We start from the raw sequence: 70,862 nt of genomic DNA, 5'->3' as shown, positions 1-70,862 counted from the left end.
TTCCTGTGGACCAAAAATTACTGTAAAATATAGTGTACATTTAAAAAAAACACCAGCAATTACAATCCCAAATGTATAAAGTAAAAATATTAAAAAGGGAAAATATATAGGTTATCTGACAATGCACAAATGTGCTGAAGAGAATTTTAAATTTTAACAATTCATGAGGTAAGAACTCTGCACTTTGGAGGTTGTGTGTGTGTGTTGCTGTAACATAAGTGTCATACTGAGTGTCATTATGCCCAGGGTCCCAGAAATACACAACTGCTGCTGTGTGCAGACTCCGTCCCTGGGAAGTACTGTGAAAGGCAAACTTATATGTAGCTGCATTTTATTAAAGGAATCTATTTATAAATTGTTCATATTATATAATTTTAAAATAGCAAACAACTCTAAAAAATAAGAGCAATCCTTTCTTTTTATCAGCTGGAAATGAAAAGTAAGATCATCACATAACATTACTATTAACAAAGTTGGATATCAGTCCTCATGAATGAGAATTAGGTGATTCTTGAAAACTATTTGAGTTACTTGAATTATTTCAGATCATGTGCATAAAGCATGGCTTTATTAATATTTACTATCATACCATTTAAAAGCAATGTAATTTAAAAATTACATAAAATATATCAAGTTTGCACTTACCACATGCAAACTAGGGGTTTTTAAAGGATTACATTTTACTTACAGATCAAGCACTTCACACATAGGAGCTAAAGGGTGTTAATAATTGGTGTTAGTGTTATGTTCTCAGAAAATAACGTGGCACAAATCTCATAGTAAATGACATCACAGGGACACAACCAACAAAATCCAAAATGGGGGAGTTCTACTAGGCAAACAACTGTCTCTCCAGCAAATAGCTTGCAAGGAAAAATAGAGAATAGAGAAACCATACATTTAAAAATGAGAAAACATCAGCCAAATATTACACTTTGTTCAAACTCATATTCAAACAAAACAGCTGTTACAAAAATTTTTGTGAGACACAAAAATTGAACACTGCGTTAGGGGATTATTTATGTAATATTAGGTGTGTTGATGACATGTTATATTTCTAAAAAGTCATTATGTTGTAGATTTCCACAACAAAATATCTCTGAGAAAAATGATATGATATCTGAAGTTATCTTCAAAATTATCCATTGAGCATGAAAAATTAATTAGTAGGTATACAAATATGCCCATAAATTGATCATTGTTAAACTGGACTGTTGACATGTGACACTATCCTCTCTACCATTTGATATAGTTGATTTTCTATAATACAGAATTTTGTAAGTATTCTAGAAAAGCCAAAATATAGGCAGAGAAGCATTCTGTTTGAAGATATATTGGTTTTGAAGGTTTTCTTAATTTTTACCACACTTAGGAAACCCTCAGTATCTAAAGTCTGCTGTAGACCAAAGAATCTCTCAGAAATGTAACCCTAAAGAATGTGAATAATACTAGGAATAATAACAAAAAAAAAGCAAAATAACAGTGCCTTTAAAGCAGCACTCTGAACCCAGGCCCAAATTTTGTCAATATATTCACTAGTCCAATCAATAATGCAGAAATAGTCATCAAGGGCCCATGTTGTGATACATGACATATTACATGTTCTGAGTGGGCTAACATAATGTGAAAACAAATATATTGGTTGTCTTCACAAAATGTACACTCTCAGGGGAAAATACACATACATGAAATAATTTGACAAACATCAGATTACAAACCCTGAAGAATTTATAAAGGAAAAGAGCAAGGTAAGTGAGAGAGCATTGCAAGAACCAAATGTAATATGGGAGGGTTTCGAGGAGGCTTGAATAAATGTATGTTGAGATGAAATAAGATGGTCTATAGTATGTAATGAACAAGGTTGTGGAGAGAAAGCAAATAATTGAGAAAATCTTGCAATAAGAGAAAGAAGACTAGAATAAAACAAAATGAAAATTATCATAGACTTAGTACAGAAAGTTCATGTGAGAGCAAAAAAGTTACTTAGAATCCTTAGTGAAAAGATATTGCCTCTGTAAAGATAATTAATAATGAAAATGAGGGGAAATGAAAAAATTTAATTTAAACTTTGCAAAATTAAATCAGAAAATCTCCCTGAAATAAAAAAACACAAGAAATATGATATATGGTAGAAAAGATAGGACACACAGAATAGACCAGGAGGGCCAACATCAAGTAACAATGCTAGAAAGAAAAAAATAGAGAAATAAAGGGGGAAGATAACCAAAACAAATAATAAGGGAAATTTTTTCAGATACAAAGGACTGAAACCTTTACATAGAATGAGACTTTCTTATATTTAGCAAAATTAAGAAAAGGGTTTATTTCTAAGTACTTCATTTTTCAAATTCAGAATCTCAAGGATTAAAGGAAAATCATAAAATATACAAAACAAAACAAACTGACAAAAGACAAAATGTCAGACTGCCAGACATTTCTATCATTAAAATAATGAAAAGGCCTGAAGGTCCAAAGTAAAATCATTTTCTATTAAGAAATGTATACCTTCTTAAAATCACAATCAGGCATGAAGAAAGAATAAAATACTCTTAGACATGAAAGGGTATAAAATTTACTTATCATACATAGTATGGCATCAAATTATTGAAATTTGATTAAGAATATGACTTGTCAAGTGAGGTTGTCAAATAGGAAATGAGAATGCACTTAGGGAGTGATGTCAGAAACGTGGCTGAATGAGAGGTCTCTTGGGTAGGAAGATGGTGGGGAGACAGGTGGGAGCAGAGTCCACTTCCTTCTCCACTCAGGTGGAACACCTGGCTGATCTTCTGAGGAACAGAATGAACAGCCAATGGTATCCCAACATATATAAAGGTTGGAGGACATTGAAAAACCACATGGTAAGGAGAATGCTTCAGGACAATAAGGTTCTGGGACCAATGCAGGGACAAGGGCAGCTGCAGCCCCAGGCCCAGTGCCCACTGGGTCTGCTGCAGGATTCTTGGGAGGAACCAGGTCAGTAGCTCCCTCCCCCTCCAAACAAGGTTTGAGCATCACCAGGAGGGATCTGCATGCTTGAAGTCACTGGGGGAATAAGGACAAAGTGGCAAATACACCAGGACAGTGTGCACCTGCTAAGACTGTGGACGCCAGCTGGGAAGAGTTGGGCCTTGAGAGACCCTGACTCAGATAGTCCCCAGTCTGGTTGGAGAGTTCTGCTATGTGAGAGGCCAGGTGCTTGTTTGAACTGGCAGGCTTGAATAGGAGGAATTTTTCAAAAAACAAACAAAAAAAAGAGGTACTCACTAGTTGTTTAGGGAATTCTCCCACAGCAGTCTCCTCTGCCTCCACCAGCTGCACCTGTGCAGCCTCTGCAGCCTCAGCCATGAGCTTGTCTCTGCTGCCAGGACCAGGACTACACCCTTACCCCTGGTCACAGCAGCAGAGGGCACCCAGTCGTGCCCTTGACCCCAATGGTGTGCCACCAACCCAGTCATCCTCACCCCGCTGCAGCTGCCACTGCAGCAGTGGAGGCCGGCATGTGCACTCACACCTGAAGCCCCTGGACAGTACACACCTGAACTGGCAGCCAGGCAGCTGCCCATCCAACCCCAGCAGTGGAGGCCAAGCGTTCATGCCCTCAGCCTCGGGTGGAGTGTGCCTGACCCCACCACCCAGAGGCACCTGGTGCTCAGCCCCACCACCCCACCCACAGCAGCAGAGGAGTCACACATCCTTATTCCCCAAGGCAGACCCAGTGGCACCCCCACTCTGTAGGGCTAACTGAGAAGAGGAAGGCAGAGACACCCTGCAAAGGAGAGCAGCAGGTCTCAGGGAGACATCAGTCCCCAGAAAGACTTAACTCATTGGGGGTGCTGAACTACCCAGAAGAGACTCTGAGAGTCCCTAGCATCTAGGACAGCAAAGAGCAAGAAGATAGTTGTGTAAGCTGCCCCAATTGGTGCACCTTAAGGACAGTGCAACTGGTGGACTGAAGGCATAGGTTGGGCGCAGAAAGACACTGGGGGCTGGCAGCAAACTGAGGAACTGGACTGGAGACTGGACAAGTGCTAAGAGGGTGGCTCAGACTTGGCCCCCATTCCCACAAAAACACAGTAAGAGAGAAAAGTGAAACCAATCCCCCCTCAGCCTACTGCAGCCAGGAAGACCAGCAGAACTGGCCTGGCTTGTTTAAAGCCACCAGGAGGCTCCTTCTTTTGCTTTTTAAAATTCCTTCCTTCCTTCCTTCCTTCCTTCCTTCCTTCCTTCCTTCCTTCCTTCCTTCCTTCCTTCCTTCCTTTTTTTTATTCCCACAAGTGTAACAATAAACTCTGGAGCTGTGAAAGGACCACAGTTAGACCCAAAGAGGGGACACCCTAACAACTGAGACAGTAAGACAAATTTTACTTTGCTACTCCATAGAACTTACAAGTTATTGTATATTTGTGTTATTATTATTTTCCATTATTTTTACATCTTTTATTTTATTAGTATTTTTTATTTCTCTTCTTTCTGTTTAGTCTTCTTTGCTTGGTTTGTTAAATTGCATTGTTTGACTGGTTTCCCTTGTTCCCTCTTTCATAGTGTATTTTTAATTTTCTGACTTTCACTTCCCTTGTGTTCCAATAGCACACTACTCTAGGTTGTGTACTTCCTATTCTTATTATTCAGATCACATAGATTCTGTCATATGATTGTTGTTCCTTTACTATTGTAAATAATTGTTGTTCCATGCAATTGTAAATACTACACAGCACCCCTCCAGGATCTTAGCTCACTTCACTGTTTCCAGAACTTTACTACTGTTGTGGTTAATTCTATTTCCTCTCATACTACACCTATTTTTTATTCTTTACTCTCACTTTACCTCATAATCTGATGTCCCATAAGCTAACTGCTTTCTAGATCCAACTCACAATTCTTCACCCCCCAAAAAGAGTCTTATATTTTTTACACCCTTTCTAAAAAATGCCTAGTTGCATGAAATAACACGGTTAACATTATATGTATCCAAAGGATCTCCTATCTTTTCTCTATGTGTTGGTACTTTAAATACTGTAGAATGTACTCCTGCTGTTTTAAACCATTTTCCCTTCCCCCTCCAACAGATCACAAAAAAAGAGTAGATGGGAACTGTGAACCCAGTATACAGGCTGGAAGAGGAAACCCACCAACAAAGAAACCACCAACAAATAACAATGGAAGATGGTGAAAGAGTGAGTGGAACCCACACTCCTCCCAGGACCAATCTGGAAATACAATGAAATGCTGGAGAAATTACCCAGAACAAACAACTGAACAATAGTGAGAGAGAGCCTCAAAACCTCATACAGACAGAAGAACCAGCTTCAACACTACCTGTCCACACCTGCACAAAGAATGCAAAATGTGGTGAATTGAGTAACCCTCAGTTAAACAGATGGAGGGAAGGACCCACCAAAGAGACCCAACAACAATCAAAACCCAAAGACATACAGAGAGCTAACATAAATGACAGCATAAAACCAGCAAGCTCAGAAGATCAAAGAGTCTGAACCACTGAATCTCACAGGCCTTCTACCATAGAAGTTGACACCCTAAACCCAGGAAGTCAGAACAGATCAATTTAAGAAGCAGAGGCAAACAAGAAGACTCTCACAAACAATGGGAAGACAAAGAAACAATCCCCAAATGAAAGGAAAGGAGGAAGCCTAGGAAAGGATGCTAAATGAAACAGAGGTAAGTCAACCATCAGATATTGAATCCAAAGCAATGGTTATCAGAAAGCAAAATGAGCTCATGGAAAATTACCAAAAACTACAAGGAAACTTCAACGAACTCACTGCAAACTATATCAATGTGAAAAAGGAAATAGAACCTATCAATAAGGGTCAAGAGGAAATGAAGAATACAATTTCTGAACCAAAGAACACAGTAGAAGGAATCAAAAGCAGGCTAGATGAAGCAGAGGATCGGATTAGTGAGCTGGAGGGCAATGTAGAAAAACACACCCAAGACTTCTGGCCAAGATGGCGGGGTAGGTAGGCACACTGTGCCTCCTTGCACAACTAAAAGAAGGACAATAACAATTTAAAAAAACAAAAAAACCAAAATTGACAGAAAATTGAGCTGTATGGAAGTCCAACAACCAAGGAGTTAAAGTAGAAACATTCATCCAGACCAGTAGAAGGGGCAGAGTCAAGCAGATGGGCAGAAAGGACTGGCAGCAAGGTGGCAGCTGGCAGACCCAGCAAGGGGGTGGAACATAGTGCGCCAGGCAACAGCTGGCCAGCAAGGTGGTGACTGGCAGACCCAGCATGGAGTGGCAGCTGGTGGAGTGAGCAGTCCCACATTAGTGTGCAGGTAACTCAGGAGAAACAACCAGGGAGGGGTATGAACTACACAACCCAGAATCCCAGCTCAAAGAAATAAAGCCTGAAACCACCGATTGAAAACACCTGTGAGGGTTGAGGTGAAGGGAGAAACTGCCAGCCTCATAGGAGAATTCATTGGATAGATCCACAGGTCCTAGAATGTACACAAACCCACCCACAGGGGAATCAGCAACAGAATGGCCCAATTTGCTTCTGGGAAGCGGGGGAAGTGACTGAAATCCAGCAGAGAGTGGAGCAAGAGCCATTGTTCCCTCTCAGACCTTTTCCCCACATACAGAGTCACAACCCAGCCATGTGGGTTACCCCACCCCAGTGAACACCTAAGGCTCTGCCCCTCACTACATAACAGGCACATCAAAACCAAAATGAGCCCCAGCTGGTATAGCTCAATCTACTGAGCGTGGGCCTGTGAACCAAAGGATAGAGGTTCAATTCCCAGTCAGGGCACATGCCTGGGTTGGAGGCCAGTCCCCAGCAGGGGACACACAAGAGGCAATCATACATTGATATTTCTCTCCCTCTCTCCTTCCCTTCCCCTCTAAAGATAAATAAATAAAATCTTTAAAAAAAAAAAAGAAAAATGGCTCAAATGAAAGAACAGATCAAAGCCCCAGAAAAAAAATACAACTAAGCGATGAAGACGTAGCCAACCTATCAGATGCACAGTTCAAAACACTGATAATCAGGATACTCACGAAATTAGTTGATTTCGGTTGCAAACTAGATGAAAAAATGAAGGCTACACTAAGTGAAATAAAGAAAAATGCACAGGAAACCAATAGTGATGGGAAGGAAACTAGGACTCAAATCAACTGTGTGGACCAGAAAGAAGAAAGAAACATTCACCAGAAAAGAATGAAGAAACAAAAATTCAAAAAAAAATGAAGAGAGGATTAGGAACCTCTGAGACATCTTTAAACACTCCAACATCCAAATTATACGGGTACCAGAAGGAGAAGAGGAAGAGCAACAAGTGGAAAACTTATTTGAACAAATAATAAAGGAGAACTTCCCCAATCTGGCAAAGGAAACAGACTTCCAAGAAATCCAGGAAGCTCAGAGTCCCGAAGAAGTTGGACCCAAGGAAGCACACACAAGGCACATCATAATTACCTTAGCCATGATTAAAGATAAGGAGAGAATCTTAAAAGCAGCAAAACAAAAGAAGAGAGTTACCTACAAAGGAGTGCCCATAAGACTGTCAGCTGATTTCCTAAAAGAGACCTTACAGGCTAGAAGGGGCTGGAAAGAAGTATTTCAAGTCATGAAAGGCAAGGGCCTACATCCAAGATTTCTCTATCCAGCATGCTTTCATTTAGAATGGAAGGGCAGATAAAGTGCTTTTCATATAAGATCGAGTTAAAGGAGCTCATCATCAGCAAGCCCTTGTGTTATGAAATGTTAAAGGGACTTATCTAAGAAAAAAAGAGAAAAAGCATGTACAGTAAAATGACAGCAAACTCCCAATTTTTAACAACCACACCTAAAACAGAAACAAAAACAAACTAAGCAAACTAGAACAGGAACAGAACCACAGAAATGGAGATCACCTGGAGGGTGAGCAACAGGAGAGTGGGAGGAGGAGAGAGGGGGAAAAGGTACAGAAAATAAGTAGCATAGATGGTAGGTAGAAAATAGACAGGGGGAGAGCAAGCATAGAATGGGAAATGTAGAAGCTAAAGAACTTATAAGTATGACACATGGGCATGAACTAAAGTGGGGGAAATGTAAATGGGAGAGGGTGTGCAGGGTGGAGAGGAATGAAGGGGAGAAAATGGGACAACTGTAATAGCATAATCAATAAAATATATTTTAAAAAAAGAAAGAAAAAGAATGCTTAATAGCGTTTTAACCAGGACATAACACCTTCAGAAGTGGCTATATTTGCCGCTGCAAGGTTTAATACTAAATTAACACTGGAAGGTTTCCAATTTACTACAAAAGATGTGAAAAATTATTTTATTTTATTTTTTATACATTAAAATTATTTTATTGTTGACTTCCGCCAAGATGGAGGTTTAGGTGAATGTGCCGTGCCTCCTCATACAACCAAGTTTAGGGACAACTAAATATTAGCATCAGAAAACACAACCAGAACACGGAAAACTGAACTTTTCGGAAGTCCGCTAACAACAAATTCTTCAGCCCGACCGGTAAGGGGCGAAACCGGAGTCGGGTGAGGAGTTACAAAGGAGGGCTCGGTCGGACCCGGGCGCAGAATTCAGACCCGCGAATCCAGTCGCACGGGTTCCAAACCCAGGATTGGACCTAGTGAGCGACCGAGCAACCCACCGGGTGAGCGACTGCAGAGGAGACAGTGGGGAGGCAGTGCAGCGTGTTGACTGTGGTTGCCTAATTGCGCGCGAGTGAGGGAGTGAGCGGTTGGACCAGCGGCGGCGATAGATGGCGGCCGCGGCGGCAATAGAGGGCGCCGCCATTTCCCCCGCTCTGACCACGCCCCCACATACAGCGTCACAACCCAGCGACCTGGGACTCCAAGGCGCCGCTTCTCCCACTTAAAGGGCCAGAACAGACCAAAAATGTCGCAGGGAGACCTCAAAGCCCCAGAGATAAATCTAAGTGATGAAGAAATAGCAAAACTCTCAGACACACAGTTTAAAACACTGGTCATCAGCTTCCTCACAGATCTGGTGGATTATAGCCACAAATTAGAGAAACATATGAAGGCTAAATTAAGGGAAATGAATGGAATTCCACAGGAAACCCATAGAGATGAAAAGGAAACTGGGACTCAAATCAACGGAGTGGACCAGAAGAAACCAAATAATGGCCAAACAGAAAAGAGTCAAGGAGCAAGAATTCAAAGAAATGAGGAGAGTCTTAGGAACCTCCAGGACATCTTTAAACGCTCCAATATCCGAATTATAGGGGTACCAGAAGGGGGGAAAGACACAACCACCAGTGGAAAAACTATTTGAACAAATAATAAAGAAAATTTCCCCAATCTGGCAAAGGAAATAGACTTCCAAGAAATCCAAGAAGCCCAGAGAGTACCAAAAAGTTGGACTCAAGAAGAAACACACCAAGGCATATCATAATTACATTAGCCAAAATTAAAATGAAGGAGAGAATCCTGGAAGCAGCAAGAGCTAAGGGGACAATCACCTACAAAGGAGTCCCCATCAGACTGTCAGCAGATTTCTCAAAAGAGACCTTACAGGCAAGAAGGGGCTGGAAAGAAATATTCCAAGTCATGAAATCTAAAGACCTACAACCAAGATTGCTCTACCCAGCAAAACTTTCATTTAGAACGGAAGGACAGATAAGGTGCTTCTCAGATAAGACCAAATTCAAGGAGTTCATCATCACCAAGCCCTTATTATATGAAATGTTAAAGGGACTTATCAAAGAAAAAGAAGTTAAAGAAACATGAACAGTGAAAGGACAACAAACTCACAGTTATTAACAACCACACCTAAAACAAAAGCAAACTAAAAGGACAGCTAGATCAGGAGTGGAAACATAGAAATGAAGATCTCAAGGAGGGTTAGCAACAGGGGAGTGGGAGGAGGAGATGGGGGGAGAAGGTACAGAAAACAAGTAGCATAGACAGTAGATAGAAAATAGATGGGGGGGCAAGAATAGTATGGAAATATAGAACCTAAAGGACTTGAGACACATGGACATAAACTAAAGGGGGGTAATGGTGGGGTTGGGGGGCAGGGTGGAGGGGAATGAAGGGGGGAATAGAACAACTGTAACAGCATAATCAATTCAAAAAAATAAATAAATTAAAAAAAATTATTTTATTGTTATTCAAGTACAGTTGTCTGTGTTTACCCCCCACCAATGCCCCCTACCCAGCCATCTCCACCTCCTTCTGCTGCTTCCACCACACCTTGCTTTGGTCCATGGTCCTTCATAGTTGTTCCTGACAACCCTTCCCTGCTTACCCCCATTATCCCCTCCCATCTCCTCTCTGGTTACTGTCAGATTGTTCTTCATTTCAATGTTTCTGGTTATATTTTGCTTACTTGTTTGTTTTGTTGATTAGGTTCCAGTTAAAGGTGAGATCATATGGGAAAGGAAAGAAAGAAAGAGAGAGAGAGAAAAGAAAGAAAGAAAGAAGGAAGGAAGGAAGGAAGGAAGGAAGGAAGGAAAGAAAGAAAGAAAAGAAAGAAAGAAAGAAAGAAAGAAAGAAAGAAAGAAAGAAAGAAAGAAAGAAAGAAAGAAAGAAAGAAAGAAAGAAAGAAAGAAAGAAAGAAAGAAAGAAAGAAAGAAAGAAAGAAAGAAAGAAAGAAAGAAAGAAAGAAAGATCAGAGTGGAAACAAATTAAATAGTGGTTTAGAAGACACTAGAAAAAGATCAACAAAACTAAGAGTAGGTTTTTGAGAAGATAAACCAAATTGACACACCTTTAAAAACATTAAGAAAAAAGAGAAGTGACTCGAATTAGTAAAATTATACACAGAGGAAACATTACAATTAATAGCACAGAAATACAAAGTATCCTAAGGATCTGCTATGAATAATTATACACCAACTAATTATTACCTTGAAAGAATTGTAAAAATTGCTGGAAACATACAACTACCAAGACTGATTATGAAGAAATAGAAAATCTGAACAGACCAATAAGAAGTAAAAAAATTAAATCAGTAATCAAAACCTCCTAACAAAGAAAAACCCAGACAATTTAACTAGTGAATTCTACCAAATCTTTGAAGGAGAATTAATGACAATCCTTCTCAAATTGTTCCAATAATCTGAAGAGGAGGAAACACTACAAACTCATTTTATAAGGCCTGCATCACACTCATCCCAAAGTCAGATAAAGACACTACAAGAAAACTGAAGGTCAATGTTGCTTATCAAACAAGCTGTAAAATTCTCAAACAAAATACCAGCAATTAAATGGCACATTAAAAAGATTGTACAATATGATCAAGCAGGATTTATCCCTGGGATGTAAGGATGGTTCAACATATGCAAATAAATAAATGTGATACAACATTAGTAGAATGAAGGTATAACATTAACATGGTCATCTCAATAGGTACAAAAGAAGAATTTATAAAAACACAATGTCCTTTCATAATAAAAAAAAATCTCTCAACAAACTGGGTAAAGAAGGAAAGTATCTCAACATAATAAAGACCCTATATGACAAGACTAACATCATACTCAGTGGTGAAAGCTTAATAGCTTTTCCTCTAAGATCAGAAACAAGGGTGCCCACTCTAACCACTTCTACTCAAATAGTATTGGAAGTCCCAACCATAGCAATTAGGCAAGAAACAAAAGGCATCCAAATCAGAAAGAAGGTTTTATATATATATTCTTACTCTGTGTGTGTGTGTGTGTGTGTGTGTGTGTGTATATATATATATATATATATATATATATATATATACAGTAAAAAGAAAATATATGATATTATCTGTAGAAAATCCTGGAGATTCTGATAAAAAAAGTGTTAGACCTAATCAAAGAATTCAGTAAAGTTGCGGAAATGAAAAATAAACATAAAGATCAGTTGCATTTCTATAGATTAACCATGACCTGTCTGAAAATGAAAACAGTTCCACTCACAATAGCATCTAAAACAATACAATCTTAGAAATAAATTTAACCAAGGAGGTAGAAAGACTGCACACTGAAAACTATAAGGCCTCAGTGAAAGAAATGGAAGAAGACACAAATAAATGGAAAGATATTTTGTATTCATGGATCAGAAAAATTAATACTGTTAAAATGTGCAACTGTATGAAAGCCATCCATAGGTTCAATGCAGTACCTACCAAATTACAATGGCATTTTTCACAGAAATAGAAAAAAACAATTCTAATTTTTGTATGGAAGCACAAAAGACTCTAAATAACTCTCCAAAAATCCTTTTAAAAGAACAAAGCTAAAGTCACTATACTCCCTGATTTCAAGCTATATTACAAAACTACACTAATAAAAACAGTATGGTACTGGCATAGAAACAGGCACATGGACCAATGGAACACAATTGAGAGCTCAGAAATAAATCCACACCCATATGGTCAACTAACATTTGACAGGAGAACCAAGAGCACTCAGTGTAGCAAAGACAGTATCTTTAATAAATGGTACTGGGAAAATGGAATATTCACAAGTAAAAAATGAGGTTTTATTCTTAAACTACTCATAAAAATTAGCTTAAAATGAATTAAAGATTTAAATGTAAGACCTAAAACCTTAAAACTCCTAGGAGAAAATGTAGGGAGGCTCCCTGACATGTTAGTTGGCTCTGATGTTGTGACAGGTTAATTTATAACTTTTCAGGAACCTGTAGACTGTTTCCCGTTAGTAGCTGCACTAATTTACAACCCTACCAACAGTGTATGACGATTCTCTTTTCTCCACATCCTCACAAGCACTTGTCCTAAAGTTTTAAAATTTGTTACTGTATTTTTTTGCTTATGTTATTACAGCTTTTCCTCTCCTCTGCCCACTTTTCACATGGCTCCCCAAGGTGCCTCCAGTCTCTCAAGGAACAAAATATATTCCTTTCATTCTTCAGTGGTTTCCCTCCTCCCTCCAGCTAAAAAGTCTCAGTATACAGACAACACATAACATGTTTAATTATGATAAAAGCTCTACAGTCAGGTAAAGGCTTTAACATGCTTCTCCTGAACAGTCTGTGGGAGGAAATAGAAATAAACAAAATGCCTCGGGCCCTTGAGTAGGTTCAGCTGGCAGCCCAGAGGCACAGACCCCAGGGTCACAGGAGCGACCCAGCAACTGCGTGGGAGTCACTGTAGGACACTGATCTCAGAGAGGGACGGGCTGACAGGCAGCGGGGAGTTCTGGGCAGGGGCAAGCAGGCATTGCAGAAGGAACAGCCAATCCCAGTCAAAGTATCCTCAGGAGTCAGCGCAGGAGCCCTGTGAAGGAGAGAGTGACAGGCACCCTGAGCACATTCCCTCTCCCCTCCCCTCAGGGTCCCTGCAGCATGAGAGGAAGCTGAGGTCTGGGGCATAGGGTCATCACCGCCCCCAGTGTCTGTGTGAAGGTGAAACCAATGGAAAGGACATGCCCTTCGGCTCCACACAGATGTGCAGAAAGCAGGGGAACAGCTGTCATTCCTTGGGGGTAGGGGATATTTGAGCACTTCAGTCTTTTTAAGCAAATTTAATAACTAACCTTCCTTCTACCATTAGTAGCCTCTTGCAGTCACTTATAAATGCCCACAGGCAGTAGCCACCAACATGCGGCACAAAGTGGGCATCGTCCAGGTGTCTAACACCCAAGATGTGATTCTGGCTCCAAGTTTCACAGAAAGACGCCACCCGAGTTAAGCCCTGGTTCTGCCTAACAAACCCCAGAGCCTTCTTCAGAGACTGAGTGAACCTCTCCCCTGACTCTCGATCTCGTGACAGGGAATAAACCATGAGCCTGTCCTCCCCCCCCACACCCTCCCCCCCCACCACTGAGTCAGAGCAGAAACAGTACCTGCTGGTGGAGGCCCGTGAGATCCTACAAAAGGAAGTTACACAAAGAAAGGTCTCATTACACAAGCAACCAGTGTCCCATCCCCCCCAAAGGGAAATGAGATGAACAACTAATTCAAAAATTTATTTTCTCCCTACCTATTGGCCACAAGGCCTTAACTGCCACAAGCTAAAATCCCCAAGTGAATGAATGTCACTGGAAGGAAGGGAGGGCAATGCTCTGAGGAAAGGGGCCAGTGAGGCAATGATGAACTCTACGTTCTAAGACACACACCACCAGTCCTGTCTATGGCAGGGCTGCCTTTCGACCAGTGGAATCAGAGTCCAAAGCCTCCCCTAGGCTGTTCTGTCTCCTCCCACCACCAGCTGAGCCACCTTCCTTCCACGTCAGGAGGTAAGACACCTAGAAGCAGGGACCTTCCTCAAGAGAGGGTCTCAGTCACAGCTCATCTGCCCCCCTTCCCCAGAGTTCCTTACCCTTCTGTTTCCTCTGGCGAATGAAAAGGCCCAGCCCGAGGAAGATCAGCCCCAGCACGAAGCCCCCGACGCCACTCAGCATCTTGCTCTGGGCAGACTCAGACTGCGCCCCTGGGTAGCAGAGTCTGAGGTCAGCATTTGTTCCCACACCCACTGTGGCCCTTTGGGAAACCTAAAGTCCAGCCTGAGGTACAGAAGGTGGAGGTACCAGGGGAAACCTGGTTCTCCATTCTGACCACCCCTAGGGGAGGGACCAGCCAATAAATCCTTGGACACCACAGGTGGGTGAGAGAGGGGGGGAAGCAGATCCCTGCTCTCTGAGACACATCCTTAACCTTGGACACTGAGACCCAGTCACAAGCTGCAAGAGTCAACCCTTCAGAGCTTTCAAGGCTGCGCTCTGGGACCGAGGTGTGCAGAGTGGCCTCCCTAGTGTCTGGAAAGACCAGGAATCTTCTGGTGCTAGGCCATGGCTCTCCCATCCTACCATGTCCAGCTCAGCAGTGACATCAGGGACAGGGGATGAGATAGGATGGGCAGGGGAAGCTCTGTTTGCTCTCTGTCCTGTGGGCCCACAGTGAAAGGAGGCAAAGTGTCCCTTACTCCACTCCACTCTGATGGGGCTCTGGCGGCTGGGGTGCTCCACGTGGCAGGTGTAGACATCTCCTCGCTGGGGGGTCATTTCCAGCATCACGAGGATCTGGAAGGTCCAGTCCCCATTCCTAATGAGGGGGGTGGACACAACGCCAGCTGTCTCTTCTTGGTTGTTCCGGAACCACCGAACTTTGACCTGGCCTGGATAGAAATCTGTCACCGAGCAGACCAGCATGTTGTGGTGGTTCAGAGCCTCCGTCTTGGACAGGGAAATGGTCACTGTAGGTTCCACTGAGGGGGGAACAGGCCGGAAGAGACAACAGGCAGGGTCTCAGGCAAAGAAACCTGAAACCATTTTTATTCAACAATTTAATGACGTCAATTTATTTACTTCAAAACTCCAGCTCTGTTGCACCATTTGCTGAGCTTTTCTAAGAAATTACATTCTGCCTTACACCATTGAAGGTGGTTTTGGTTTTTCCGAAACAATTTCTTCCTCAGACTTTGCATTTACAAATTCTAAATTAAGGTCCCAGTCAAGAAAAGTTTAGTTTAATGCACTAAGCAAAATAGCACAAAATCATTAATAAAATCAATTTTTAAGCGTCTACTTACCTTCTATTTTCTATTGAGTGGATGGCAGCTAAGAACATTTATTCATTAGTCTCACAAAGGTTTTCTGAGCTCGCACCGAGCTAGTCAGCGTGTCAGACACACAAGGACAAGTGACAGTCCCTACTGGGAGGAGGCCCAGGACGAGGGGCAGTCACTCAGGAAATCGGAATTCAGATGAATAATAATTTGAGACCAAAAAGTCAAAACATAGTACGACGACTGTGATCTTTTAGCCCGTGTGCACGGGCCGACGGCAGCTGCGAGGTCGGCTCATCCGGAGACGGGCCCCGCCAGGGCCGCGGGCGGCCGGACTTGGGGGGCACCGGGCACCGCTCCGGCGAAGGCGGGGGGCCGGGGGTGCAAACGAGTGGAAGGAGCAGCGGACGCCGCGGGCCGCCCTGGGCCAGGCTGCCGGGCCCGCAGGAAACCCGCGCCGCTGCCCGCGTCCCGCCCTCGGCCGCCGGGTCCCCGGGTCCCGCGGCCCGGCTCCGCCCCACAGGCCGCTCGGGCGCGACGCTCACCTCGCTGGTGCGAGGTCAGGGCCTCGTCCATCGGGTAGTTGTGTCTGCACACCGTGTCCACCGCGGCCCGCTCCTGCTCCAGGGTGTCCTTGTCCCGGTTCCAGTACTCGGCGTCCGGCCGCCCCAGCTCGTTCACCGCGCGGTACAGCCCCACGTCGCTGTCGTAGCGCAGGTACTCCTCCCCGTTGTAGATGTAGTGGTCCACAAGCCGCACCCGCTGCGTCCCGTTGGTGAAGTAACACAGGGCCTTAAACTGGTACACGAAGTCCCCTGCGGGAACCGCCCCGGTCAGCCCGCCCACCCGGGACCCTCCGGGGCTCCCCCCTCCCCCGGGCCCCGGAGGAACGGCCGCGCGTGGGGAGCGGACAGCGCTGCGACCTGCGGCCCCGCCTGAGCCGGACACCCGGGCGACCTCACCTCCACCCCCGTCCTCAGAGAAGCGGGGCGTTGTCACGGGAAACCCCACTTTCCTTAGAGCCCCAGGGGCCTCAGAGACCAGTGCCCGCACATGCAGGAGAGTTCAAGGGAAGCAGTGACGGAAAGGTCTGGAATTGAGCCTGTTCTCGTCCGGACAGGCATCTTCTCCGGGCCCCTGAAGGTGCCTCCCTCACCCTGCACCGCCGCTGCAAGGGGCGGACACCTCCGCACTCTCAGAAAGTAACATTGATTCGTGCAAAGAGCACGGGCTTCCAATTACGTAAATTAGACTCCAGTTAAACGGTGCCAATTCCCCGCTTGGCCAGGTTACCTAGAGCGGCTGTAGCATAACTGCAGTTGTGTACAAGGAAGATGGTGATACCTACACAGGGGGTGCTGGGAAGACTGACGGAGTTTGCGTGAAGATGGAGTCCTGGGTCTGAAACTAATGGTTTCTCTCTGTGTTCTATTCCCCTCTTTACATTCTCCTTTCTCTTAAATTCAGTCCACCATCAACACGAGACTCTGAATCCCTCCACTTACTATTTGACCCTAAATCAGTGGAACCGGGAGTTGAGACTCCCTCTCTGTCGTTGCCGAGTCAGCCAGCTGCACTCAGGTCCCCAGAGGTCACCTCCAGAGCCCTCCTCTGGGACTCGGGGCTGTGGGGGGCCTTTCCCTCAAATCTGAGACCAGAGACCCCTGCTGCCACATTTCCCCAACTCAGGATCCCTTAGTACTGGGATGGCCAAAAAGTCCGTATGGTTCTTTCCATGAAATAAAAGACATTTTTCATTTCACCAATAACTATTGATTTGGATATTTTGAGTGTGTCAGCTATCTCCTGCTATTGGCTTCTAGTGGGTAGAGGGCATTGGTGCTCCTAACGACCTTCCCATGCATAAGACAGCCCCACAGCAAAGAATTATTTGGCCAAAATGTCAATAGTACCCAGAAACTTCTCAAACCACTTTAGACATGTTTGATCAGTCACAGCATCTTCTCCATACACTTCATAAATCTTTTTTGTTTGCATTTCAGTTATGTTTTTACCTTTCTTCAAATAATAAAACATAATACACCAAAAATGTTCCATATGTTCTTCTATCTGCAATATTAAAATGGATGTACAAAAATTCACCAATTAAAAAATTTTTAAATGCATGCTGATATGACAATGTCACAATACCATCTAACAAAATTATTTTGAAAGAAGTAAAAGACAACCAAGCAGTACCAGAGTCATCATAAGGGAAAAAACTAAACAAACTTTTTGTCAACCCAATATTTAGTCCAGACAAGATCTTGGGGGACCCTGAACGGACAAATCCTGCTGTGTCTTCCTTGGAAAAATTCTTACCTTCAAAAATAACCCCTTTTCCTATCACTGGTAGCAGATGCACACCAACTCCTCCCTCCCATTATAACATCCCCAGGCTTGAGCCGGTGGATGGCCATTTTCCTCACTTTCACATTTGGAGGTGAAAGAGAGAATGCAACGTAGCTATCTTTCCTGAAGAGAAGAAATGAGTGATAAAAGATTGTATTCTCAGGTCATAGTCAGCCTACGCCCCAGACCAAGGGTCCCTCAGAGCCTGGTCCCCAGGCTGGTGGCTCTGGGGAGCAGCTGCCCTGCACTCACGTGGAGAGTCTCTGCCCTCAGTCACCGGGGCACTCAGCACCACCAGCGTCACCATCGCAGCTGCTGTCCAGAGGCCTCTGAGGATCCGCAGAGCCATTTTCCCAGACATAACTGAGAACAAAGGAAAAACTAATGGTAGTGAACACAGCTCCTCCTGATGACTCTGAGGTAGACTTCAGAGAATAAAAACCTGTGAAAGTGTCCATGCAAAGTGGGATTGGAGGGTCCCCAGGAAAGGAACCAATCAGCACTGCAGCTGAAGGCCCTCATCTGTCTCTGGGCAGATGTTTTTTTATGAAGGTTCTTTACCCAATACCTGGAACCAAGTCTTCATCAAACTGCACTGAAGATTTTCTCTGTTATAGAAGATCTAAGACTGAATGCCTTAGGGGTTTACAGAACCAAAAGAGAAAAATGACTCAAGTAGACATCTTTGTGATATTTAGTTAAAATCTATAGTTCTTATACTTGAGTTTTTTAGTGGGGCAAAGAAAGTGGGGATCATAGAAGAGAGAAAATTATTGCCACGGAGATGTTCCCTTCTATTAGCTTAAACACTCCAGGGGCCTTAAGTTGTGGTGGGAAGAGCAGAGCTCCGAGAGGAAATGGTGTGGGGCTGCAGCTCTACCTCAGATGCACTTCCTGAGAGTCAGCAAATTACTGCTCAACCTCTTTTTGCCTTGGGCTTCTCTTTGGAAAATGTGGGTCATGTTTCATGTATTTTACATGTACAGTTTCTTACATACAAACTTACCAGTAACATCACTGGTTAATGTCGCAGTGTTCCTCTCTCCTGTCATGTTAACTGTTCGTAATGTCACAAACAAACAAATGACACCCAGCCCTGCTGGCAAGTGATTCTTTTTTTTTTTTTTATTGATTATGCTGTTACAGTTGTTCTATTCCCCCTTTATTCCCCTCCACCCTACCCCACCATCACCCCCCCTTTAGTTTATGACCATGTGTCTCAAGTCCTTTAGATTCTATATTTCCCATACTATTCTTGCCCCCCCATCTATTTTCTATCTACTGTCTATGCTACTTATTTTCTGTACCTTCTCCCCCCCTTCTCCTCCTCCCACTCCCCTGTTGCTAACCCTCCTTGAGATCTTCATTTCTATGTTTCCACTCCTGATCTAGCTGTCCTTTTAGTTTGCTTTCGTTTTAGGTGTGGTTAATAACTGTGAGTTTGTTGTCCTTTCACTGTTCATGTTTCTTTAACTTCTTTTTCTTAGATAAGTCCCTTTAACATTTCATATAATAAGGGCTTGGTGATGATGAACTCCTTGAATTTGATCTTATCTGAGAAGCACCTTATCTGTCCTTCCATTTTAAATGAAAGTTTTGCTGGATAGAGCAATCTTGGTTGTAGGTCTTTAGATTTCATGACTTGGAATACCTCTTTCCAGCCCCTTCTTGCCTGTAAGGTCTCTTTTGAGAAATCAGCTGACAGCCTGATGGGGACTCCTTTGTAGGTGACTGTCCCCTTAGCTCTTGCTGCTTCTAGGATTCTCTCCTTCATTTTAATCTTGGCTAATGTAATGATGATGTGCCTTGGTGTGTTCCTTCTTGGGTCCAACTTCTTTGGTACTCTCTGAGCTTCCTGGATTTCCTGGAAGTCTATTTCCTTTGCCAGATTGGGGAAATTCTCCTTTATTATTTGTTCAAATAAGTTTTCCACTGGTGGCTGTGCCTTCCCCCTTCTGGTACCCCTATAATTCGGATGTTGAAGCGTTTAAAGATGTCCTGGAGGTTCCTAAGCCTCTCCTCATTTCTTTGAATTCTTGCTTCTTGACTCTTTTCTGTTTGGCCATTATTTGCTTTCTTCTGGTCCACTCCCTTGATTTGAGTCCCAGTTTCCTTTTCATTGCTATTGGTGTCCTGTGCAACTCCATTCATTTCAATTAGTTTCGCCTTCATATATTTGTCTAATTTGTGGGTATAATCAACCAGTTCTGTGAGGATCCTGATCACCAATGTTTTAAACTGTGCGTCTGTGAGTTTTGCTATTTCTTCATCGCTTAGATTTATTGGCTCTGGGGCTCTGAGATCCTCCTGCGCCATTCTTGGTCTGTTTGGGCCCTTTAAGTGTGAGAAGCGGCGCCTTGGATTCCCAGGTTGCTGGGTTGTGACGCTGTATGTGGGGGCGTGGCCAGAGCGGGAAATAGCGACCCCCTCTGCCGCTTATCACAGCTGGGTGCGGAGGAGCAGTGCCTTAGGTGGTTCACCTGGGCCGGGCCACTCAGAGTCGCTGGGTTATGATGCTGTATGTGGACGTGGGGTCAGAGCAGGGAAATGGCGGCGCCCTCCACTGCTGCTTGCCATGGGGACCTGCCGGCCCGGTCCAACCGCCCACTCCCTCGCCTGTCCACCCTCGCACAAATGCGCGATCTCAGTCAACACGCAGCCCCGGGCCCGGCTGTCTCCCCCGCGGTCGCTCGCCTGGTTGCTCGCTGGGTCACTCACTAGGTCTGACCCTGCGCCTGGATTCCGCTGGCCTGAGTGTGTCTGGCCGAGTCCTCCTGTGCAACCCTGCTCCGCCAGCTGCTGGTTTTGCCCCTTACCGGTCAGGCTGAAGAATTTGTTGTTAACGGACTTCCGAAAAGTTCAATTTTCTGTGTTCTGGCTGTGTTTTCTGTTGCTAATATTTAGTTTTCTCTAATCATGGTTGTGTGAGAAGGCACGGCACACCCACCTATGCCTCCATCTTGGCGGAAGTTCCCAAGTGATTCTTCATAATGAAATAATTTATTGCATTTATGCTCTTTGAATGAAAGTATTTGAAAGTTAAGTTAGTTTTTCTTTTTCTTTTTTTTCTTTTTTTTTTTGGAAGGAAAGGGGCATTGTTGGCATGTTTGTTTGCTTGTTCTTGATGCGGCCTATTGCAAGCTCTTAAAACTCTCCACATGGGGTTTTCTCAGCCTGCAGGTGGAGCAGGCCACAAGGGCTGGGGGGTTAATGGTCCTGGGAGTATATCTGTTGGCCAATGAAAGATGGGAATCAGGTGATAACACCCCTGCTCCGTCACTTATCAAAGGGGATAACTCTGAGGTGGGTTCTACATTGAAGTTGATTTTTCTCTTAGAAGCATTTCAGCTGCTTAAATCCATGAACCATGAAACAGGTTCATCAGATGTCAGCAAAGGCACAATCCACAACCATTCTCAACGTTCAGACAGTCACCTTCAGTTTCCAGAGCAGGGAGCAAAAGATGTGGAGAAGCATTCTCAACTCAAGAATGAGGGTAGAAGCATAAAGGCTGAACATCTATCCAACTCACACCTGGAATAGGGTTTGGGGACAAGAAAGAATGGTCAGAGAAAGTACTTGAAGGTACCTTAGTTTCCTCAACCTTCACCTCAGGGTCCCTCAGAATAACAGAAGCCTCTGGTCCATTCCCCCGCCACGCCCCTCCGGGGTCCTAAAGGGAAAATTCGTCACTTCTGTTCTGGGGCTCTGCGGTGGAGGCTGCGTCAGACCTGGGTATTCCCTGTCTCACTGGCCTCTTCACACAGACTTCTCTACTAGCAACAAAAGTGTCAGCTTAGACTCCTTTTTCTGATTGGCTGAAATCTCATCTGAAAGGCCCTGGTTTGGACATCTTCAAGCTGCTTGCCCTGACCCCGTCAGTGTTCTCTACATTTTCTAGAGTTCCCTAGACTGTCATTGTCCTGGCTATATTCTTTGGTGCAGCCACTGCTGGCCTGGTCTGAGAGGAAGGCCACTCAGACAGACATCCCTGCTCCCAGCACCTCACCTGAATCACCTCACTGGCCCAAAGGCAGGGCTCTTTGGAGGAGGGCAGTGTGTGCCCATGTGGGTAGACAACGGAATAAAGAAACAGTCATGAGCATGAGTGAAGGTACAGTGCTGAGACTCCCCCAGGGGACATCCTCTGTTCCCTCAGTGTGGAAGATTCAAGGTGTGGACTCCTTTTTTGTGGAAATCCAGGGGGAAATCATCTTCCCTGGTCAGCATCCCTTGGAATCTGTGTGTGGTCAGTGCATTAACCATGAACATAATAATTACTTTGTCACCTGAATTGCCAGGACCCCATTTTTCATTCACTTCAGTAATTAAGAAACATTGCTATTTTAAAGGATTCTGTGACCTCCTTAATGTAAATGGTAGTGTAATTAGAGATACTGCTCCCAGAATATTATTTTATTTCATTAAAAATTTAGCAAGCATTTATTCCTACGTTTTTCTAAATCTTTACAAAGCTACTCACATATGTTCCCATGTGATCCACTAGGTAACCAGTCAGATGAAGTCTCCGTGACTACTCATATAAAGTCAGTCCTTTCTCTTTACACAAAATTATCACTTTAAAATCACACTTTAGATAATCTGAAAAAGAGTCAAATTAGTAGCACAGTGACCGAGGATAAAATATGTTAGCTCTGAGAGACTTCATTTTGCCTCACCTGTAGAAAGCACGCACAGCTCACAGGACACTGTCAGGACCCGGCACAAGTGGAAAACTCCTCTGCGACCCTTGCTGAGCTGCATGCACGTGAGTTCTAATATAATAGTAGTGAGTTCATCGGGGTTTTTAATATCACTAACAAAGACAGCAAAGTCTTCTTGTTATTTCCATCTCTGTCCACATGATGGAATTACTGTGATTTTGAGTCCCTATCCCTTACTCCTCATTACAGAGGGAAAGTGGGGGAAGCACATCAGATCACAAACCCGAGCCTTTCCTTCTCTGTAGTGATAAGAGTTTCCCTGCACAGAACTGCCACTCAGTTGTAATTTCAGATCTCAGAACGTGGTCCTCCTTTCAGTGAGCTCACAAATGTGGACACTTGAGTGCAAAACAGAGTCATAGCACAGACTGATGAGAGGAGAACAAAGTGAGGGCAGCTCTGTGAGCATGTGGGCTATTGAGGCAGAGAGTCCAGGACCACAGGTCACCCATCATGATGAGATTTAGAGGGAGAGGGACTGGCCGCTCCTTGTTGTAGCTGCTGCCAAATCTCTAAAGCCACGTCCTGACCGTGGGCTGAGTGCCTCGTATTTCCCACCCCATGATCGGGGTCCCCTGCATCTCAGCACTGACACATCCGTGCAGCCTTGTTCCCAATAGCTTTTTCCCCTTTCGCAAAAACCCAGCAGGTACCAGACAGTGGGTACTGTCACTTAACAATACTTTTATACCTCCAAAGAGGCAAGGTCCTTGGTTTCAAAGAAGAAACTAAAAGAATCCTGCCTTCCAGGAGTTCACATGTGAGGAGAGAAATATATGTGGAGAAAAATAAACAAGATAAAAGTTTGCAGCAGCCACTAAAGGGAAGGGCACATGTGCTGACTAAAGACAATGTTGAAGGTTCAGAGACACAGAACTATAAATTAATAATGGTGCCCATTGGTTCAGTGATTTTTTGTCTTGCAAATGGTTGGTAACATAGGACTAGAATATGAGTATTATTTGTGGATTAACCAAAATAATAATTTTTCAAGATGAGGAGGATGGGGAATTGATGGTGTAAAGGTCAGAACAGGACTGAGACAAGGCTTTCCAGGTGCGCTTCTCAGAGCAAGTGATGGCTCGGCTGATAAAGGGCCATTCCAGGCAAAAACAAAACAAAAACACCACACACACTTATCTAACTGCAGACAGGGAAGTTTGGCAAGACTTTGGGGCTACAAGCGTTGGCAGGGTAGGGGGTGGAAAGAAGAACTCACATTGTGTCGTTTGGTATGCTCAGATTCAGGTACGGTGGGATTCAAGTATTCTGGTCTTCCTAAGGTTTGACAGCAGCACCATTGAAATTCACCTAATTTTTTCTTCCTAGTATGAAAGAGAAAATAGAGGTAATTTAAGCAGAGAAGTGTCAAGACATGGCTTTCTGTTCATAAAGCCACCTAGGAATCAGTGTGGAGGGAACTTTTGAAAGGGGCTGTAGATTACTCTGTGTGATTCGAAAAAGATCCAGGTTAATTGGAGGCACCCAATCCACCAAAAACTGGTTCACTAAGAAATTAACTTGCCAATGGCCAGTTTGCTAAATTTACTACAGTTACTAATGCACCCCAAATTCATTTCTGTTTTATATCTCTAAAGTTGTTTAAAATATGCTAAACCACAGTTGGAGGTTTGGAAGTGTATTAGAAGGTTGAGAATCACACACCCCCAAGTTTCTGGGGCCCTCTTCCCCCCCCCCGCCCCATTATCTTGTTCTCCAGGACTTCACTCCATCTTCCTGCCAGTGAGCAGCCCAGATTCCACTAGACTTTATAACAAGTGCATTTACAAACACAAAATGAAAACTGGATGATCACAATTCACTTAAAATTTCAGAAGCTGTTTAAAATGCTTTGAATGTAAATTGAAATAAAAATTTTACTTAAAAATATGTTTTGGATGAATTTGGTATCTATTTTAAATTGATCCTTCAGAGAAATTAGCAAAAGAGACTTTAAACTGTTAACCTTTATAAAAGTCAAATATAACTTTTTAAAAAAGGAATGGATACCAATTATAATAAAGAAAAATTTTATCTGAAATGCTGACATTTTTGTAATGTTCACTGGACAATGAATAAATAAATTCAACTATTCCTCAAGCAAAGTTTTGGTAAATTGCTAACCTTACTGAATCTGGTCTGTAATTTGTAAGACACGTCCTGTGAGTGCACAGGAGCCTCTAACCACAAGTTGTTTTTATCCAATTCTTGTTTCTGGACTGGACTTCTCAAACATATGACCATAGAAAGCCCCAGATGTGTGAGAAAGCTAAGAGGAAAAGGAAGGAAGCTGGGATTTGTACCCGGGCGCTTCCCAGCATTGGTTCCATTCCATCGGTGTGCACAGAGGTCGGACCCCTCCTGCCAGTCTCACCCACCCTCTCCTGTTCCCATGCTCTGCCACCTTTGATCAGTAACTGACCACATAGGCATGTGGTCACACCCTTTCTCCAGTTGGTCAATGATTTTGATTCAGATGAGCAGGTCTGCATGGGACCTGGAAAAATGGATCAAGTGGGAGCAACCTGAGAGTGGCAGGTTTGTAGAATTTGACCCTTTGGAGAATCGAGAAACACTGCTCACTCACAGGCTGGTCTGCACATCATGACTGAATGTTCCAACTCTGCCCACACCCTCACTCCTGATTCTCTGATCCACGGGCCCTTTCTGCTCCCCATGGGACCCTGTGCCTTTCTAAACCCATCATCTCTTTCCCCAGAATCCCTGGTTCCAACCCATTCTCAGAGAAGAGAGAGACACCAGTCTGCAGAGGCTGACCTGGGCATTGTGGAGCACTGCTTCCTTATCATTCCATAGCTGTGCTCGGGTGGTGCCGAGGGTGTTGTAGGGTGAAAGGACTAGGACTATGGAAGTGGGTTTAGCAGGAAGATAGACAATTAGATGACACAAGGAATTTTCAAAATCTGGGGATGAATGAGAAGTGCATGGCCCTGGCATAGGAGCCAGAAACAACAATTTCATGCAGAGAAATGGCCCTTTAAAACAGAAGAGGAAAGTGATGAGAACCCAGGTTGCATGCTATGGACTCGCTGTATGACTGGGCCTTATCTCCTGATCCATTTATTTAGGTTCTTTCTTCCTGTCAATCTCCTCATCCCCTTCCCACCTCAGTGAGGTCACTCAGCACTCACCTATGCATGTTACAGTTTCCTGCTCATCTCTGGTGTTTTTCCTCTCATCTCTGTTTCCTTTTCCCTGCTGATTCCTAGAATATTTCCAGAGACCATTCTTCCCCCTGCTTTTGGATCTGTGGTCACCATGTTGCTTCTTCTTCAGAAAAACCTTAAATATCTTTCCATGGAATTTTTATAATGTCACCTTCTTCCATGAGTTCTTACCAGTAAGAGAGGCTATAATATGCAACTGAAATATATTTAGCCCTGCTTAAGATTACACCTAGAGTCGTGGTTAATGCACAACCACATCATCAGCAATGATATGTGGGGGAGAATGATCTTATGTTCTCATGTATGAAAACTGAAGCTATTCTGAGGAACCAGAGACTGAGGTGGGTGTTGCACTACATCCACCATTACTCCCAGCCCCTTTGATAATCTTACTTGAAGAAGGATGTAAAGTCAGAATGAGATTACAATTTGGATATATGACCAAGTCCCACCATTGGGAATGATATTATCTGGCTTGGAGACAGTCAGCTAGTATCTGGCTTCTCTCAAGTCTCCTCATCAACTACTCAGCAACTACACTGAACCTAGAATGGTTTTCTGAACCATAGACCACTGGCAAAAATTAGCACAATCCTTGTTCATTGCATATTTTTTTCAGTAAATTAGGCTCTGTTCAGAAAAAAAAAAAAAGAACAGTTTTAAAGAAAAAGATACACTGGATTTCCAAGATGAAAAGTACATGGAAGCTATATTCACGTGCTCCCAGCCCCAAACCAAATTTACAGCTAAATTGCGAAGCAATCAACCCAAACAACCTGCTGAAAGATGTGCTTCCAGCACCTAAAGGATCAGAGAAGATGCTACGTAGACACTGGTGAGAAGGGTTGAGCTGCAGTAGGGGAAAGCCCCTGCATGAAGGTGCTTCAGCAGCTGAGGAGCTGGAGAAATATCACAGCTGCAGCGCTCCCTTCTCCCAGGAGCGTGGGGTCACGCAGGGATCCCTGGGAAGGGGAGTCTGTGTGGCATCTGGCAGTGAGACTCAGGGGGGTTCAGTGAGGCTGGGAGACTCAGAGTGTACCTTCCAGGGTAGAGCGCTCTTATTGTTACAGTAACAACCTGGGGGCTTCATGCTGTGGACTCCGACTGCTGGAGAGGCCACGCTGCCATACTCGAGTCGTGTGGAGGGGTCTGCTGGCTACACCCAGCGGTGACTTTAGGGGGGCCTCTATTTTTTGTTCAGGTAGAGACCCAGAGAATGACTTAACAGTGTGGTTGAGGAAAGAGGACTGATTACCCCCACCTTGAGTGCACATAAGCACAGCAAGCACTCTTCCCTGGACCTGGAGCCACTCCTGGTGCTGAATTCTGAGGCATAGAGGCACCACCCCAAGCTGGGTTAGGAGCCACTGCAGAGCAGCAACTTTTGGCTCCACCCAACTGAGATCAGCCATTTGAAGACATGAGTGTGGCACGGGGCTGGAATTTGTAGCCCTGCCCTGTTTGGTTTGGGAGTGAGCAAGGGAGCACACAGAGCTGAGATTTTCAGACTGTGTCTCCTGGGGACGCTTCTGTCTGGGAGCCAGATGGGTGAGTGTGAGTTGCTTGGCTACATCCTAGGAAGGCAAATCCAATCTCCCCTGGGCTTAGTTCCGCCCGTGCCATCTTGGCAAAAAGGAGGCATTGCCTGCCCCACTCCTATGGGTTTACTGGTACTGGGCACCACCCCAAAAACAGTTTAAATCAGCCCTGCCAAACCTGATTACTCCTATCAGACCCACCCTTCCACCCCCCACCCCTGCCCAGTGCAGTTTTGTGATGGGAACTAGGGCAAAAGAAACAGCAGTTCAGAACCAGGGCTTTCTTTTTTTTTCTTTCTTAATTATTTTATTGTTGTTCAATTACAGTTGTCTACATTTTCCCCCACCAATTCCCCGTCACACTCCAGCCAAACCCACCTCCCTTCCTTGCTTCCACCCCTCCCTTGGTTTTGTCCATGTGTCCTTTATACTAGTTCTTGAAAATCCTTTGTCCTATTATCCCCTCCCACCTCCCCTCTGATTACTGTCAGATTGTTCTTAATTTCAATGTCTCTGGTTATATTTTGCTTGTTTGTTTTGTTGGTTACGCTTCAGTTAAAGGTGAGATCATGTGGTATTTGTCCCTCACCAGCTGGCTTATTTCACTTAGCATTAATGCTCTCCAGTTCCACCCATGCTGTCACAAAGGGTAGGAGCTCCTTCTTTCTCCCTGCTGCGTAGTATTCCATTGTGTAAATGTACCACTGTTTTTGATCCACTCATTTACTGATGGGCACTTAGGTTGCTTCCAGCACTTGGCTATTGTAAATTGTGCTCCTATAAACATTGGGGTGTATAGGTTCTTTTGGATTGGTGTTTCAGGGTTCTTAGGATATAATCCTAGCAGTGGAATTACCAAGTCAAAATGTAATTCCATTTTTGTTTTCTGAAGAAATTCCATACTGTTTTCCACAGTGTCTGCACCAGTCTGCATTCCCACCAGCAGTGCACTAGGGTCCCTTTTCTCCACATTCTCTCCAACACTTGTTTGTTTTTTTGTTTATAATGGCCATTCTGACTGGTGTGAAGTGGTATCTTGTTGTGGTTTTAATTTGCATCTTTCTGATGGCTGGTGATGCTGAGCATCTTTTCATACGTCTCTGGACCCTCTGTATATCCTCCTTGGAGAAGTGTCTGTTCAAGTCTTTTGCCCATTTCTTAATTGCTTTTTTTTGTCTTATATTTAAGTCTTTTATCCACCTTGAATTTACTTTTGTGTATGATGTAAGTTGATGATCAATTTTATTTTTTGGCATGTAGCTGTCCAGCTCTCCCAACACCATTTGTTGAAGAGGCTATTTTTATTCCATTTCAGGCTTCTTCACCCTTTGTCAAATATTAACTGACCATAGAGACTAGGGTTTATTTCTGGACCCTCTGTTCTGTTCCATTGGTCTATATGTCTGTTCTTATGCCAGTACCAGGCTGTTTTAATAACAGCTGCCTTGTAATACAGTTTGGAATCAGGCATTATGATCCCTCCTGCTTTGTTCTTCTTTATCAAAATTGCTGCAGCGATTTGGGGTTGTTTATGGTTCCATATAAATTTCTAAAGTGCTTGTTCTCTCTCTGTGAGATATGTTTTTAGTACTTTAATATCTATTGCATTGGATGTACAAATTGCTTTGGATAGTATGGACATTTTGATGATGTTAATTCTTCCAATCCAAGAACATGGCATATGTTTCCATTTGTTTGTGTCTTTCTTAATTTATTTCTTCAGTGTTGTGTAGTTTTCTGCATACAGGTCTTTTGCCTCCTTGGTGAGGTTTACTCCTAGGTATTTTATTTTTCTTGTTGTTCTATCAAATGGGATTTTTCTCCTGATTTCTGTTTCTGATGTTTCATTGTTGGTATACAAAAATATCTTTGACTTCTGGATATTGACTTTGTATCTCACTGTTTTGCCAAATTCATTTATTAGGTAGAGCAGTTTTTTTATCTATAGGATTTTCTATGTATACTATCATGTCATCTGCAAACAGTAACAGTTTTGTTTCCTCTTTTCCAATTTGGATGACTTTTATTTCATTTTCTTGTCTGATTGCTGTGGCTGGGACTTCCTATACTATGTTGAATAGAAGTGGTGCAAGTGGACAATCTTGTCTTGTTTCTGATCTTAGTGGGAAAGTTCTAAGTTTTTGCCCATTGAGTATGATGTTGGCTGTAGGTCTCTCATATATGGCCTTTATTGTGTTGAGGAATGCTCCCTCTATTTCCATTTGCTGAGTGTTTTTATCATAAATGGGTGCTGTACCTTATCAAATGCTTTTTCTGCATCTATTGAGATGATCATGTGATTTTTGTTTTTGCTTTTGTTTATGTGATGTATTACGTTTATTGATTTGTGGATATTGTACCATCCTTGCATCCCTGGGATGAATCTCACTTGATCATGATGTGTGATCTTTTTAAGGCATTGCTGGATGTGGTTTGCCAATATTTTGTTGAGAACTTTACCATCTATGTTCATCAGCAATATTGGCCTGAAGTTTTTTTTGTTATGTCTTTATCTGGTTTTAGGATTAGGATGATGCTGGCTTCATAAAAAAAGTTTGGGAGTCTTCCATCTTCTTGGATGTTTTTGAATAGTCTGTGAAGGACAGGGCTTAGCTCATCCTTAAATGCTTTGTAGAATTCTTCTGTGAAACCATCTGGTCCAGGAATTTTGTGTGTCAGGAGTTTTTTGATTACTGCTTCAATTTTGTCAGCTGTTATTGCTTTGTTCAGGCTTTCTGCTTCTTCTTAATTAAGTTTTGGAATATGATATGTTTCTAAAAATTTGTCCATTGCACCTAGGTGTTCAAATTTTTTGGCATATAGTTCATAGTAATTTCTTACAATCCTTTGTATTTCTGTGGTGTGAGTTGTAATCTCTCCTCTTTAATTTCTGATTGTGTTTTGGGAGTCCTCTCTCTTTCTTTCCTGATGGGTCTGCTTAAAGGCCTGTTGATTTTCTTTATCTTTTCAAAGAACCGGATCCTGTATTTATTGATCCTTAGAACTCTGCTTTTAGTCTCTATGTCATTTATTCTACTCTGATCTTGGTTATTTTCTTTCTTTTACTTGCTCTGGCCTATCTTTGTTGTTGTTCCTCATGTTTTTGCAGGCGTAGGGTTAGGTTGTTTGTTTGAAATGTTTCTATCTTCTTTAGGTAAGCCTGTATTGCTATGAACTCCCCTCTCAGGACTGCCTTTGCTGTCTCCCATAAATTATGAATTGTTGTGAGTTCATTTTCATTAGTTTCCAGAAACTTTTTGATTTCCTCCTTGATCTCATTCTTGACCCATTCATTGTTTAATAGCATGCTATTCAATCTCCACAAGTTTGAATGTTTTACTGTTTTTTTCCTTGAGGTTGGTTTCTAGTTTCAGTCCCCTGTGGTCAGAGAAAATGTTTGATATCATTTCAATTTTCTTAAATTTGTTGAAGCTTGTTTTGTGTCCTATCATGTGGTCTATCTTTGAAAATATTCCATGTGCATTTGAAAAGAATGTGTATTTTGCTTCTTTGGGATGAAAAGCTCTATACACATCAGTTAAGTTTATTTGATCTAGGACATTGTTCAAGCTGCAATATCTTTTTTATTTTTTTTTAATTTTTTTAAACTTTTTTATTGATTATGCCATTACATTTGTTCTATTCCCCCCCCGCCATTCCCCTCCACCCTGTATACCCCTCCCCCACCATTTCCCCCTTTAGTTCATGAACACGTGTCTCAAATTCTTTAGATTCTGTATTTCCCCTACTATTCTTACCCTCCCCCTATCTATTTTCTATCTACTGTCTATGCTACTTATTTTCTGTACCTTCTCCCCCCTTCTCCTCCTCCCACTCCCCTGTTGCTAACCCTCCTTGAGATCTTCATTTCTATGGTTCCGCTCCTGATCTAGCTGTCCTCTTAGTTTGCTTTTGTTTTAGGTGTGGTTCTTAATAACTGTGAGTTTGCTGTCCTTTCACTGTTCATGTTTTTTATCTTCTTTTTCTTAGATAAGTCCCTTTAACATTTCATATAATAAGGGCTTGGTAATGATGAACTCCTTGAATTTGGTCTTATCTGAGAAGCACTTTATCTGTCCTTCCATTCTAAATGAAAACTTTGCTGGATAGAGCAATCTTGATTGTAGGTCTTTGGTTTTCATGACTTGGAATACCTCTTTCCAGCCCCTTCTTGCCTGTAAGGTCTCATTTGAGAAATCAGCTGACAGTCTGATGGGAACTCCTTTGTAGGTGACTGTCCCCTTATCTCTTGCTGCTTCTAGGACTCTCTCCTTCATTTTAATCTTGGCTAATATAATGATGATGTGCCTTGGTGTGTTTCTTCTTGGGTCCAACTTCTTTGGTACTCTCTGAGCTTCCTGGATTTCCTGGAAGTCTATTTCCTCTGCCAGAATGGGGAAGTTCTCTTTTATTATTTGCTCAAATAAGGTTTCCACTCGTGACTCTTCCCCTTCTGGTACCCCTATAATTCGGATGTTGGAACATGTAAAGATGTCCTGGAGGTTCCTAAGCTTCTCCTCATTTTTTTGAATTCTTGTTTCTTCATTCTTTTCTGTTTGATCATTTTTTTCTTCCTTCTGGTCCACTCCCTTGATTTGAGTCCCAATCTCCTTTCCATTACTATTGGTTTCCTTTGTATTACCATTCATTTCAGTTAGTTTAGCATCCATATGTTTCTCTAATTTGTGACTAAAATCAACCAGTTCTGTAAGGATCCTGATAATCAGTGTTTTGAACTGTGCATCTGAAAGATTGGCTATTTCCTCATCACTTAGATCGATCAGTTCTGGGGCTCTGAGTTGTTCTTGAGCCATTTTTGGTCTATTCACGCCATTAAGTAAGCGGAGCGAAGCCTTAATTGTTTACCAGGACGGGCGACCCAGGTCGCTGGTTTGTGATGCTGTGTGTGGGGGCGTGGTCAGAGAGGGAGCAATGGCGGTCCTCTCCAGTAGCCCAGTCCCTCCAGTCACACCACTCGCCCTGGGCCTGTTTATCCGATCGGAATTGTGCGAGCCTGCACGACCAACCGCAGACAGCCCGCCGCACCTCTTCCCTGTGTGCTCCCGTAGCTAGCCCATGATCTGCGCCTTCAGCTGCTCGCGCACCACCTGTTCGGGGATTTTTTCTTGCCAACCTGCTCCGCTGCTGGTTTCGCTCCTCTTACCGGTTTAGCTGAGCATTTAGTTGTCTTTGGACTCCGTATTGTTGATTTTCTGTGTGGCTTGGTTGTGTTTATTGTTATTAAAAATAGTTGTTCTTAGATTTGGTTGTGCACAGAGGCAAGGTGGTTCCACCTACACCTCCATCTTGGCCTCAAGCTGCAATATCTTTATTGATATTTTGTTTTGAAGATGTATCCATTTTTGACAGTGGAGTGTTGAAATCTCCTATATAATTGTGTTGCTGTTAATATCTTTCTTGAAGTCCTCCAAGATTTTCTTTATGTATTTGGGTGCTCCTGTGTTGAGTTCATATATATTTACAATGTTTATGTCTTCCTGATGAATTCTTCCTTTGAGTATTATGAAGTGACCTTCTGGGTCTCTTTTTATGGCCCCTTTTTTTAAGTGTATTTTGTCTGATATGAGTATTGCTACCCTGCCTTTTTTTCTGTCTGTTTGCCTATAAAATTTGTTTCCAGCCCTTCGTTTTCAGTCTGTGCAAGTCTTTTGTCCTGAGGTGGGTCTCTTGTAGGCAGCATATATGTGGGTCATGATTTCTTATCCCCTCAGGTATTCTATGTCTTTTGATTGGAGCATTTAATCCTTTTATGCTTAAGGTTATTATTGACAGGTATTTATCCATTGCCAATTTTTCCTTTTGTACTTGTGTTCCCCTCCTCCCCTCTTTTCCTTCATATTCTTAAAGCAGTGCCTTTACCATATCTTACAATGCTGATTTGTTAGAGATGTGCTAAAGTAAAGGTATACATTTTTTTGGGGGTCTGGTACACTCCTTATTTCACCCTCCATTTTAAGTGAAAACTTTACTGGGCAGAGTAATCTTGGTTTCAGTCTTTTGATTTTCATCACTTTGAATATTTCTTGTCATTCCCTTCTGGCTTATAGTGTTTCCGTTGAATAATCAGCTGGTAGCCTTATGGGGCTCCCTTGTATGTTACTAGCTGTTTGTCCCCTATTGCCTGTAAGATTCTCCCTTGTCTTTAAATTTTGTCATTTTAATGATGATGTGTCTTGGAGTGGACCTCTTTGGGTTCATCTTGATTTGGACCCTCTATGCTTTCTAGACTTGCATGACTTTTTCTCTCATCAGGTTAAGGAGGTTTTCTGTCATTACTTTTTCGAACAGGTTTTCTATCCCTTGCTCCTCTTCTCCTTCTGGTATTCCTATGATGTGGATGTGATTGTATTTTATGTTGTCCTACAGCTCCCTTAAACCATCTTTATTCTTTTTGAGCCTTTTTTCATTTTGTTGCTCTGTCTGGGATTTTTTTTTTCTACCATTTCCCCCAGCTCACTGATTCAATCTTCTATCTCATCTAAACTGCTTTTAATTCCTTCTACTGTGTTCTTCATTTCAGATATTGTGTTCTGCATTCCCTCCTGTCTTTTATTGATAGTTTCTTTGTCCTTATTAATGCTGGTGTAGTTCACAATAAGTTACTTGTAGCTTCCCTGGAGTTCTCTGTAGTTCTCACTGAGTCTCTCGAGCATCCATATAACTCTTATTTTTAATTCAATGGCTGATAGTTTCCTTGATTCTATATCACCTGTCACTCCTTCTGGGGATTCCTCCTTTCCTTTTTGATTGTGGGTTGTTTCTTTATTTCCCCATTTTATGTGATTCTTCTTGGGTTTTTTTTTTTTTTGCACATTAGATTGATCTGCTTTGATTCCCTTTCTTTCTGATGCAACCTTCTATGGCAGAAGACCTGTAAGACTCAGTTGCGCAGTCTCCTTGATCTCCTGAGCCTGATTTCATCCTCTTAGGATGCCCTTTATGCCATTTATGTTAGCTCTCTGGATGTATTGAGCTTTGGTTGTTCTTTGGTCATTCTTTGGTGGTTTCATCCCTCTGGCTTTCTGACTGAGGGTCACTCCACCCACCACATCTTGTGTGCTGTTGTACAGGGGCTGCCAGAACAAAACCAAACAGCCCAGGAAACAAACCCACACCTTCAAAAAATAACCCTTACCCACAACCACACTATCAACAGCAAATGAGCCAATATTAATAAAGGTGTAATAAGATTAAGACTATTATTAGAAAGAAAAAATGAATATGAGATGACGAACTGAAAGAAAAATGATTTTAGAGCATAGAGGGAAGACCAATAATAGTAGTAAGGAATAGAGACAAGGCAAAGAGGGAAAGGAAATAAAATTGACATCATAAGTAAAAAGGGAGGGTAAAAGGCAGAATGATGTAAGAAGAGAAGCATATAATATTATGTTTAAACAGAAATTTTTAAAATATATGGTGAGAAAGAAAAAACACAGGCATCAAATTGGAAAAAGATCCACCACAGCAATATCAACAAATGAGGAAAGTATTATAGGTGAGATGGGAATAACAGGAAAAAAGAAAGAAAGAAAAGCCTAAGGGATGTCTTGAGGAAAGAGAAGTAAATTTTGAGAAGATGGAGGGAAAAGGAATACTAACAGTGAAGAATGAGAACTAGGCTAAGACCAGGAAAAATTAAAATTTAAAACAAAAAAAGGGAGCAGGAGGTAAGGGAAATTAAGTAGGAGAAGAGAATGGTAAAATTTGAGATTTGAAATACAAAAATAGTGAAGCTCTAGAAATAAAATTGAAGAAATGCAACAACAATCATATCCACAACTGACGAGCAAAGATTGATAAGGATGGAGAGAGAATAAGGGTACTTTAAGAACAGGAAAAAGAATGTGAGGTAACTGATGACAAGAAAAAGAGGCTGGGTATGGTAGAAATGGTAAGAGCATGGCATAATGTTGTGGACCGCTCTGCCTGGTTTTAGGAATTGTAACTCTCTACCCCCTGTGGCTTAAGGATGAGTGAGCGACTACCTCTGGAATGCAAAGCACAGGAGACAAAGCTTGTCTCTGGTAGCAAATGCTGCCTCAGTTTCCTCCCTGCCTCCAAAGTATGGTCAAACTGGTAAGACCTCTTGGAGGAGGGGCAACCTAGGCCAGACACGACCACTTGGGAGGCCATCAAGGAAGGACTGGGAGGGATACTACAACAAAGAGCAATGGACTCTCACCCCCCACCCACCCCCGGCTTTGACATAGCCAGAGTCCCCATGTCTTCTGGGAGAAGCACTTCCCGGCTCTAATCCCCTTAAGCCTGAATACCTGTTGGGGAGGGGTGCAGCTCCTTGCCTTGCTAGAGCTCCTCAGTCCAGGGAAAAATCTGGCATCACCAAGACTTCCTGATAAACCTGTGAAATCTACTCTGCTAAGAGTGCTTTCATTCATATGTTAAGGGTTCGAGCAGGAAACTGTAAAACTCTCTGCCTGACAGACTCTGACTCAGACTATTTACTGTTTGATCCTTGCTGTCCTGTATTCCTGTGTATTACAACCCAATAAAAGTCCCTGGAGGAAGGGGCTCGAGGACTTTTTTTCCTCAGAGAAACTGGCTGCTGCTCAAGGCCTTTTTCTTCTGGGAAAATGGCCACCTCTCCTCCCCAAACGGATCACGTCATGTCTCTGTCATGTTTACTCTCATCTGTGGCACACGGGGAGGACTTGCAAGGAAAGTCACCCCCACAAAATAGAAACAAGTTGTAGTGAGACAGAAAATAAAACTTAAACTGAAAATAAGAAGAGGAAAGAAGAAGGTAAAGTGGAATAAGAGAAGGGAGGAGCAAAATATGATATTTGAAATAAACTGTAATATAAAAACTACTGACATAATAGGCACAAAATTGAAGGACAAGAAAGGAATGTTTAAAAGCTATACAGGAGAGAAAATAATACAAACCATGGAGAAGACTGGGGTGGAATTTGTCTCAGTAGAATCTAGTGCTTACCACTGTCTTCTCTTTCTGGATCTGCCCCTGGTGATGTCAGATGGTGCCCCAGTCTGGCCCTAGGCAGCCTGTTCAAGTGATCCACGGTCTGTGGCTGTGTCCTTCATCTGTTAATCTAATCAACCTGTAACCAGCAGTCAGGCTTAAGCACCACAAAAGTGGGACAGAATAATTTTCGTGGGTGGGCCTCTTGCTTCCTCTCAGGTTGACACCATTCAGGGAAGAGTGCTTAGCCTAAGAGAGATGTCTCCTCCAATATGGGGAATCCTCAGCACAGGGATCTTGGTAGCCGTTCCTTCAGTTCTCTCCCCAGAACCACCAACCCCAGACTCTCCTCAAGCATCTCTAGTCCACTCTGCCCTCCCTCTGCCAGAGCCCTGGGTGAGTGGTTGTAAACTAAATTTTGTAGGTTGGCCCTTTAACAGGTTCTCTGCATCTCCAACCATCACTCCCTGGCAGACAGAAACCCTGCTGCTTTTCACAGCTACATGTTATCTGGGTTCCTTTCCAGCTCAGGTGCTGTAGGCTGGGGAGCTCAGCTTGGGGTTTATACCCCAACTACTCAGAGGGAAACCCCCCAGCCCCTGAAATATCCCTCCAGCACTTCACCTGGTGCCCATGGGAGCCCAGCCAGCCCCCTCACATCTCCTCTGCACTCCGTACCACTCACTTTGTGGTGAATTGGTTTATTCTGTCTGTGCGGGGTTGTAAGGCTTCCAGCTACTGTTTGGTTGGTTTTTCTGGATGATTTCTCTATAGTTTATTTATAATTCCAGATTGGTCCTGAGAGGAGGTTAGAGTAGCTTCCACATACTTTTCCACCATCTTTGATCTTCCAAAATATAGTGAAATGATTCTAAATAACAGAACTGGAAGAAAGTATAGAGAAAAATATTGTTATACTATAATTTTTAAGGTTAGTATTTAAAAATCATTGTAAATGCCACCACAAGTTATATAAAAATCACAAATTGATATGTTAAGTGATTATCAATCATTAAGCATCCAGCTATATAAAAAGTGCTTAAGATGCAGTATAAAAACTTAAATGAGCAAAAAGCACTGTCCTAGTTCTCTACCACTGCCATAAAAAATTAGTACTAACTTAGCAGATAAAAACAACACCCCTTTATTATCTCTGGCTTCTAGGTCAGCAGTCTAGGCAGAGCTCAACTGTGCTCTCTGCTTAAGGTCTCACAAGACTGATGTTACAAGGTGAGGTTGTGGTTCTCTGGGGATTGGGGCCCTCCTCTGCCAAGCCTGCTGGCCCTTGGCAGAATTATTTTCCTTGTCTGTGTTAAGTTCCTGTTTCAGGCTGGCTGTCAGCAGGAAGTCACTCAGCTCCTGGAGGTACCTCTCAGATCCTTCCACTGGCCCTCCCCATATTCAAAATCAGCAACAGCAAATCTCCCTCACATTGAATCTCTCTTCGAAAGAGTTCAGTTCCATTTAAGTGCTTTTCATTTAAGGTCATGCTAGCCCAGAATAATGTTTGTTTCTTAAGGTCAGCTTCCATATGAACTTTCAAGTCATCTGAACCCCCAAAATTAATTTTCCCTTAAGCTGGTATTGGTAGGGTTTTCATCAAATGCAACTGAAAATAAAACCTCCACTGCCAATTACATTGGGGAGAGTGATATTCAATCAACAATCCTTGTTTTGCCCCAGTGCACACAGGCAGGGCCCTGGATAGGAGATACCTGTGCTGTCAGTTCTGTTCCTTACAGCACTAGGCATAAGGTACCATAACTGACACAAAATAAATGCACTTGCATGATATGTGAAACTCATCAGACCAGAGTGGGAGCCAGCAGAGGCTGCTGCCCACAATCCCAGCTCCAGGGCCCCATGGATGGTGGAAAATTGAATTTGTTTCATACCTCATGTCACATTCTTGTATGGCACCTGAGTTAGACCGAGTATGGAGACCCATGATTTTCTAGCCTCCTTGTCTAGATAGTGACTTCTTTGCAGTGTAAATGAACTTGAAAATCTGACTTTTGCTTTGCTCAGTGTTTCCCCACTAACCACCACCATTCTACACAAGCAGAATTAGAACACAAGTGATACACAAATCTATTTAATTTTGAAAAAATTATTGAAAGATAAGAACTTGAGATTTAATTCATAGTCAGTCTTCAGAAAGAGAACAAGATCTGAAGTGCCAACTGAGAATACTTGGGGTTCAAACAGACACAGCTGGCAGCACAGGGAAAGAGCCTCCAGCAACAGGGTACAGATCAGTCACAGGCAGAAATGCAGGGAAGACAAGAACCAAAAGAAGATATGGCAGCTGCTTCTTAGTCCTGTGGGAGCAGGATCTTGGTGGGTGACAGCGGGCATGGGTGCCTTGCTCAAGGGCCTGATGGAAGGCAGGCTGGGGAAAAGTAGGACAAGACCAAGGGAAAGTGACAGATCCCAGGAAAAAAAATGTTTGGGTCAGTGTTCAAGCCCTGGAGCAGAGAGTCATAAGCCACACCACCCCTGAATAAACTCAGCCCCTGCCCACCCTGGGGACATGTCTGCAGGATCAGGGCAGGAAGATTAATCTTATATCAACACCTCTCTCCTTTAATGAGTAAACAACACACTCTGCTAAAGCACAGACCTCAGCTTGAAGGAGCATAACAAAATGCTTTGGTGAAGCACAGTCCAGGGACTAAATGAATGGGTAAGAACTGTAACTTCCCGTCATCTAAAATTCAGCAAATTCAGCAGCATTTTCTGTAATTTGGACTCTAGAGTCTTATTCAAACCTCACAGAACAGCTGAGACCAAAGGTTGGGTCTTAGTCCATGAAGTGGTCTCTGAAGTTTCCTGCAGAGATCATGCAAAATGTTCCAGAATTTTCTGACCCCCAACTCATACTAGAATGAATGTGGCATGAAGCCAGGACAACCTAACAGAAGCATGTCAAGACAAATCCACTCAGCCCCTTTTTCTATCTTATGTGAGTCACAGTTCTGGGCAAGAAGAGTGGGAATATTACCTGTGGGTGGAGCCTCAGGGTGTTCTATCATCAGGAAGAATGAAAAGAGAATGGAAAAAAGCTCATAGACCTGAGTAAAGGGAAAATTCCATCTGCTTCTCCTTATCCCATCCTCCAAAAGGAAATTCACGAACTCCAGATGCTCTTCCCTGCACCCCCACCCAGGCTCAATAAGACTTCAACTGTCATACAGTGAGAGCACCCAAAGTCACTGAGTCAGTCATTGAAGGAAGATGAAGAGAGGCTGTAGTGCACTGTTGGTGGGACTGCAGACTGGTGCAGCTACTGTGGAAAACAGTATGGAATTCCCTCAGAAAACTAAAAGTGGAGCTACCTTTTGACCCAGCAACTCCACTGCTGAGATTATATCCTAAGAACCCTGAAACACCAATCCAAAAGAACCTGTGCACTCCAATGTTCATAGCAGCACAATTTATAATAGCCAAGTTCTGGAAGCAACCTAAGTGCCCCTTAGTAAATGAGTGGATCAAAAAACTATAGTACATTTATACAATGGCATACTACACAGCAAAAGTAAGAAGGAGCTCCTACTCTTCACAACAGCATGGATGGAACTGGAGAGCATTATGCTGAGTGAAATAAGGCAGGCAGTGAGGGACAAATACCATATGATCTCAAGTATAAGTGGAACTTAATCAACAAAACGAAGCCAGAGACATTGAAATAAGAACAAATGTACAGTAACTAGAGGGGAGGGGGGTCCAGGGGAAATGGCAGAAAGATGGGGGAGGGTCATCAAGAAACACATATGTAGAACCCACGGACAAAGCCAAAGAGCAGGCAGGATTGAGGGTGGGAGATGGGGGGGGAGAGGGCAAGTGGTAGGGGGAGAATGGGGACAACTATAGTTGAACAACAATAAAAAAATCTTATAATAAAATAAAATACTGAAGACCTGAAAAAAAAAATCTTCACCACTCACCTCTGAGATGAAGCAAACTTGACCTAGGACAAGAAGGTCTAGTCTTCCTAATTTCTGCAACCTTCCACATCCCCATCTCAGTTCCCCCTCCTCTTGGTGTCAGGTAGGAAAAGTCACAACAGAATGGTACTGTCCCAGCCCCAGTCTTCCCCCATTTTCTCCCAACATGCCTTACCTTTATTCTTCCAAATGTGGATGATAAGGCCCAAACCAAGAAAGACCAGCCCCAGCACAAAACCCAGAACTCCACTCAGTATCTTGCTCTGGGCAGATTCAGACTGTGCCCCTGGTCAGTGTTTGTCCCCACATTCCACAGTGTCCTCATCTGGAAGCCTGGAGTCTATTCTAGGACACAAGATAGAGAGGAGCTCTGAAAGCAAATAGAGGAGGGTCAAGGGCACACATAGACCCCCAGATGGCAGTGTAGATGGAAGGCAGGTCAGGGGGCAGTTGCAGCTCCTCAGGAAGTACGTCCATCTATATCCCCACAGACTTTCTCCAAGACACCACCTTAATGTCAAAGCCCAGAACTCCAACACTGAGGAGACACACTGCCAAGGCTGAGCTTCAGCCTGGGGACTCAGATCATGTAAAGGGATTGCCCTAACGTCTCGGGAGAAGATAAAATCAGTGTTCAACAAGTGCCTTTTGGCTTGAGATAACGGGATCTCAGTCCTCCATAATCCCAGAAATTAGATCAGAGAGTTATTAGGGGAGAAGGCATGAGACATGCCTGACACAGCAGAGATAAGGAAGGACCTCACCCCACCAGACCAGGGTCCTCCCTGCCCTGCGTGTTTTCTGAGTTCATGGTGTCCGTGAAGTGCCCCCTGCGCCACTCCACTGTGATGAGGGCTCTGCAGGCTGCAGTGCTCTATATGGCGGGTGTAGACATCTCCTCACTGTGGGATGATTTCTAGCATCACAAGAATCCAGTAGGTCCAGTCCCCATTCTGAATACAGCCCTAGCTGTCTCCTCCTGTTCATTCCAGAACCATGTGACTTTACGAGGACTTTACGAACTTGACGAGGATAGAAATTTGTCACCGAGCAGACCAGCAGGTTATGGTGGTTTAGGGCCTTTGTCCTGGTTGGAGAGATGGTCACTGTTGGCCCAAGTGGGAGGAATAACAGACAGAGAAGGTTAGAGGGTGAGGCAGCAAAGGAATCCTCACCAAGGGCTCGAGTCCCTCCTTTTATACTAAAGTAGAAGGATAACAGGTTTTAAATAGTCTTTTATTAGAAACCCAGCTCTGGTTTTAATCAGCTGATTTGTTAGCAAGCTTTTTAGGAAAATTATACCTTTACTCAGATTTTACTTAGTTATTAAACAAAATAATTTATGTGAAAACTCTTTGCAACGTGGACTGCTAATTTTTTAACGTGCATGTACACACCTATGTGCACACAGTTGGGGGGCCAGCTCTGACCCACCAGGCAGGGAACAGAATTAGATGTAGCAGGAGCAATAGGAGTCCAACAATATGAGGGTCTCCCAGCCAGTCAGACAGGGCTGGGTCTTGTGACCTTTGAAAAACTGACGCTCAGAGCAGTGACATGCCAGCTGCTGCCCCAGATGCAGAGTTCATCCTGCCTAGATTTCAGTCCGCCTTCCCAGCCGGGCCTCTCCCTCGAAAGGTGAAACCCCTCCCAGGACCACCAAGATGATCCCTCCCCAGTAGGTTCTGGGTGAGGAGGCTCTGGCCCATCCCCTCTCACCTCTCCGCTGAACAGTGAAGTGAACAGTCTCCTTGAAACTATGCACAGCGTGTCCGCAGGCGCCAGGTACTCTGCCAGGAGGTTCTTCTGGCTGTTCCAGCTCTGAGCACTTGACACCCCAGCTCTGTGACAGCCACGAACACCCCACGTCGCTGTCAAAGCGCACAATCTCCACCTTGCTGTAGATTTGTCTGGCCACAAGACGTACATGCGGGGGCCCGCTGGTGAAGGTAACACATGCCCTTAAACAGGTACACAAAGTCCTCTGTGGGGAACTGCCGCCTGGCTCGCAACCAACCGCTTGGTGTGGGGAAGGAAGACAACTGCACAGCCAAGTGACCCAATAAAACCTGTCTCAACCCCCAGAACTTTGTCCCCAGGAAGAATTTAGATGGCTTCTCTGCCTCAAATTCTGAACACTATTAAAGAAAATTGAATGTAAAGAAAAATAATGGGACAATTAATTACAGGTAATAAAGAAATAAAACTCAGTTATTTGCATATGAGAAACTTGTGAATAAAGAAATCCCAAATAGCCTACTGTTAAATGAATTTCAAGCAGTAGTTTACCAAGTAGCTGGATACAAGACCCATTTTAAAACATTTTATAGACCAAGAACAAATTTTCAACTATCACCACAGTGAAAAGAACATTATCTAAGAATAAAACCTACAAAAGATATATAAGATTTCTTGAAGGAAATAAAATTGTATGAGATATAATAAAAGATTCCTAAATAAATTAAAAAATACATCTTCTGCATGGATTGGAAGATTCAGTGTTCTAAACATGACAATTATCCCAAGTGAATTTATGGATTTTATACATTTCAATTAAAATTCCTAGAGTTTTTTATTATTTAAAACTTCATAAGCTGACTCTAAAATTTAATAAAAGGAGCAAAGATTAGCCAAACTACTATTGAAGAAGTAAATATCATTAAAAAATTCTGTTCTGCTAAATACCAAAATATCAGATAAAACTGTGATAATTACATACTGTGTTACTGATACAGAAATAGGAAAATAGACAGCATAATATGTCCCAAAATAAGTTTTGTGCACAGACTCACACTAAATGTATGACCAAGGTGGCATTGTCCATCAGTGGGGAGACAACGTTTTTGTTACTAAATGGTGTTCTCATGGTGGGGAAAAGAAATAGGGGTACATAAGCCTCACCCCCTTTACAAAGCGGACCTAGATGAGTTAAAGACCTGCACATGAAAAGCAATACTACAAAGTCATCTTCATGACTTTGGCGTTGTAAAGGGTTTCTTAAACAAATCATTAAAAAAACTAACCTTACAGAGAAAATCTCAGTAAGTTCATAAAATTAATAATTCCTGCACCTCAAAAAAATCAGTGAGAGTTAAAAAGATAAACCACGAAATACAAACAAGTGTCTGCAAAGCACCTACTGACAATGGGCTTGATTCACAAAATATTTTTACATCTTTTTTTTAAATAAGATAGATAATATAATAGAAAAGATAAGAAAATATCTAGATATTTCAAAAAGACAAAATACCAGTGGACAATAAACATGCAGAATGGCTTGTCCTTATTAGTAATCAGAGAAATGCGGGTTACAAACAAGGTGAAACAGTACTGTACACCCACTAGACAGGGAAACACAAGAGTGTGTAAACTACCGCCAGCTGCCAACACCTGGGCTCTCTTACGAACCGCTGTGCAAGTGGCAGAGACGGACAATGCGCATGGTAGTCAGACATTCCCTTGTGGAGCTGAAGATAAGCAGACTGTCATGACCCACCGATTCCAATCTTAAGTGTATACTCCAGTCTAAGAAAGTCAGGCTCGTATGCTCCCGGATGCATGGAACAATAGAAGCAACTCCAAAGTGCGTCCGCACTAGAGTGGTGAGTACAGTGTTCACCCTTATCAAGCGGAACCTAGTCCACGACAATGAAAATGGACGGACGGCTGGTACATGAGAGGTCTGGACAGGTCTCCTCAGATGTAAGACAGGATAAAAGAAGCAAGACAAAATACAACATTTATGGAACATTTGAGGGTAAATATGAATCTATATTGTTTAAGGATACATTCATGTATGTTGAACACATAAAGAGTAATGAAGTTAAGACTACAAGGGTCACAGTAGTGCTGACTTCTGGGAAGTAAAAGTGGGTGTGATTGGGAGATGGCACGTGGGACTTTTATGGGACACTAGTGATATTCAGTCATTTTTGACCTGATTATTAATTATTTGGGTACTTCTTTATAACTTTAGTTAAATTTTTATATACACTTGATATAATACCTGCATTATGTTATATTTCAGAGTAATTAATTTTAGAAAGTGGGATAATAATACCCTAGAGTCATCAGTGTGAGTGTGTGTGTGTTACGTTTAGTGAGGTGGTTTCTGTAATGATATCACCACGGGACTGAGGAATCAGTGGATGTCAAATAAATATTAATTTTTCTTGTTTTTCACCATTCTCATAGCCCTATTCACTATCGATATTGACTCGGGCTTCTATATCAACTCAAACTTAGTGACAGTCACTGCCATGTGACTCAGGCCATGAGGGTTCTCATCTCAGACCCCACAACATTTCCTCCGTGAACCCACTACTTGCACTCGGGAGGGCACTGTGCTCAGCAGACAGTGAGCTGCAGACTGGCTGCTTGAGTTTCTGCAGCCCTGAGTCCCACAGTACGTGATCACTGCTTGTCCAGAAAGTCCCTCGGTGGCAAATCCTTTTAACTTACTCTGAGGTTTCTTAATGCATCTCAAGTGGTCTCATGCACTTTTCCCCTTTACTTTTTTATTTACTAAAGTATGGTTTGAATACAATACCCTGTTAGTTTCAGGTGTACAACATAGTGATTTGACATTTATATATCTAACAGTGTGAACATCACACTAAGTCTAGCAGCCATCTGCCACCATGCAAAGTGAATTATTGCCCTTTGCAGCAACATGAGTGGGCCTAGGGGGTATTATGCTCAGTGAAATAAGTCAGACAGAGAAAGATGAAAAACACATGATTTTACTTACATGTTGAATTTTTTAAATCAAAACAAATGAGCAAACAAAACCAAACAAAAACGACTCATAGAAACAAAGAACAAACTGCTGTCGCCAGAGGGGGGAGGGGGAAAGGATGAATGAAAAAGGGAATATAGTCAACAATTGTATGGTAACTTTGCATTGCCTTTGGTATAAAAAGGTACTTTCTCTTTTTCTTTCATCTCTGAGATCCCAAAGTCTTTTCCCTGAGAGAAACTATCCTCTCTTCAGCTGCAGAGGTTGAAAAAAAAGGAATCTAACAAAATTCTTTTTCCTAAAAAAGAGAAATCTGGGCTGTAAATAGGAGGCCTTCCAAATTCTACCTGACATTTGGTCAGAATGCAACACACCTGACCCTAAGCCCCAGAGCCCCCAAGAAACGATTTCCCAGATCTGAGGTCTCTGGGGAGCAGCTGTCCAGAGCACACTGTGGTGAGCCACGGGAGGCCTCAGCACTGTGAGAGTAATCATCACAATTCCCACTACTGTCCTAGGGCTCCAGGGGGGTCGTCACGGTCATCTTCCCACAGTTGAAACAGAAACAATTTCACAGAAGCATTGACAGACAGCTCGGCTGCCACCAGTCCACCTGATGTTTCACTTCACAGAAAATGAAAATGAGAAAGCCTTCTATGAATTTTGTGATTGGACAGTTCTTAGAGGAAGAGCCAATCAACACAATAATGTAAGTTCTCATTTGTCTCTGGGTAAACACTTGTGATGAAAGCTCTCAGTGCAAAAATTCATTCATGGACCACCTACTTGTCGCCCAGCACTAGGTCATCACCAAATATCACTGAACTTTGTGATGCACTGAAAATATGTTTGGAAGTCTCAGGAACCAAGAGAAGAATGAGATTTGAAGTACTTCTTCCTGGGACATTTATTTAATTTATCTGATTCTTATATGTAGAGTTTAACAGTAGGAAAATAAAAAGAAATGGAATGTTATTCTCTGGAAGAGAAAATAATTAAAATCTGTTCATTTTCTTCCTTGACTTAGGACTGAGACACCATGGGATATAGTATAAGATGATGATGATGGATGGATGGATCATAGATAGACAGATGATAGATGATAGCTAACAGGCAGACTCGAGGAGGGACGGGGAGGAGAGCTTGTGTGTGCTGGTCCATCTGTTTCTCTGCCACCTTTGCACAGAAGCAGCATGAGAGGCTTGCTGTGCACCAACAGCCACAGCTCACGCTGCAGGCCCAGCCCGGGTTGGGCACTCCCCGAGGAGGGCAGTCTTCCTGCAGGGCAGTGAGTGTGGAACAAAGGGTGAGGGTGTGGGAAAAGTCTAAAACACCTCACCACGTAAGTTACAGAATCACTGGAAAATTGGGAAACTTCTAAGGCCAGGGTCAACCGCAGAAGGAAAGGCACCTGCAAGGAGAGTCTGCACCCCAGGGCTGGGACCCCACGTACTCATTGCTCCCCCCTTTACAGGCCACACGTGAGAAGGTGGCCCTGTCAGTGCAGATGTCCAGCTTACTCTTGTGCCAGGAAGAGAGGATTCAGGCACAGATATTTGAAAGTTGTCTGGAAACACCCATAGGGCATCTGGGGACCTTCAGCCTGAGGAGTCGTGATCTCAGGCTGGGGAGAGGGGCACCCCTCTGGTTCATGGGAAGTTGCAGGCTGGCCTCGGTTCAGGCCCTAGGCTTGCGGGAGAGGCTCCCTGGACCAGCTCACTCCACCTCAGGCTGTCCACTGAGCCCTGGGGGTGGGGCCTCTCCCCTCGTAGCACAGCGGTCAGTCAGGGTGGGAGACCTGCGTGGCTGCTCTGTGCACAAGCCCGTGGTCCGGGAACAAAGAGCGAGTGGTGGCTTCAAATATGAGCCCCTAGTTAAAAACTATATATACAAAGTCAGAATTGCAGAACTGCCAAAACTGGATTGTGCCCAAGTTGTAATTTGCATACAGAAACTTACGAAATATTCTAAGGCCAATAAAGGGCAGGAATTTTAATGCATCTAAGAAACACCAAGAAACACCAGATAGTGACTGTGTATGTGTCTATCTATGTATATGTATGAATTTATATATGTGTGTGCCTGTACATTCATATTCAGATGAGGATTAAGTGCTAACAAACTGTTCATCAGGGGAAGAAATATTGTAGCAAAAATAAAAAATAATAATATATCATTTAGATACTGCTAACAAAAAGAAAATCTTTCCAGTTCTCTGCCAACTAAACTGTTCTAAGAGGGTATGAAGACTTTCAGACAATAATTAATACTAAAAGACTCAAAATAGAAACATCACTGATATTGTACGAATTAGCAAAAGGAACACAAACTGAAAGCTAAAACACCCGAGCCCTAGAACTGGCCTGGCAACTAACTAACTGGCTGTGTGACCCTGGATAAACAATGCAGAACAGTACGGCCTAGACGTTTCTACTTTATTCTTTCATTAAACAAATATGTATTGAGCAGCACTGTTCTAGGCCCTGGGAATACATCAGTGAAAAAACAGGCAACATTCGTGCCCTTCGGAGCTGGGTTCAGGGACCGCTTTACACTCCACAGCACGCACGGACTGACCTCGGTGCTCTCCCTGGTCCCTTCTAGGCCTTCTACCTGCGACTGGTGCCCACGGTCATCTCATGGTGACTGGGGAGCTGGCCGGTGCTCCGAGGTCACAGAAGAGCCAATTGGCCAAATGGACTTACTTCTTGTAACTTTAAGTTTTAATTAACCAGATTTTGTTTTGTATGCATAAGACCATTTTGTAGATTATTAAATTAAATTTGTCTTTGACTCAGGTTTCTGTCACTGGAGACTTTGGTGATAAAAGTCAAACAAAGTGATTAAGAACAGTAACCGAAGATGGATGGACCTAGAGTGAATTGTGCTAAGTGAACTAAGTCAGACAGAGATACCGTGCTTTCACTTATGTGGAATCTAAAGAACAAAATAAAGGAACAAACAAAACAGACTTACAGACACAGAACAGACTGACGGCTGCCAGCGGGGAGGGGGGTTGGGGGCCGGGTGAAATAGGTGAGGGGTGAGAAGTACAGATCGGTTGTCACCAAATGTCACGGGGATGTAAAGCACAGCATAGGAAACACAGTCAATGATGCTCTAACGACTGTGTATGATGTCAGCTGGGTATAAGGGGAAGCACTTTGTAATGTATGTGATTGTTAAACCACTATGCTGTACACCTGAAACTAACACGAAAGAATGTTGAGTGTAAACTGTAGTTGAAAAAAGTTATAATGATTTCTTAAACAAAAATTTAAAAAACAGCAGCAGGGTGGGGCGGGAGCAGTTTAGGGAAAGGGCCCAGCAGTGACGGCAGGAGGCTTCCCTCCGCTGAGCAGCTTCCCGCCACCCCTTCTCCCTTCCCTGAATTTCCACACCCCCACCGCTCCTTTCAGAGCCTTGCTGAGGAAGGCAATGTGAGACAGGAAGGAGATGGGAAGGCTAATGGGGAAAGCCCTTATAAACTAAGGGTTTCAACGGGGATTCCCTCCACTGAGGAAGTAAAAAAGAAACACACACACACACACACACACAAAAACCTCAACTTAAATTTTGGTCTCTGTCGACATCTGGTGGTCAAAATGACACATCACATCCTGGAAACGTCTGTTTTTTGCATGAGAAAACCGGGCTCAAGTGTAAGGCTGTATCTGAATTTTACCCAGCTGGAATACTTTTTGATGATTAATCTGACATCACGAGGGTGTCCCTCTCTTTGACATGTGACCCCATCTTCTTTCAGCTTATACCTGGCTTATGAAGAGTGTTGGTTTATTAAATGAGATCTTTCTGTCCCTAAAACCCCACCCGCAGAGAACCTGTGACTGCCTCTCCAGCCTTAACTTTCCATCCGGCAGCACACCCAACTGTAAGAGGCGATGGGGATAAATACACGCACATACTTTCCCTCCCACCTTCTAAGTTCTAGGCTGGGCTAGTAATCAAATTACTAGGGACAGATTAACATGAGAAAAATCAAGGTTTAATACATGCACATGGGAAATTCACATAAGCACAAAAATTCCAAAGACAGTGAGGCAACACTAGGTATGTAAGACGTTTTTGGACAAAGAAGAAACGGGGACAGGTGTTAGATTTCCGACGTGAGAACAGGAGGTTACAGGCAGGCGAGGAGCAGCAGAACACAGAGGTGGCAGCCGGATTCCTCAGGCGACTCAGAAACCGTGGGACCTGGGTACCGAGCTAGCAGGCCTGCAGTCTTCCTCACTGAAGCTGGGGTGAAGGCTCTTAGGTGATCAAGCCAATGCTCCCTTCCCAAAGCAGGTTTTTCTGTCTGAATCTCTTGGGCAGGAAAGGGGGGTGGGTCAAAGGCTCCCTCTGAGTCTTGTTTCTTAATAAACATCTTAAAATCAATATCCTAAAAAAGAAGTTTCAAGGTGGCAAAACGCTGGGCACTTTCACAGGCCACCACAGCTCCTCGGTACAAAGAGGGGGAAAAAAAAAGAAATCTTCCCAATGGAGCAAGGGGGCAGAAACACAGCATCTGGTCAAATTCTGGGGACAGTCTTTGCCTTCAGGGACTTTCCATAGAATCTTACTTAGTCTCTTAGCAATCACCTAGGCTCAATTAGTCAACATGAAAAATAGAGAGCTGGAGGGAGCCTGGAAACCTTCTCACTGACAACCTATCACAAGCTGTGCCTCCAAATCCAGGACAAAACTCAGGGCAACAGAGACGAGTGAGGCTGGTGTGATCAACGCTGCTGCTTGCCCCCCAAATCAGAATGTAAGAGACATGGAGACGTCCTGAGCTTGAGAACCACAAAAACTAAAATCGGCACCAGAGCAGGGAGAGGGCAGGTTGGGGAGCAAGGTGAGGCCTTGCTGTGAGTGGAGGAGGCTCAGAAATGTGACCATCTGTGTTTTGTTGCCCTGGGGATGTGGCGTGGCAGCAGGCGAGGACAGGAGAGACTGTTCTATTGTGGAAGTTGGTAAAGAGGCAGGAGCAATGAAGTGAAGTCGCTTGTCATTAAACTCCAGTGTGGGGAACAGAGCGGAGCTCTGGAGATATTTTTAAAAACGAATAAAATGTGGTGCCCTCTATATCAGCTGGAAAACATGCACAGGTGGGGGCAAGTCTAAAATACACTGCAATCACAAAGGATCAGGAAAATTTTCTAGTGGGAAAGACATTTCCCACTGATCCGGCTGACCCAGAGGAACATGAAGAATGGCTGCCAGGTCTAGGGGGTGTGGAGACAGGGAAAGACGCGGGTCTTACCCAAACTCACTTTTAGTTCTGGTAGTTCATGTGTAGATTCCTTGGACTTTCTACATAGACAATAGTGTCATCTGAAAATAGGAAACATTTTATTTCTACCTTTGCAACCTGTATGCTTTTTAACGTCCTTTTTTTTTTTGCCTGTTGCACTGGCTGGAACTCCCAATACTATGTCGAATGAGAGAGGGGAGAGAACCTTGCCTTGTCTTCAGTATTCAGGGGAAAAACATTCAGTTTTTAAACACAAAGTATAATGTTAGCTATGGTTTTTGTAGATGCTTTTTATCAGGTTAAAGAAGTTCCCTTCTATTCTTACTTTTCTGAGCATTTTGTCATGAGTAGCTATTGAACTATGTAACCGAAAACTCCATACATGTACATCATGATTCAGATCATACTTTTCTTACAGCTGCCTTTTCTACTGGTTGTTAAATGAGCTATATTCTTTTCATTTACTGTCTACATAAAGTTTTTGAACATGGACTCTATGTCATATATTTATTCCCTTTCAGGTTTCCAACATAAATTGATACTATTTCATCTATTTAAATGCTTATTTTGGTCTATGCTTCATACAGTTTAATTTTAATTTTAATTTTTTTAACATATTTTATTGACTATGCTATTACAGTTGTCCCAGCTTTCCCCCTTTTGTCTCCCTCCACCCAGTACCCCCTTCCCTCTGGCAATCTCACTTTAGTTCATGTCCATGAATTGTGCGTTTACATTCTTTGGCGTCTCCATTTCCTATACTATTTTTAACATCCCCCTGTCTATTTCATAGCTACTAATTATGCTTCTTTTTTTAATACAACTTTATTTATTTATTTATTTTTAGAGAGAGGGGAAGGGAAGGAGAGAAATATCAATGTGTGGTTGCCTCTCACATGTCCCCTACTGGGGACCTGGCCTGCAACCCAGGCATGTGCCCTGACTGTGAATTGAACCAGCAACCCTTTGGTTTGCAGGTCTGTGCACAGTCCACTGAGTTACACCATTGAGGGCCAATTATACTTCTTAATCTCTGTACATTTTTCTCCATTCTCCCTCTTCCCCCTTCCAGCTAATAACCTTCCAAATAATCTCCATATCTATGTTTCTCAGGTTGTTTGCTCAGTTTTTTTGTTTTTGTTTTTTAAGACTTCATTGTTGATAGTTGTGAATTTGTTGCCATTTTAATGTTCATAGTTTTGATCTTCCTTTTCTTAAATAAGCCCCTCTAACATTTCACGTAATAATGGCTTGGTGATGATGAATTCCTTTAGCCTTACCTTCTTTGGGAAGCACTTTATCTGTCATTTGATTTTAAATGATAGCTTTGCTGGATAGAGTATTCTAGGTTGTAGGTCCTCACTTTTCATCATTTTGAGTATTTCTTGCCAGTACCTTCTAGCCTACAAAATTTGTTTTGAGAAATCAGCTGGCAGCCTTATGGGAACTCCTTTGTAGGGAACTCTGCTTTTCTCTTGCTGCTTTTAAGATTCTCTCTTTATCTTTAACCTTTGACATTTTAATTATGATGTGTCTTGGCGTGATCCTTTTTGGATCCCAGACAAGTCCAACTTTTGGGGCACTCTCTGTGCTTCCTGGACTTATATGTCTTTTTCCTTCACTAAATGAGGAAAGTTTTCTTTCATTAATTTTTCAGATAAGTTTTTAGTTTCTTGCTTTTCCTCTTCTCCTTTGGGCATCCCTATGATTCAGGTGTTGGGATGTTTAGAGATGACCCAGAGGCTTCTTATACTATCCTCATTTTTTTTATTCTTATTTCTTCTTTCTGTTCTGGTTAAATGCTTACTCCTTCTTTATGTTCCAAATCATTGATTTGAATCCCAGCTTCCTTCCCTTCACTCTTGGTTCCCTGTATATTTTTCTTTATTTCATTTAGTGTAACCTTCGTTTCTTCCTTTGTGCTATACACAGTGAGTTCTTTGAGCATTCTGATTACCAATGTTTTGAACTCTGCATCAAATAGATTGTTTATCTCCATTTTATATGGTTCTTTTTCTGGAGTTTTGTTCTGTTCTTTCATTTGGGCCATATTTCTGTGTCTCCTCAATTTGGCAGCCTCCCTGTGTTTGTTTCTGTGTATTAGGTAGAGCTGCGTTGATTCCCTGTCTTAGTAGCATGTCCTACTGTAGAAAAGGCATCTGTAACAACGTGGGGCAGAGCCTTAGGTAATCACCAGGGTGGGGCAAACCACTTTGTGGTTCTTTGCAGGGCAGGGGTGCAGAGAGGGGACAATACTGCTGTCTGGCTTCTGGAAGTTTGCCTAGCACTTGCCCTGTTTCCGGTCACTTCAACCACTCCCTGTCAATCCCAGAGTGGGTAGGTTTGGGTACATTCTAAGAGTGTACTGGTCCTTTAAGCAGAGTTTCCTGAAAATCTGGCAGTTTCTTCTGCCACCCTAAGCCCCACTGGTTTTTACAACCAGAAGTTATAGGGATTTATCTTCCTGGTGCTGGAACTCTGGGCTCTGCAGTCTAGCCTGAGGCTGGAATTGCTTGTTCCTTAGGTATCCCTGCCAATTTTTATCCACCACACATGAGTGTGGGACCACCCATTCCACCATTGCTGCTGCCTCTTCATGCCATAGTGTATTTCCTCATATCTTCACCCATCTCCATGACTCTGTCCCTTCTATCTGCCAGAATGAATGTGGCTTCTTTAAATCCTTGGGGTTGGACCTCCATACAGCTTTGATTTTCTGACAGTGTGGGTGTTATTTGTTTCGAGGTTTAGTTGTCACTCCATTTGTTTTTTGTGAGAGGAGGCAAAATGTATCTACCTGTGGCTCCATCTTGACTGGCCATATGGTTTAGTTTTGTTATGAGACTGCACTTGAATTTGATTCCTTTTTATACTCTTACTATCTTTTTTCCCAAATGAGTGGCATGTGTGCTTGGACTCACAATATCTATGTGTTTGCTGTTACCGCAGGCGTACCTCTTCATGAGCTATAGCTTCTGTTTCTCAACAGCCTGTCATGTTATGAATTTCCTTAGGCAAATCCTCATGTCATTTGAGGGCCAAGACTACATTCAAGATTATTCAGGTTGATGTAACCTCCATTAAGAACGCATTAAACAGCCATAATCGTTTATATTTTAGTAATAATTCACACAGAATTCTGACTTATTTCCAAATATTCTGTATCTCAAATAATCTATCAGAGTTTATTTCTATTCTTGGAGAGTTCCTTTTGCTCTCAGAACTTCCTTATTTGCTCATGTAGCTCACTGTCCAGTGGAGTGATTCACTTTTGTCCATTTCTTAGTATATTCTGTTTATCAAGTGACATCAGAATTGTTTTGACTTAACAGAATAATGAACTCCCAGAACCTTCTGGTGTGTTTTGCATTCGCTGCTGTGTGAGAAGGGGGAGCTCTATTTCCTCTGCTGACTGTCTCCTAGGCCCTCTTATGCTGGACAATTGCAGTGGTAATTTAGCAGAATATTGTTAACATTTTAGAGTAATGGAGTCAACTAAATATCTATTAAACAAATTCTGACCTAAGACGTTTATTCTGATAAATTTAATATTAACTGTGTGCAACTTTCTATAAATTTCAGAAGTATAATAATTACTTTTTTCTGAAGGGTATGAAGAAATGAAGTGTATAAGAATTTTCATCTCATAAAATACAAATAAAGTCTTTTTATTTCCCTAAGTATTTTAATATTTTGGAATCATTTTACTTTTTAAACATATATGGACATAGTTTGAAATGCCAGGTATTTCTATGTGGTTTGTTATGAAGAACAGCAGACCTCACTGCCTCCCATTTTCTCTTTCCAGACGCAAACCCTATCAGATGGTCCCATTTTACAGGTGAGAAAACAGAAGCTTAGAGAGGTTGGTGAACTACACCCAGAGTCACAGGGTGGGAAGTGACAGAGTTATAATAAGAACTCAAATCCTTTTGACCTCAGAGCCTGAGTTCTGAGCTATACTGCATCTCACTGAAAAGATGTACAAGTTTCCTATTTCTGCTGTAACAAATTACCACAAACTTAGTTACTTAAAAAACACAAATGTATTATTTGACATTCCTGGAGGTTGTAATCCTGAAGTAGGTCATATGGGGCCAATCAAAGTGTCCACAGGTCTGTGTTCCTTCTGGAGGATCTAGAGGAGAGTCTATTTCCTGCCTTTTCCAGCTTCTGGAAGCCACATTCCAGCCTTGGCTTGTGGCCCCTTCCAGAAATAACTTTACTCTGACCTCTGCTTCCATCATTACATCTCCTTCCTTGACACTCCTGCTTCCCTCTTTCACTTATTATGACTCGTGATTATATTTGGCCCAATTGGATAATCCAGGATTCTCTCCCATGTCAGTATGCTTAATCACAAATACAAAGTTTATTTGCCATGTAAGGTAGCCAAGAGCTGTGGGGAGTCAGATGTCAGGGGCCAGGGGAAGGAGTTATTCTGCCATCTATCTGAATGACCCACAGTGTATGAAAAATATCCAGATGGAGAAGGTCCTCTTTCTCCTTAAACCTCCATCTGACCTGCTGTTCTCTGTGGTTGGAACCCTCCCTCTGCTCTCCCAAGTATGTCCTGCTCTTGCCCTCTCCCCTCCCACATACAACTGACGGAGACACGGCAGGCGGCACCAGTTGCTCACATGCCCCTGACACTCTGTATCACCCGGCCCCTGCTTTCATTCCGGCCCCGTCACTCCTGGCCCGTGTTGTCCTGACAGCCATCTCACTGGTCTCTCTGCCTCCAGTTTTGTGTCCCTCTAGCCCACCTCCCCACCAGAGTGTTCCTCCTGGAACATGAAACTGCTCTTGGCATTGGGCTAGCCAGAAGTGTTGTTTGGTTTTGAAGTAATATTTTTCACCAATAACTTTATTGAACAACACAGTCACCATTTTGTTCCACTACCTTCTGCCATCTTTCAGGCAACTTCATAACTTCATTTCCCCCAAAACTTGTTATCCTTTTGAGTAAAGAACTCTTCTATGTGTCTGTTGTAGTCTTCCAGGAAATTGAAATTTTTTCCATTAAGACTGAAATGAAAATCCAAAGGTACAATGTCTGGTGAATATGGAGGATGAATCAGAGCTTCCCAGCCAAGCTGTTTTTGCTTGGACATCAAAGAAACATGCAGTTTTGTGTTATCCTGATGGAAGATTATGCGTTTTCTGTTGACTAATTCTGGATGCTTTTTGTCAAGTGCTGCTTTCAGTTGGTCTAATTGAGTTATACTTGTTGGAATTACTTGTTTAGTTTTCTGGAAGGAGCTCGTAATAGAGGATTCCTTTCCAAACCCACCATATATACATTACTTTCTTTGGGTGAAGACCGGCCTTTGGTGAGGTTGGCGATGGTTCATTTCACTTGCCCCACGATGACTTCCATTCCACATTAAAGTATCCACTTTTCATTGCCCATCACAATTTACTTTTAAAATGGCATATTTTTGTCACATTTAGTAGAGAATTGCATGTGGAAATATGATCAAGAAGGATTTTTCCATTTAACTTATGTGGAACCCAAACATCAAAGTGACTAGCATAAACAAGCTGGTGCAAATGAATTTCAACGCTTGATTTGGACATTTTGAGTATGTCAGTTATCTCCCACATGGTATAATGTTGATTGTTCTCAATTAATATCTTGATTTGATTGCTACTAACTTCAACTGGTCTACCCAACTGTGGAATATCATCCAGTGAAAAATCTACAGCATGAAACTTCACAAACCACTTTTGACATGTTCAATCAGTCACAGTACCTTCTCCATCCATCCAGTGCACAAATCTTTTTTTGGTTTCAGTTGTGTTCTTATCTTCTTGAAATAATAAAGCGTAATATACTGAAAATGTTGTGTATTTTCTTCCATCTTCAAAATTAAAATGGCTACACAAAAATTCACCAATTATGATTTTTTTTAAAAATGCACACTGATATGGCAGCTGTCAAAATACAATCTAAAAAAATTGTGAACTAGCTGAATGTGAACACAAAAATGAACTAGCTGTATTTCTATATACTAACAATGAACTCCAAGCACCAAAATTTTAAAAATACAATACCATTTAAAATTACTCAAGATTTCTGGAAGTGATTTCCATTATAAGAACATGACTTCCACTAACAACCTCCTTCATCCCTCTCCAGAAGAAGAAGAAACACCAGAAGAAGCTCCTGGTGCAGAGCCCCAGTTCCTACTTCATGGATGTGAAATGCCCAGGGTGCCATAAAATCACCACTGTCTTTAGCTAGCACAAAGGGTAGTTTTGTGTGTTGTGGCTCCACTGTCCTCTGTCAACCTACAGGTGGAAAAGCAAGACTGATAGAAGGATGCTCCCTCAGAAAGAAGCAGCACCACCCTGGCTGGTGTGGCTCAGTGGACTGAGTGCCAGCCTGAGAACCAAAGTGTCACTGGTTCAATTCCCAGTCAGGGCATATGCCTGGGTTGCAGGCCAGGTCCCCAGTTGGGAGCATGTGACAGGCAACTGATCACTGCACATCAATGTTCTTCTTCCTTTCTTTGAAAAGACAAATTACAGGCTATTTGCAAATCACAGAACTGAAAAAACTAGTACATAGATACAATAAAGTTGGTTCTCCATATCCATGGGTTCTGCATCTGCAAATTCAACCAACCATGATAAAAAATGTTTCCTCCAAATTGTACACTGTAGTTAAGCTTACAATGATTGCACCTGTACTGAACATGGGCAGACTTTTTTTGTCTTATTCCTCAAACAATGTAGTGTAACAACCATTTACAGAGCATTTACATTGTATTAGGCATTATCAGATGATTTAAAGCATATGAGAAGATGTGCGTAGGTTATATGAATGTACGTAAGTTATCTCCCACATGGTATAATCTTGATTGTTCTCAATTAATATCTTGATTTGATAGCTACTAACTTCACCTGGTCTACCAGTTGGTCTACAACTGGTCTACCATTGGTCTACCAGTCTACCAATGAATGGCTGTACCATTTTATATAAGGAACTTGGACATCGGTGGATTTTGATGTCTGTGGAGGGTCCTGGAATAAATCCTCCATGGATATCAAGGGATAACTGTATGAAGAACTTTCAAAATTCAACAGTAAAAGATAAGCAATCCATTAGAAAGTGGGTAAAAAGATTAAAGTGAGATTTTACTGAAGAGGATATATAGATGTATATAATAAGAGTATGGATATGAAAAGATGTACATCATTAGCAATTAGAGAAATGCAAATTTAAGCTAATATAGGATGTCACTACACACCTATCAGAATGGCTAAAATTATACACAGGGACAACACCAAATGCTGGTGCGGATGCAGAGAAATGGGGTTACTCAGACACTGCTGGTGGGAACGTGATATGGTGCAGCCACTTGGGAAGCTTCTTTAAAACTAACTATGCCACCGCCACACAACTCAGCAGTTATATTCCCGCCCACTTATCCCAGAGAATCAAGGATTTGGGATCACACAAGAATGTACACATGAATGTTTATAGCAGTTTCATTCCTAACAGCCAGACACTGCAAACAAACGGTCACATATATATCATGAAATCCTACTTGGCAATAAAAACAGACAAACTGGAGACACAAGTGACAACCTGGCTGACTCTCCAGGGAATTAGGCTGGGTGGAAAAAGCCAACCCCAGAAGATTATATACCATATGATTCTATGTATATAACACTTTGAAGTGACACTATCATAAAAATGAAAAAGGATTAATGTTTGCCAGGGGTTACAGTGGGGTGGGAAACAGGGGGACACAGGTGTGGCTGAAAAAGGGCAAAGTTTGTAAATCAAGGTGATGGAAATGTTCTGTCTCCACCACATCAGTGTCCGCACCCAGGTTGGAACAGTTTTCAAGATGGAACAGGGTAAAGTGTACCAGGGATCTCTGTATCATTCTTATCAGTGCATGTGAACCTACGATTATGTCAAAATACAGTCAGATCTCACTTTATTGTGATTCTGATACTGTGTTTTCATCAACACGGAAGCAAAACCCTCCCCCAGTAAAAAAGATTACAACTCACTGAAGACTCAGTCATGGTGAGCATTCTTTAGCAATAAAGTATTTTTTTAGGTTTTCTTTTTTTTTTTAATTTATCTTTAGAGGGGAAGGGAAGGAGAGAGGGAGAGAAATACCAATGTATGGTTGCCTCTTGTGCATCCCTTGCTGGGAACTGGCCTGCAACCCAGGCATGTGCCCTCACTGGGAATCAAACTGCAATCCTTTAGCGATAGAGTATTTTTTCAATTAAAGCACGTACATTGCTTTTAGACACGATGCTACTGTATACTTCACAGAACAGTACAGTGGAAACATTCCTTTTACATGCTCTGGGAAACCCAAACATTCACGTGACTTGCTTTGTTGAGATACTTTATTGTGGTGGTCTGGGACCGAACTTGCAATATCTCCAAGGGATGCCTGTGAAAGCTTTATTTTTAAAAGTATATTAAAAATATTTTCAACTTCCACCAAGATGGAGGCATAGGTGGAAACACTTTGCATCCTTGCACAACCAAATCTAAAAACAATAAAGTTTTAACAATAATAAACATAACCAAACCACACAGAAAATTAACAATATGAAGTCAGAAAATCATGAGCCACTCAGCTAAACCGGTGAGAGGGGCGAAGCTAATAGTGGACTGAGTTGGGCAAAAAAGATCCCCAATTGGGGCGGTGCCCAGGCAGCTGAGGGCACGGATCCCAGGTGGGGGCTAGCTAAGGACAGACACAGGGAAGAGGCACCACGGCTGGCTGGCTGCGGTCAGTCGCGCATTTGCCCACAGATAAACCAGTGAAGAGGTGAGCATTGAGACAGACTGCGCAAGCCCCAGTGCAGGGCTGCAGGTGCGCACATTTGCGCTCAGATAAACTGGCGGGGGTGAGTGGTGAGGCAGACTGGGCGAGTGGAGAGGACCGCCATTGCTTCCTCTCTGACCCCACCCCCACAAACAACGTCACAAACCAGCGACTTGGGTGGTCCCACCCTAGTAAACAACTAAGGCTCCGCTCCTCATCATTAACAGGCACAAACAGATAAAAACATGGCTCAAGAACAACTCAGAGCCCCAGAGCCCATAAATCTATGCGATGAAGAAACAGCCAAACTTTCAAATGCACAGTTCAAAACACCAGTGATCAGGATGCTCACAGAACTGGTTGATTTTAGTCACAAATTACAGCAACATATGAAGGCTAAACTAATTGAAATGAAGAGAAATGCACAGGAAACCAATAGTAATAGAAAGGAAACTGGGACTCAAATCAAAGGAGTGGAGCAGAAGGAAGGAAAAAATGACCAAACAGAAAAATAAGAAGAAACAAAAATTCAAAAAAAATGAGGAGAGGCTCAGGAACCGCCAGAACATCTTTAAATGCTTCAACATCCGAATTATAGGGGTACCAGAAGAGGGAGAGGAACAGTCACGAGCAGAAACCTTATTTGAACAAATAATAAAAGAGAACTTCCCCAATCTGGCAAAGGAAATAGACTTCCAGGAAATCCACGAAGCTCAGAGAGTCCCAAAGAACTTGGACCCAAGAAGGAACACACCAAGGCACATCATCATTACATTACCCAAGATTAAGATGAAGGAGAGAATCCTAGAAGCAGCAAGAGATAAGGGGACAGTCACCTACAAAGGAGTTCTCATCAGATTGTCAGCTGATTTCTCAAAAGAGACCTTACAGGCAAGAAGGGGCTGGAAAGAAGTATTCCAAGTCATGAAATCCAAAGATCTACATCCAAGATTGCTCTATCCAGCAAAGCTTTTATTTAGAATGGAAGGACAGATAAAGTGCTTCTCAGATAAGATCAAATTCAAGGAGTTCATCATCACCAAGCCCTTACTATATGAAATGTTAAAGGGACTTATCTAAAAAAAAGAAGATAAAAAAGATGAACAATGAAAGGACAGCAAACTCACAGTTATTAACAACCACACCTAAAACAAAAGCAAACTAAGAGGACAGTTAGATCAGGAGCAGAACCGTAGAAATGAAGATCACATGGAGGGTTAGCAACAGGGAAGTGGGAGAAGGAGAAGGGGGAAGAAGGTACAGGAAATAAGTAGCATAGATAGTAGGTAGAAAATAGATAGGGGGGAGGGCAATAATAGTAGGGGAAATATAGAATCTAAAGAACTTGAGACATGTGGTCATAAACTAAAGGGGGCAATGGAAGGGTATGGGTGTGCAAGGTGGAGGGCAATGAAGGGGGGAAATAGGACAACTGTAATGGCATAATCAACAAAATATATTTTTAAAAAAGAAAAAAATACTTGTTATCCACAATAAATAAATATGCACACTACTTCACTGGTGGGAGCAAATACAATAGAATTTTTCTTCACTTCCCTAAAGGAACACAGGCTTTGATGGGTAGGTAAGGTAGGATTATGATAATTGACCAGGAGACCCAGGAATACTTGAGTGATGACTTATCAAATATGCTGTGATTCCCTCAGGAAAGCTTGACCCATAAATAGTAATAGCAAATTGTCAAAAGATTTACTCTGTAATTAGCTGGTCAAATCCCTGATGTCCAATAGTTTTATGGTAAGCTTCTCTGCAGCATGTACCCTCAGGTTAGGTCTCTTGTTCCCTCTTAAATCCCACTGTGCCACTAGCCAACTGTAAATCCTAAAGAATTAAGAACATCCAATGCCGTGGGAAGAAGAAAGACGATTAGGTCACAAAGGGATTCTGTTCAAGGCAACAGAAATGGATTCAGAAAAGAGAAGTAAAGTGCTACTATGTAACCTTTTAATGTAGTGTGACCACCCCCCAAACTTACTAAACATGCCCTGCTCTGGAATCTGACCAATCAAAATAATTTATTCTCTTGAAGATCATGACAAATAAAGGAAAAGATGGAGAGAAGTAGAAAACATCCTCAGCTCCCTAGGCACATGGGAAGCTATACCTCCTAGCCTTCTGGGACTATGTGACTAGTTCTAGCTAACAGTTAGTGGGGAGAAAAGGTTCTTAGTCAAAAAATGAAACAACCATTGCATGATTCTTCTTCTCTTCCCCTCCCAAGTCAACCAAGACAGCCTTGTGTTGAAATGTGGAGTCAGAATATAAAAGTAGTCTAATTAGCTGAGTCATCATGAAGGGCAGCTACCCAGAGAATCACCCAAGCCTACAACTGATGCTGTGTGAATGAGAGATAACTGTTGCTTAATTAAGGTACTAGGGGTTGTTTGTTACCACAGCCTGGTCTAACTTGACCTGACTAATATAGGAGAGGAACAAGGATGTTGACCCACCCCAACCACATACCTCAGGTAGATTTGAATATTCATGAATAAAATAAATCTGTCCACAAACCACAAAACAGTAGACACTGTGCAGAGCACATGCCTTGTGATTGTGAATACTTCTTCCGGAGGTGGATGGCTGTGTTGCTCCCATTTTGGAGGGCTTGTGTGAAGCTGAGTAAAATGGCAGCAGACAGAAGGAGCTCAAGCCACTGAGTTTTAACTTCCCCCCTTCTTCCCCACACCTACTTTATTCTTTCCAGTATATGTTAGCTCATTTGACAATGGAGAAAAACATTTGACTTGAGGTTGAGTGAATGAGGTTATCAGATGTAACAAAAGCCTGACAGGGTGGATGAGACAGAAGTCGAAACCTTTTCTGTTCCCTGCAGGCAGTACCTTGGCTGGGCTTCTGCAGCTGCTCTCAGAGACCAGGGGGAGTGGAGAAAAATTGGGGGCTACGGAATAGAGATTAAATGGAGGCTCGCATTTGGATTTAGAGGGAAGAGAAGGAGTTGTCAGATGGTAAGGTGTGGTGAGAGGAGACTAGACGATATGGATGCTGATCCCAAAAGTTAAGAGGACTGCTCCTTCTTACTTCTGAGGTGAATGTTTCCAAGGTCCATAAACACTAAGATCAGACTTGCCTACATCATTATAATAATACCTAATATTTGCTGACTACTATTACAAGTCAGTTTTCTAAGCAGTATATGACTATGTGAGGATGAGGGAGAGAGAAAGACAGAGAGGAAGAGAGGGAGAGAATCATCACAGCAGCCCTTCACGGTAGATGCTATTGTGACCCCATTTTGTAGATGAAGTAATGAAAGAATGAATGAACCAAAGGTCACATCACAGTGAGTCCATAGGCTGTTCTCATTCCCTTGCACTGTACTTCTCACCCTGGAAAGCTTTATTTCTAAACTTCCACGTCTCTAATGATAGAGTGTGCAAAGAGGCAAAATAACTGAAGGTTTTTTATTATAACTATTTGGTGTTAGGACAGACCTCCATCATATTCTCTCTTACAAAAGGAAGCCAGTGGTCTTGTGTGTCACAAGCAGGATGGCACAGTCTATCTGTAGGAACTAAGAAGAGAGAACAAAAACAGCCTGTGAACCTCCCCTGCCAGTGGCCTTTGTTGAGTCATTTTCCACACTTAGTGTCAGTGTCTACAGTAGAAAGATCTGGCTCCCCAGGCTTATCAGAGAGAATGTGCAGTTCTGGGGAGACAGCCAGTAAAGGAAGAGGTTATGGCCTGGTTCCTTTTTCCCCCATTTTTGAGGTTGTGTTCTGCTTGTACAATATGACCTTGGGAAAAAGGTGGGGCATTTTGATCTCATCCTGCCTGACTTCAGCCAAGAGCCCTACCTGGTACAAATACAGGCTTTCTGTAATTTTTCACTCTGGCTCATGTTTTGTGTTTCTCTTCTTCTTTCTCTCCTCATTCCTTAGGGAGTGAGAGGACTTGGGTGTGATACATGTGGTTGTTTCTTTTTAGTGGTAACAGATACGTCTCCCTAGTACCTGATACAATTACCCCATTCAGTTGCTATTTTGGTGACCTTAAATTTGAAATAAACTGTTCATTTAAATTTGTGTTTCTCTTTCTACACCCTTATTACCAGAAACATAAGCTGCCTTACAGAAGTTAGAAAAATATTCTGAGATACTAGACAGGATATTAAACATATCTTTAGAAAACACTATGTGTTTCTAAAGCTACAGTTTAACTGAAGGGATTGTACAAGAGGCTAAGAATATTGCCAGTTCAAAGCCCTAAACTGTCCCTCAGTGGTGACTGGTGCTCCAAACCAGAGGGACATGTCACATGAGGGGAAGGTGAAAAGAAAGGGTGTAAGAAACAGCAGAAGTAGGTGGAATTTGGGGTGTCTGGAGCAAACTCATGATCTCACCCAGAGAATCCTTTTGGGCACTGAGGAACTAAAGGTTCTGGGTTCTGATCAGCAATCTCCTTTGATGTGATGTCTGACGAGGATCCACCCATGCACTGATTTGTGTGTATTACATGACACCATTCTCCTGTGACGGTTTCATCTGTCACCTCACCCTGGGAAAGTGAATGTGTGTAGCCTTTTGTCTTGCCGATGTGTTCATTTGAATTCATAGTTCATTTGAACTCACAAGTTCACCTAGTTTGGTGAACTCAATAGCCACTGAAATTATAATATTATGAACTTCAGAAAGGTTTTCTAGAACAAACTCAATTTGGTCCTGATGAGTTTTTTCTTAACCTGTGCTAGATTCTGTCTGCAATATTTTTAGCACTTTTGCATCAATATTAATAATTTATAATTTTTGTGTATTGTCATAGTTTAACATTAATATTATACTTACTTCATTGAAAGAATGCTTTTTATGCTATTGAGCCATTTAATTAGAATTGGAATTATCTTTTCTTCTTTTTAAAGACTTTATTACATGCCCTAAGTATCTAGGGATAACTCTTTTACACTTTCTCTTTTTTTCCTATGGAAATTATTTTATTAATATACCTCTGTAGGGGTTGGTTTTTGTAAAGAGTTATATTGAGTAAAGAAGTCTCTTCTGATTTTTCCTTTGTTTCTGTATTTATTTTGTTCTTGTCATTTCTTATTTTCTTTACTTGCAACTGCTCTACTGTTTTTATGAAACTCATCTTACTAAAAGACAATGTTAAAGTTTTTGAATGTATGCATTATACTCTTCTTTAGTTTTCTAACTTTTTAATTTCTGCTTTTATTTTTGTTACCTACTCCTGCTTCCATTTGGTTGATCTTGTTGTTCTTCTCACTTAATTCACTTTGTTTCATTCTTTTCCTTTCACTGATGTAAATAAGACTATAGATTCTCCTCTGAGTACTGCTTTAGTTATATCTCAAAATTTTCAAAATGTGATTTTTGTCATTTTTCTAGACTTTCTTAGTTTATTTTTAAAATTTCTCTCTCTGGTCAAGAGAGAGATTGTTTTTTTAAGTTTCTATGTGAAAGCACATTTATCTTTTCTGACCTTTTGTGAAAGAGAGCATTTATTGTTTCTGATTTTCTTATTATTATTTACCTTGTTCCATTATGGTCAGAGAATAGTACCTATATCATTCCTACTTTTAGGAATTTATTGAAGTTTTTGTGCCATGAAAACTGGTCTATTTTTTAAAGATTATATTTATTTACTTTTAGAGAGAAGGGAAGGGAGGCAGAAAGAGAGAAGAGAAACATCAATGTACAGAAAATAATAGATCGGTTGCCTGTCCCATGCCCCCAACAGGGGTCCTGGCCCATAGCCCAGGCACATGCCCTGACTGGGAATCGAACAGGCAACCTTTCAGTTTGCAGGCAGTGCTCAATCTACTGACCCAAGCCAGCCAGGGCCAAAGTGGTCTCCTTTTATTTTGTTTTGTTGGAACTTGAAAAGTTGTGCTCTCTACTTTCAATGAAGAAACTTTGATATACACTTGTATAATGTTCTGGTGACTTCTTGTCATCATCATGCAATGATCACCTTTGTCTCTACAATTGCTTTGCTCTTAGACTACATTTATTTTATTTATTTTTAAGACTTTATTCATTTATTTTTTGCAGAAAAGGAGGGAGAAAGAGAGGAACATCAATGTGTGGTTGCTTCTCACGCTCCCTCATCTCGGGATCCAGCCAGCAGCCCAGGCATGTGCCCTGACTTGGGAAACCAACCAGTGACCTTTTGGTTTGCAGGCTGGCGCTCGATCCACTGAGCCACACCAGCCAGGGCATTAAACTATCTTTCTAAATATCAGTGTGACTTCACAAGCTGTCCTCTGTTATTGTTAGTGTTGTATATCATATTAAATGTTTTATTTTAACCTTTCCATGTCTTTAGGGTATTTTTTGTGACTCATGTGAAGAGCATATAACTGGACTTGGTGATATTATTAATACAATCTGAGAATTTTTTAACTCCTAAATTTAAGCTATTTACATTTATTGTGATTACCAAGTTTTCTGGATTTGTTTTCATTATCATACATTTTGCTTTTTATTTTATGTTCTTTCTTTGCTTCTTTTTTCCTCCTTTCATGATTTATATTAAATTAATTAAATGTTTAAGTAATCTCTAATGTCCTCCTACTGGCTTAGGGGTTTTACATCCAATTAGTTAAGAGTTACCCCTGCACTTTTACCATGACAACTTGACAACAATTGACTCAAGTTCATCGATACCTCTCCCCTCCTTCCAAATAAGACAAAAACTTTATAACACTTTTACTTTACTGCCTCATTCTCATGTCATTTGTGATTTGTCCCTCTTGTTCTTAAATTTACCAGTCATTATTGCTAGTGATTTTTATAGTCACAGTCATTTCTCATTTTGCAGTTTAATTTGCCAACGTCAGACAGGTTAGTCATCGCTGCTGTTTGTTGTTGTGTCTGTGTGTGTTTTTCATCTTTGCTGCTTGGATCTTAATTTTTCCCTCCAAGTTCTTAAGTTGTAATAAAAGAAAATCAAGTGACAACTACAGTATGATGCTACTTTTTATCCAGAAGACTGGAAAAATCTAAAAAGTTAGCAAAACTGTTGGTGAGGATGTGGGGAGACAGAAAACCTCATATTGCTGATGGAACTGTGCAGTCGTACAATCTCTAGGAGGGCAATTCTGCAGTATCTGTCAATATTACTAACATAGTACACTTGGCCCTGGCTGGTGTGGCTGAGAGCCAGGTCCCCCATAGAGGGCATATGAGAAGCAACCACACATCGATGTTTCTCCCCCTCTCTTTCTCCTTCCCTTTCTCTCTGTCTAAAAATAAATAAAACCTAAAAAAATATGTATATAGTACACTTGGACTCAGCGACTCCCCCATCAGGGTCTCACTGTTGTGAATTTCTTGCACATTGTGTTTTACAAAGTCTATGCAAGACATTACTTATAAGAGTGAAAATTTTCCAATAGCCTAACTATTCATCAATAGTAAGCGACAGGTTAAATGAAGTACAGTACTACTACTTTTTTTAAAAAATGTATTTCTAAAATCTAAAAAGTTAAGCTCAGAACAAGGAATTCAGGGAGTTGCTACGTGTAAAAATAGAATGCAAGCGTATACACACATATATAATTAAATACACATTAAATTTCTCTGGAAGGATACCATAAAGCTCCAAGCATGGATTACCTCTCAGGGGGTGTTGGCACACTGTGGAGAAGGATGGCAGTGAGACTTTCTTCTGTACACCCTTTTGTGTCTTAAATTCTGTACCACATTAATATATTGCCTATTGGAACAAATTACTTCTTTTAAAAAAGAGAACAATAGGAGGGTAAGTGGATGCAGGAGTTATAGGCAACTGTTTTGAAGAGTTTGGTTGTAAAGTTGGGCAGAGGTCACTTTTTCCTAGTCTGTGACCCAGGCAAGTTCGTCACGTGTCTAAATTTTCATTTTTCTCATTCCCAGAATTGGGGGCAGCAATACCTGCCACATAGAATTACCTTCAAGATAAAATAAGACGATATAGTCAGGCACTTAGCACAGCAGTAGCACACAGGAAGGACTCAGTAAACGATTGTTATTGAATTATTAAAGTTCGCAAGTCCATTAAGACTCTAGGTAGAAAACCCAGGATTTCCTAGAACCGCTAGATGGCATCAGACTCAAATAAATGGTGTTCCTTTCACTCACTGAGCACCCAAAACAGGGGAGATACTTATTTTCTTTACTCCCTAAGGCCTTTCTTTCCCCCAAATTCCGACAACTCCACTCTTTCTCTTCTTGATTCACCCCTGCCATTTGGTGGCTACCCTACTCTGCTAGGGCGCAAAGGACTTGAAATTCAAGACCAAGCAGAGCAGATGAGGTGGGGGTGTTTGGGGCTACAAAGAAATGAGAGTTTCTTAAGTTTACTCCTTTCCATTCATATTTTCCTTTGGAAAAAATAAAACATGAGTGAGCGAGGAAGATACTGAATGTTAGTGGCAAAAGTAAGAGAAAATCCAGTGGTGTAATGGGGATGGGGGGGGTGATTGAGAAGAACTAGAACTCTGGGACAACAGCATCACTAACGCTGGTGGTTACAGATAGACCACACCTGTAGGGTTTGTCTGTGAAGGCTGACCACCTTGACTGTCGGGAAACATTTTTCTGGGTCCCTGACATGAGGTGTACCTGGCAGTTTCTCCCGAGATGACAGAGTTGGGGGACATTTCAAGACCCCAAGGTCTGCTGCGTCTTCCTGCACTGCCATCGATGCCCAACTTTTCCTCCCAGCTCTAGTACCAACTAATTAGCTGTGTCATTTCAGGCCACTGTCCTTTTCTACAACGTAAGATTTGACTGCTTGCTTTATTATTTTTATGAGGCCTTCCGGGTTGAAAGGATTCTAAGTCTGGGGGTGTAAATGTGCTGAGGGTGTCACAGAATTTTAACAGATCATCTCCCACGAGGACTACATAGTTTCCATGGTTGGGAGATACAGGAATTGTAATTCTCACCGTATAAATACAGGAAGGACATTTGGTGGGAAGGGGAAGGAACCAGGCAAGCCCTGCCCCTCTCCAAAGGTGTATTTCACCTGTGTGACAGCTGAGAGACAGAGACGCGGAGCTGCAGGGTGCAAGCAGGATGAAGCAAAGGCTTCTGTGCATAAGGAGCTTCTGATCCTGCTGCCTGGTTGCCAGGCAGAACAAAACCCCACACAGCGGCAGCTCTGGCTAGTTCATTGCTAGCGCTGGAAAGTACCTGCTATTTCTGGGAACGTGGAGTTTCTGTTCCTAGAATAGGAATCTTTGATAGTAAGTCCAACCCTGTAACCAGTTAGGTGTACAGCTTTGGATTTTCATTGGTTGGTACATGAAAGGAGGGTTAAGAATGAGGACAGTAGAAGGAGATTTATTCATTTATCCAACATTTATTATTGTCTACTATGAATTGAGCCCTGTGCCAGATAGTCAGATTATTATGATATATGGCCTAGTGTGGACTCTGAGGTCAGGCCTGGATTCAAACTCCAGCTCTCCCACTGTGTAACCTTGGGGAAGTTATTTAATCTCTTTGAGACTCAGTTTCCTCATCTATATAATGGGGTTAATAACAATCAACTTTCTACAATTAAGGACACAAAATGGTAATACACAAAAAACGCCTAGCATAGTTCTCACTCAAGTTAAACTCTATAAACAGTAGCTTTATAAAGCTATTATAAAGGTATCATATAGCTTTAAAATCTTTTTTTAAAGATTTTATTTATTTATCTTTAGAGGGGAAGGGAAGGAGAGAGGGAGAAAAACATCAAAGTATGTTTGCCTCTTGTGCATCCCCTGCAGGGAAGTGGCCTGCAACCCAGGCATGTGCCCTGACTGGGAATTGAACTGTGATCCTTTGTTCATAGGCCCACGCTCAATCCACTGAGCTACACCAGCTAGGGCAATTATTATCACTTTTTTAATTTTATTTTTTAGGGAGAGGAAGAGAGAGATAGAAACATCAATTTGTTGTTCCACTTATTTATGCATTTGTTGGTGAATTCTTGTATGTGCCCTGACTGGGGATCAAACCTAAAACCTTGGCATATGGGTAAGACGCTCTAACTAAATGACCTACCCAGCAAGGGCCTATTATCGATTTTTATTAACACTTAATTATGAAACTATATTTTGCCCTTCCACACCCTAGCTCCCAAATATAAGACACTGTTGGGAATGGGGAAGGGTACAGAAAGGCAACCTCATCAATATTCATGTCAAACTGGCTAATATTGTACTCAGACAACAGATAAAAGACTAATAGGATAGCCAGCAAAATAGTAACCGTGATATCTCTGGGAAGTGAAACAAAAGTTAAATTTGCTTCTCTGTACGAATGTGTGCTATTTATATACCGTGTTTTGGGACCATAAGACGCACCTAGGTTTTAAAGGAGGAAAATAGGAAAAAATGTTTTGAAGCAAAAAAGGTGGTAAAATATTTAATTACATAAATAACATAATATTTCACAGAAAGCTGGATGAGCTACATTTGGACTATAAGATGTACCCTTTTCCTCCCAAATTTGGGGGGAAGGTGCATCTTATAGTCTGAAAAATACGGGTAATAAGCAAAAGTGTTTTAAAGTACATTTATTATGCACAGTACACTACTCAGCACCAGGCACAGCTCTGTTCACTAAGGAAGGAAGGTCCTTCCTTGGACACAGATGGCAACCCCCTCTCCCCATGGACAAAGGCTCGCATGGTCCAAATCTCCATCACAGAACAACCAAGTACCCAGAGGCACAGCCCCAGGGAAGCTCAGAGCGGAGCTGCTGGGTCAGGAAGACGGCCATGAGAAGGGCCAGTGTCCAGGGCCTCAGTCCTCCAGCTGCTGCTGCACCAGGCGGGAATAGAGGTCCTGTCCCGCCATGAGCTGGGTGCGCTCCAGCAGCTGTCCCTGCCTGAGCACCAGGACCTGGTCAGCTCTCTGGATGGTCTGCATCCTGTGTGCGATCACCAGCATCGTCCGGTCCCCACGGGATTGCCAGTCCTGCAGCTGAAGAGGGAAGCGGGAGGGCTATAGTGCCTCAGGAAGAGAGAACAGGATGGACACCACACCCTCACTGGCCCACCTTCTTGTTTAGGGTTCAGAAGGTGTGAAACAAGAGAAGGTAGGAGAGGGGAAGATAAAGGGCTGCACCGCCCTCCTCCCGCTGCACGGTGGCAGCTGGCGGGTGGTTAAGGCAGGGATGCCCATGTGGAACTGTCCCCACAGCACCACATTCTCCATTCCACTTCCCACCACCAAAAAGGCAGACACTCCTTCTGCTAGTGGGCCACTTGTCCCCTCACTGCCTGGTCCTGCAGAAGCTGGTCCTTCAAATGTGATGGTCCAGGCCCCACTGTTCTCTGCCCCAGTACTCACAGCCCGCTCACACTGGACGTCCAGGGCACTGGTGGCTTCGTCCAGGATGAGGACACGTGGGTCCCGCACAAGGGCCCGAGCAATGGCCAGACGCTGTTTCTGTCCCACCGCCAGCAGGTTCCCCTTCTCCCCTACATCTGAGGGAACCGGCAAACACCCTTTTTCAGACACAAGTAACCATGATGACACTGTCCACACAAGCAGGGACAAGGGCAGATAGTATTTCCACCGGCACAAATAGGATGGCCCTGGGTAAGGTAGGAATGGGGTTCGCACCTGCCGGTGGCCCCAGCAGAGCTCCTGGTGTTGGGGAGGGAGGCACTGGGAGCCGAGGAAAGGGTGAGGGAACAGCACACACGGAGTTACAGGGACACAACCCTCACCCAGGAATAAGCTCGTTTCTGCTTTAACAGAGGTACCTGTATGTAGCCCATGCTCCATCTCGTCAATGAACTCATCTGCTCGGGCCGCCCGGGCAGCTGCCATCACCTGCTCGTCACTGCAGCCCGTCAGCCCGTAAGCAATGTTGTCCCTCACAGAACCTGAGAACAGCACAGGCTCCTGTCCAACCAGGGCCACCT

General features: G+C 42.6%; 2 protein-coding genes and 2 pseudogenes across 3 annotated transcripts in view; 1 reads left to right on the top strand and 3 right to left on the bottom strand.

Moving 5' to 3' along the window:
- Window positions 1-12,883: 12,883 nt before the first annotated feature.
- LOC119048626 (boLa class II histocompatibility antigen, DQB*0101 beta chain-like) lies at window positions 12,884-18,236 on the bottom strand. Of its 2 annotated transcripts, XM_053670670.1 has the most exons (6): window positions 18,044-18,236; window positions 15,985-16,254; window positions 14,858-15,139; window positions 14,255-14,365; window positions 13,779-13,802; window positions 12,884-13,210 (listed from the first exon to the last, which is right to left on the bottom strand). In XM_053670670.1, exons 1-6 carry the CDS (start codon window positions 18,150-18,152, stop codon window positions 13,197-13,199), a joined length of 810 nt encoding a protein of 269 aa, XP_053526645.1. In that variant the 5' UTR covers window positions 18,153-18,236; the 3' UTR covers window positions 12,884-13,196. The 2 variants fall into 2 exon arrangements, with proteins under 2 accessions (XP_053526645.1, XP_053526646.1); XM_053670671.1 differs by lacking the exon at window positions 13,779-13,802.
- Window positions 18,237-39,006: 20,770 nt separating this feature from the next.
- Window positions 39,007-43,592, bottom strand: LOC119049932 (HLA class II histocompatibility antigen, DQ beta 1 chain-like; annotated as a pseudogene).
- A 12,658-nt stretch (window positions 43,593-56,250) lies between these two features.
- LOC119049931 (40S ribosomal protein S27-like) lies at window positions 56,251-61,886 on the top strand (annotated as a pseudogene).
- A 7,602-nt stretch (window positions 61,887-69,488) lies between these two features.
- TAP2 (transporter 2, ATP binding cassette subfamily B member) overlaps window positions 69,489-70,862 on the bottom strand; it is a 12,908-nt gene continuing 11,534 nt past the window's right edge. Inside the window, exons 10-12 of the mRNA XM_037146061.2 lie at window positions 70,701-70,860; window positions 70,282-70,418; window positions 69,489-69,912 (exon numbers count right to left, since the gene is read on the bottom strand). Of these exons, the coding sequence (XP_037001956.2) occupies window positions 69,733-69,912; window positions 70,282-70,418; window positions 70,701-70,860 (477 nt within the window). The 3' untranslated portion in view covers window positions 69,489-69,732. The remainder of the gene's footprint in view (window positions 69,913-70,281; window positions 70,419-70,700; window positions 70,861-70,862) is intronic.

The sequence above is a fragment of the Artibeus jamaicensis genome, unplaced genomic scaffold (assembly GCF_021234435.1).
Source record: "Artibeus jamaicensis isolate MK-2021 breed Jamaican fruit bat unplaced genomic scaffold, CSHL_Jam_final contig_601, whole genome shotgun sequence".
Taxonomy (NCBI): Eukaryota; Metazoa; Chordata; class Mammalia; order Chiroptera; family Phyllostomidae; genus Artibeus; species Artibeus jamaicensis.
The sequence above is the reverse complement of the archived record's forward strand: the minus strand, read 5'-3'. Positions and strand labels throughout refer to the sequence as shown.

What these genes read in the sequence shown, in the direction of transcription:
- LOC119048626 (XM_053670670.1), bottom strand. Translation starts at nt 18,152, where the DNA reads ATGTCTGGGAAAATGGCTCTGCGGATCCTCAGAGGCCTCTGGACAGCA. An exon ending in CCTGACCTCGCACCAGCGAG is followed by an intron (nt 15,140 to 15,984) that starts GTGAGCGTCGCG and finishes TTCCCCCCTCAG; the next exon opens with TGGAACCTACAGTGACCATT. An exon ending in TCGCCAGAGGAAACAGAAGG is followed by an intron (nt 13,803 to 14,254) that starts GTAAGGAACTCT and finishes TTCCTTTTGTAG; the next exon opens with GATCTCACGGGCCTCCACCA.